General features: G+C 33.8%; 4 protein-coding genes and 1 pseudogene across 7 annotated transcripts; 2 read left to right on the top strand and 3 right to left on the bottom strand.

Moving 5' to 3' along the window:
- LOC115949933 overlaps nt 1–2,509 on the bottom strand; it is a 4,360-nt pseudogene extending 1,851 nt beyond the window's left edge.
- Nucleotides 2,510–10,892: 8,383 nt separating this feature from the next.
- Nucleotides 10,893–12,837, top strand: LOC115993552 (60S ribosomal protein L14-2). The gene is made up of 5 exons (XM_031117493.1): nt 10,893–11,004; nt 11,084–11,185; nt 11,981–12,110; nt 12,211–12,323; nt 12,459–12,837. The coding sequence occupies exons 1-5, from the start codon at nt 11,002–11,004 to the stop codon at nt 12,513–12,515; spliced, it is 405 nt and encodes a 134-aa protein (XP_030973353.1). The 5' UTR covers nt 10,893–11,001; the 3' UTR covers nt 12,516–12,837.
- Nucleotides 12,838–26,725: 13,888 nt separating this feature from the next.
- On the bottom strand, nt 26,726–32,453 carry LOC115950854. Of its 3 annotated transcripts, none has more exons than XM_031068117.1 (6): nt 32,247–32,453; nt 32,031–32,151; nt 28,591–30,247; nt 27,932–28,234; nt 27,127–27,380; nt 26,726–27,043 (listed from the first exon to the last, which is right to left on the bottom strand). In XM_031068117.1, the coding sequence occupies exons 1-6, from the start codon at nt 32,323–32,325 to the stop codon at nt 26,878–26,880; spliced, it is 2,580 nt and encodes an 859-aa protein (XP_030923977.1). In that variant the 5' UTR covers nt 32,326–32,453; the 3' UTR covers nt 26,726–26,877. The 3 variants fall into 3 exon arrangements, with proteins under 3 accessions (XP_030923977.1, XP_030923979.1, XP_030923978.1); XM_031068119.1 differs by having other exon boundaries at nt 26,835–27,043; nt 32,026–32,151; XM_031068118.1 differs by having other exon boundaries at nt 26,835–27,043; nt 32,031–32,134.
- A 5,010-nt stretch (nt 32,454–37,463) lies between these two features.
- On the top strand, nt 37,464–40,226 carry LOC115995392 (putative protein phosphatase 2C-like protein 44). The gene is made up of 5 exons (XM_031119945.1): nt 37,464–37,756; nt 38,205–38,492; nt 38,930–39,188; nt 39,519–39,643; nt 39,874–40,226. Exons 1-5 carry the CDS (start codon nt 37,724–37,726, stop codon nt 40,009–40,011), a joined length of 843 nt encoding a protein of 280 aa, XP_030975805.1. The 5' UTR covers nt 37,464–37,723; the 3' UTR covers nt 40,012–40,226.
- Nucleotides 40,227–52,588: 12,362 nt separating this feature from the next.
- LOC115995145 (COP1-interacting protein 7) lies at nt 52,589–67,189 on the bottom strand. Of its 2 annotated transcripts, none has more exons than XM_031119587.1 (13): nt 66,711–67,189; nt 65,875–66,054; nt 65,359–65,479; nt 65,237–65,276; nt 61,201–61,253; nt 61,061–61,119; nt 60,171–60,323; nt 59,812–60,020; nt 56,658–58,249; nt 55,414–56,373; nt 53,967–54,369; nt 52,993–53,058; nt 52,589–52,891 (listed from the first exon to the last, which is right to left on the bottom strand). In XM_031119587.1, the coding sequence occupies exons 1-13, from the start codon at nt 66,767–66,769 to the stop codon at nt 52,824–52,826; spliced, it is 3,963 nt and encodes a 1,320-aa protein (XP_030975447.1). In that variant the 5' UTR covers nt 66,770–67,189; the 3' UTR covers nt 52,589–52,823. The 2 variants fall into 2 exon arrangements, with proteins under 2 accessions (XP_030975447.1, XP_030975448.1); XM_031119588.1 differs by having other exon boundaries at nt 61,061–61,116.
- Between the last annotated feature and the right edge of the window lie 4,900 nt (nt 67,190–72,089).

Raw genomic sequence — 72,089 nt, 5'->3', positions numbered from 1 at the left:
CAGAAAAGTTGTTTGTTGCTGATCTTATTGTGCTGAAGTTGAATTGCAAGGTTTCCAGTGTTTTGATAGCATCAGCATCTTGATAAAAGTAACTAGTTAATTGAATCAGAGCTTTTCAATTATCTAGGCAGCAACTTCATGACAGATCATTTGTTATAATTTTTCAAATTGTGCAGCATAAATATTCATAAAAAATTATCCTAGAATCTCTACCTGTTTATATTATTGAGATTTAGGGTCGTCCAGAATATTTCAAACTATACACGATTCATCAAGGAACCAAGTTTTTTTGTTCAATACAAAAAAATGGGATAAATAATTTGTTTCATTACGCATGCTTCTCCACTACATTACCTGATAAAAAGGAAAAATTAGGTTATAAACAAAATTCCCTGAATCCTTTTTTGCAAAATTAACCATTAAAAGATTTCACATGGGGTGATACATTAATTTTATTTTCCCTTTTTTATTTATTCTATTTTTACTCTTAAAGCAGTTCTCAATTTTTTGGATTCTTAGGAATTATTCGTTTTGCAAATATATGGTCCATGTATTCCATGATATCCATAAAGTTGCCATTCAATTGCTCTTAAGATCTCCAAGCAAACTGCATACTGACTTCTAGATAAAAGCTATTCTTTCTTCTAAGTTGCACCTTGTCAACTTTTAACTTGTTCAACTCTAACTAGTAAATGGTGGAACACATATAACTTACTATCAACATTTTGCTTTGACTTCCTCCTCTGCAGGATGGCCCAAGTGAGTGCGACTACTGTCATTAAGCTGACAGTACTTGGAACAGCAATAAAAATAATAAGCCGGGATGTCCTACTCTTCTCTGCAAGCCAAAAGTGGGGTGAAATTAAAATCTATTTGAATGTGCAAATTCTCAATTGATCTGCAATATAATTAATTTCAAATACAAAGGTACTGTCCCAGTCTTTTTCTATTTTATTGTTAGATTGATAGTAACTTTAGCATTTTCACTTCATTATAATAATCAAAGAAACAAAACCAATTCTTCCTCACTCCTCTGTTTACATCATTGTCTATAATAATCAGAAAAGATGCATACCCCACAGAATATTAATTACCTTTATATATAGTAAACAGATATTTACTTGTAATATCTTACTATTTTTTCTTATAAATATAAAGGGCTTTGTATGATACGTTTTTGAGGCACAGCTAAATCTAAAGATGTTCATCAAACTTTTAATAATACATGTCCCACTTATACATTAAACATATCTGGTCAAAACATCAAACTTCTTGTTTTATAGCTCAATCATGAGTGGCTTTTGATTGAGTGGTCCAAATTTTCCAATTATCTGATGCACTATATGTAGAAATAGTTATTTTTCTAATTACAATAATGAGGGGCCTTTTTTTCTCTATGCTTTTTTCCCTTTTTTTGACAACAGATGTCAAGAAACTAATATTATTGCCTAAAGATTGCCAATTAGGGTACACTACTATCTTGATATTATCTAGTAAAATCTTACACGACTACTTACGAGCTTGATAAATATAGACACACCTTTGCTTGTTTTTGTGGGAGAAGAATTATCCAAGGTTGGACTTGGAGCTGGAGTTGGAGTTGGAGCTGGAGCTGGAGGGATGGTTTGTATTGATTCTATTGGAGGCAGTGAAGGAGAATTGGCCAAAGTTGTATTATAAAACTAATACAACTCAAACCAAACAATACAGCTGAGTCTAAGAACTTTGCCACCTTCCTTCCCACCACAACATCTTGAAATGTCTCCTACTGCGTAATGTAAGCAACTTCTGCAATCCTTTTGGGATATATCTGGGGTGCACTGCACAAGTCCATACACGTTTGTTGAGCTATTGAAGTTTGTGTTTCCAACTGCAAACTTTAAAATAGAGGAACCCAAAGAAGCCTTTGTGACAAGGCTCTCCAGCAAATTATTTAGTGTTTGAATCAGTTTGATTAAATTGTTCCGAGTCTGTTGATGATATGTTTTTGAGACTAGGCTCCCACTGAGAAGGTGCAACCTCCATGATGCCAAAAATGTTTCTGTTTGAGTACCTTAGAATACACGTAGAGTTTGCACCCCATTTGAAACCTTCTTTTGGGTTAGTACACTGCTTTGTGATTTCTTGACTTGTGGTGTTTATACAATTGCAACATTTGGCCATATCAAGGTCTCCTCTACAAAGTGCTTGTGCATAAACTTTGTTGAGGTCTTGGCCAATGGTGGCATTGTAAAAGCCGCCATTGTCCGCAACGTGGGAAGGCAGCGAAGAGAGTAAAAGATTGAGATTTTTGCGGTAGGTAATGTTAGCAGAGAAGGTGTCGTCTGTGTTAGAACACAATTGTGGTTGTGCAAGAGAGAAACTTTTTTTATTTTTTGATCCATGTGCAAGAGAGAAACTGAGGCATATAAGAAATGCAAGAGCAATCTATACTTATATATTACTAAAAGCTAAAGCGTGACATTTATTGCTGCTGAGCTCCTGTTGCGCCACCTCATCACCACGTCATTAGCCACATAATTATTATTTATTATTTATTCCTATTTTTTTACATATATATATATATATAGATTATTGACTTTACATATTCATTTATGTCGGTTTTAACATCTATATATATATTTCTTTTTTATTTTCAATTTTCCTATAATTTTTTTTACATTCACTTATTTTTTAAATATTTACACTTTCTTCAACCTTTCTTCTTCCCTTACCTTTTCATCTCCCCACTACCCTCTACTTTAATATTGCTATTCATCTTTCCCTTCATCTTCCTTTATTTATTTCTTTTTATCCCTTCTCTCTTACTATAAATTTGTCACTCTTTTCTATTCTTTACATAGTTTTCTCTCACAAAAAGGTTCTCTCTCTCTCTCTCTCTCTCTCTCTCAATGTTTTGGTAGATTTTTATTTTTTATTGCATCTCTGCTTTAGATTGATAAATTTTTGTATTTTTAAGAACTCTAATTTAGGTTGATACGATTTAGTTTCGTGTTTTAAGTTATTATTATTATTATTTTGCTATTTGATTGTTAAATTGTATCCGATTACGTTATAAAAAATTAAAGATAGTAAATAAAAATAAAATAGTATTCCATTACATACCATAATTTGAATAATTTAGTATTTGTTGCTATATCTTTTAATTTTTCTTATTTTTTTTCTTCTCTTCTATTTTACTCAATATTGAAATTCAACCACATACTCCTTATCATTAAATTATTTGTACTTTCTCTCTCTTTTTGTTTTAAAAAATAAAAAATGTAATTTTTTATTGTGCTCATCAAATTGTACTTATTTTTTTTTAACATTTACACTTTCCCCAACATTTCTCCTTCTCTTTACCTTTTCATCTTCCCAAACATTCTACCTTGATATCACTCGTCCTCTTTCCTTTTATCTTCCTTTATTTTGTTTCTTTTTATTATCATCCTCTTAGTATAAATTTGTCATTCACTCTTTCATTCTTTACATAATTTTCTCTCACAAAAAGGTGGTTATTTCCTACTCTTTCTCCCTCAATTTTTTGGTGGATTTTTATTTTTATTTTTCTTGCATCTCTATTTTAGCTTGATAAAGTTTTGTATTCTTTAGAACTCTATTTTGGTTGATGGGATTTAGTTTTGTGTTTTAAGTTTTTTTATTTTTATTTTTATTTTTATTTTATGACTTTGATTGTTATATATTATCATATTGCATTATAAATAATTAAAAATAGTATATAAGAATGTACTATTATTATATTACACAGAATTATTTGGATAAGTTAGTGTTTATTGTTATGTATTTTATTTTATTTTTTTTTTCTCATATCATTTTATTTAACATTTAAATTCAGCCACATCCCCCATTTAAAAAAAATAAATAAATAAATAAATAAATAAAAAACCTTTGACATACCACTAACATAACTACATCTATAACTATTTAAGCCATCCATGATATCTATTTCTTATTAATAACCATAAAATTTACAACTAGCAAGGGAACATACAAAGTAATAAAGAATAAATGAAGGAAGAAAAAAAGAACTGAAATCAAATGTCAATTAATAACTGTTATTTGGAAAATAAAATGGTGGTAAAGAGGAGTAAGAAATAAAATAGAGATGGCTATACAGAGGACATTAAAAACTTTATAGTGCAATCAAATCAACAATTAAATATAATAATACAAAAAAAAAAAAAAAACTCTTTATAAAGTCTAGGGACTAAAATAGTATTTTATTTAAAAAAATATCAAGCGCAACGCGCGGATTTGCTACTAGTTATTATAAAACTTGAGTTACGCATTGCAGGGTTGCTAACTGCTTAATATGCTGGAAACATAAGCTGTATCCTCTATATTACAAAAACTTGATGGACAAAAATGAAGTGAGGAAGGGATGCTTTGATAGGTAAAAAATTATTGGAAATGGGCAAATGTGGCACATATGGTTGTAGATCCCAGATATAGTGCTACAATCCCCGCCCCCACCAAGAAGAAGAAGAAAAATCATGTAATCAAACGTATTAGAAACGCTAGCTGCATCTAACCAGAAGGTCACTGCTGGTCCCAGAATTAAATGAGGGTTTTGTCTCACTTTGGGTATTTTTTAGTCACCAATTAGAACAGGTCAAATGTACCTCCCTCGGACAGCCCTAAGTGACAAGGCTTTTAACTCTGCCTTATAATAATTGCTCTTTTATTATCATGTGAAAATACTAATTGATTGATTTTTAATGTAGACGGAGTTTGAATTCAAATCTCTTATTCTACGATAAGAGACTTTAGCATATGATCTAACTAGAACCCACCACTAGTCTTAGAATTAAATAAGTGTTTTATCCCATTTTAGGTATTTCAATTTATGTTTCACCAATTATAATTTGTCCTTTTTCTTTAAAAAAAATATTTATAATTTGTCCCGAGTATTTTTATCTTGTAAAGAAACCAAAGTTTAAGATAAAAATAAATAAATAAATAAACATGGCACATTGTATTTGGTGTAAGTATAATGTTAAACACTAAGGGTACGTTTGGTATGCTGTAATAGCTTCTGTAATGGAATAGTTATTCATGTGTAATAGCAATTCGGTTATTTGGTTGCATATTTATTACATGGATTAGTTATTACATTGGAATAATTATTCTTTAAATTGAAGAATAGCTATTCCTCTTTAAAATTGATGTAATAGTTATTTCTTAGTATATATAATAGGTTTTAAAATTAATATATTTCCAAAAATATAAAGTTTCCTTATACATCATCTTTTACAAGCTTTCCATATGTAACAACCAAACTTATGAATAGTAATAGTTATTCCATTACAATGTCTTCTATTCCCAGTAATAAAGATTATTATTCCTAATGTAATCTACATTCAGTGTACCAAACATATCCTAAAAGTGGAATAGAAGACTTTTATACTTACACCGTCTTTAGAGTCAAACTCCAAATAAATAAATAAAATAAAAAATTGATCAATGGATTCAATGCAGCAAATTTTTCTAACATTACTGGAAGTTGCCTGTGTTAAGATAAATGTCATCCTTGTAGTTATTTGTATAAAGGGTGAAACTGAAGCACAATACTTTTGGTACAGTACACTGGATTTTTTCAATTAAATTCAATACTTAATTGCATTGATCAATAAAGCACAAAAAAATTATCTTTTTTAAGGATAATTAAATTCAATACAATTTTCATGAACCTTGTAACTTAATTGATAGATATCTTTTGGTGTTTCTAATGGAAACATTCAAGCAATGGCACCTCTAGAAATTTTTTTAATGGTGATCATTAAGAAACTTAAACTATACAAAATTCATTAAAAAAAGAACATCATATATTGACAAAAACACACACATACACAAATACATTAAGTTTTACAATTTTCTTTCATATTTTAAATCATTACATGGTAGTTTCATTATCAATGTTATAAGTTACGTCTCTTTCAAAATTTAGTTCAATAAAAATTTTAATAGACTTTTTTTTAAAAAAAAAGGGCATAATATATTGTTAAAGGGACCATAGTTTAATTTTTTTGGGCCTAAAAAAATTTATGGTTGTCAAAATTTTTTTTAAGAGTAGACAAATTATAAATTTTTTATTTATTTTCCAGGTCAAGGCAGACCTATGACCACCCTACTTTCAATATGGAGCCACCCTTGCATCCAGGTTTCAAATCCCTTTTCCTCCGTTGTAACTATTAAATTATCCAAAAAAAAAAATCATCAATACATTTATACATTTATATATAATCAAAGAACTTTTTTTTTTCTTTTTTTGAGAAACAATTAAAGAAACTATTATACTAGAGTTATTGTATTTTTGTAAATTCCAGTTAACTCAACCAGTAAAGTTTCATGTTGTCAAATAAAAAATATGTGATTCAACCACTACTTACAACAAAAAGCAATCATCATAAAGTAAATACCATGAGTTAAAATTTCATACCTTACACTATTGATGATTTTTTTTTTTTTTTTTGAATCTAAGTATTTTAAACACACACACAAGGAGAGGGGAGGTCTTAAAAAAATTGACAGTGGTATATATTCAAAAGGGCCTAATTCTTGGATATACAGCACAGATTTTAAGCATTTTTAATTCACACTCATTTTTTCCATTGTGGAATTAACCCACTATTTTTTCTTTTTGAGAATATAGGCCCGTTTGGTACATGTGTTTAAACATATATTTTCAATTTTTAAACAATATTATACGTATTTTCACACACTTTAAGACACACACGAGAAGATGGGAAAAGACCTTAAAAAACTGACAGTGAAAAGGTCTTTTTGAGAATACCTTACACTATTGATGATTAAGTGTAAGATACTGGGGTTAGAATTTGATTTTTTTTTTTTTTTTTTTTAATTATTCAATGGTATAGCTAGGAGGTTTGAATAGTGGATTTCTCCTCATAAACACAGGAAGTGCCAACCAATTGCAAGACTTGTTAGTTTCAGTTTTTTTTTTTTTTTTTTTTTTAAATTTTTATGGGATATAGTTTCAATTGCTTAAGTTAATTTTCAAAGTCTACTATAATATTATTCCACGTGTTGGATCGCTTTGGTGAGAGAGAAAATTATTGGAGATTGGCATTTTGCCATTTTATCGCATAAATGGGCTTCTAGTAGCATAGACTATAGAGGCCCCATTATTCAAACGTATTGCGCGGTTGTGACTTGTGAACAACTCAAACAAACCCCAATTGCGAGTTCAAGGTTGCAACTTCCAAGGTAGTTGCCAATAAATTCAGTGGCCTTAGAATTAAACTGTATCATCGACCCGATTCTAATCTGTCAATGCAGTGTACCAAACTTTTCTTCATGGGATTGGTCATCGTCTGTTCAGATATTTCTAGTGTCTGTTTGGATTAAGGGAGAAGAAGAGGGAGTAGTGAGAAGTAGAGTAGAATTTGTCAAAAATTAAACTACTTTCTTGCTAACTCTACTCTACACTAATTCCCTCCATTCTTCCTCCCTCTTCCTCAATCCAAACGAACATGCCTAGAAATATACATTGCTAATTGGATGCATGAATTATACAACAAGACTTGATAAGGCACCACTAGAATAGAACTTATAAAGCATTCTAAAAGAAAGAAAGAAAAAAAGAAGAACAGTACTTTAAAGTTTAAAGCTTTCTTGCGAAAGTTCTTTGATCCTAGAGCACTCAAATTGACAATTTTGTTAAAGAACATGAAGGGAATCCTTAAAGTTGAAAACTATACAATTCACTATTTATGCTATAATTTCATAATTTTAAAAGCATTATTATATTCCGTTTGTTTTAGAGTAAAATATTTTTTGGAAAATGCTTTCCCATTAATTTTTTGGTGTTTGTTTGCGTATAAAATGTGGTCAAACTTGTAAAATATTTTTTGTTGACCATAAAATCCTTCATAAAAAGTTTTAAAACTTTTTACCTTTTAAAAATTTTGGTAAAACATTTTCCAAAAACATAGTGTCTCCTCCTCCTCCATTTGATGGCTAGGTCATTGATCTAGTAGTTAGGCAACCGAAGTTGCTGTTCTAACAACCAGTGCTGGCGATCCAATAACCGAAGAGGTCGTTCCGATGACTAGTACTAGCCGTTCGATCACTGGAGATGTTGTTCTAGCGGTCCAATCATTGAAGTCGTTGTTTCAGTGGCAATCGCCTGCAGCCTAGTGGTCGAAGCTGCCATTCTAATGACCTATGTTAGTGGTTTAGTCATCAGAGATGTTGTTCCAGTAACCGATACCAAATGTTTGGTCACTAGAGATGTCGTTCCAACGAAAATTATCACTAGAGCCACCATTTCGGGTGCTAGTTCCAACAGTCCAGTCACTGGACCTTCGACACTAGTAACTTCGGTGGTTGAGCCACTAATTTTGCTAGTTTGCTTGAAAATTTTTACATATCATCTTAAACACCTAAAAATATATCACTTAAAATATTTTTCATGTAAAATATTTGACATATTTATTTCAAAACAAACTTTACTTCTAAAACAAGCTCTACGTACCTATGGCATTCGTTTCTGTGATTTTTTCTCTTTATCATCATACCAGACACTAATCAATTTTTGGTGTAGATGAGGATTAAACCCTAGAGCTCTTATTCAATTATCAGAGACTTTATCAATTGAGTTAACTGAAACCTATTTAAAACTCTACTTCTTAAAAAGCATTAAAGTGCTTTTTGAGCTAGTAAACATGCACTCAAAAGTCTATTTGGCTTTGAGTTAAGCAAAATCTTAAAGTGCCTTTTGAGCTAAAAAGTTCTCCAAGATAAACAAAATATGATATCTTGTAAGAGCACCAGGATCAGGAGTGCTAAATGCTAAATTTTTAACATTTAGCACACCAAACACAAAAACTTATTACATGAGATGTTTCAAATGCTATTTATTTTGTAATATGCTACAGTGCCATTCTAATAGTAGAATGGCACTGTAACAATATTGTAAACAATTCATTACTTTTTTATTCTTCTCTCCTATATTTTAGTATTTCACGCTCTCTCTCTCTCTCTCTCTCTCTTCCCACTCTCTCTATTTGTTGTCTCTAATATCTCTCTTTATCTCTTCCATTTCCTCTTTGCCTCCCTCATTGATCAAGTCATGCCATCACCACTGATCTGAAGCCGCCATCACCACCATCTAATCCACAAGCTACATCTCTCTCTCTCTCTCTCTCTCTCAACCCAGAGGCTAAAAAAAGTAAGTTTTTATGTGTTAAAAAGGTATTTGGCATAGCATAGTTAATACTAATGCTCTAATTATATCAATTGAGCTTAACACCCAAAGAATACTTTAGGAAATACTTAATTGGAGCTTTTTCCTTAAAGCTCCATTCAAGTTTCAACAATGTATCAACTTAAAAATAATAATAATGATAATAATGCAATGACAAAAAAACATCCTATAATTTTGCAATTTGATACCCAATGCCCTCATTTTGTTTCCCTCACTCTCCCCTTGTTATAAAATAGTCAACTTATCCATTTTAATTTGAGAAATTCATTGTCAATTTCAGGGAAGTCGTCGCTAATCTAAGAGACAAAAAGGGGGAATGTTTGAGAATTAATTAGGTTGAAGTACAAAAATACAATTTAATATATATATATATATATATATATATATATATATATATATACTCTTTTGTCATTTCTCACATGTAAAAGTAATCTAGCAATTGTAGGCTTAGGATGAGATGTTGACCTAGACAATTTGGGTTCGATCCCCACTAGGAGTTATCTTGAATAATCCAATACGCGGTTCATGTTGTGAGATTGTGTATTTGTGGTTTGCACTCTAAGGTGTGGGTTCAATGGTCCTTGTCTTGACGGGGGAGGTTCCACATTATTGAAAAAAAAAATTAGTAATTGGTCCTTTCTAGTCTTCTCATTCATAAAATGTATACAACAGTTACACACAAAAGGAAAAAAAAAAAAAAAAAAATCCCTTTTGAAAAGTTGGGATAATAGCTTTAGCCTTCACGGTTTCAACTTTCAACCCAATTTTGGCATTAATTCAAGCCTTAAAATTGTGCCCACAACCTATCCACGTCATGACAAAGTAATTTGTGTGGTTGAAGAACCTACTCTACTAGTGTTTTTGGAGGTTTTGTGCAGAACAGATGTGAATAGTGATTCAAAATAGTAAGTTAGGAACGGTTTGAAAGATTTAAGAAAAGTAACATCTCGAGTTTTAGAAATTCGAGATCCATATTAGAACTCAAGTCCGAAAGACTCGCCTTGCGAGTGCGAGAATGCCAGATAGATCTCAAGTCTTTAAGACTCAAGTTTTATGCAAAAAAAATTTCACCTATAGTGGCGTTTTTAAGCCTTACAATGACCTTTTAAAGCCCTATAGCGGCGTTTTCCTGCAAATTTTTTTTTTTATAAGTACCAGGTTTAGGAAGCCTTATAGTGGCGTTTTCAACGCCCTATAGTGACGTTTTAAAGCCCTATAGCGCCGTTTTTATGGATATCGAGTCTTTAAAACTCGATTTTCACGTCGATTTTTTCTCACTTTAAACCCATCCTCTTACAAATCGAGACTTAAAAACTCGAGTTTTATCTTAGAACTCGAGTTTTAGACATTCGAGATGCTAGTTTTCAATATTGTTTTGAAACGTGACAACTAACTAAATTTTTTAATATTTATTGTTATTTAGAAAAAAAATTCAGTGTTTTTGGAACTAGTGTTTTTTTTTTTTTTTTTTTTTTTTTTTTGGGGTAAAATTGAGATGAAGCCCGTACATAAGGGAAAGACAAAATAAATAAATAAATAAAGCCCAGCTAAGGTAAAATTAGCACTCCCACTGGCTGGGTCGCTCTCTCAGATCCGGCCCAAAATAAAAACTAAAAAAAAACCCGAAAAGAAATAAAGAACCCTAAATCTGAGGGTCAAAAATACCTATAAAAACCAGCTTAAACACAAAACCCTAATTCCTTACCCTCTTTTCATTTCCTCTGCTTCGCTGCCGCCTCTCTCACTCTCACACACCTCACGAACCCAAAATGGTGACTCTCTCTCTCTCTCTCTCTCTCTTCTCATCTTCGATGTCTCTCTAACATTTGTTTGTGAATTGTGAATTGGCAGCCTTTCAAGAGATACGTAGAGATCGGGCGGGTTGCCCTCGTCAACTACGGCGAAGACTATGGAAAGCTCGTCGTCATCGTCGATGTCATCGACCAGAACAGAGTAAACCTTCTCATCCTTATATCGATTTTTTTTTTTTTTTTTGGTTAATGTTTGATCTGTTTTTGTTTTCCTCTTATCAGATTTTCGTGTTTTTTCTTAAAAAGCAAAACGGCATCGCATTTATTAGATGCTTAGATTTATAGAAAAGAAAGTAGCTTGCTAGAATAGGGCCTTAAGGTTCTCTAGTTTTGTTTTAAGGTATATTAAAACTGTTTTGTTGATTTGCTGCTATATGGGATATGATACTTATAGTGCCGTTTATGAATATCATGATTTGTGTATAGTGGCCTAGTTTCCGTACAAATAATATTGTGAAGTTAGAATTATTAACAACTTGGGCTTTTTGTTTTTGTTTTTAATCTTGTCTTTTGGGTATTTGGTTAAATATGTTAAATAGAGGTTAGAATTATTAACAACGTATAAAGATGTAGGATTATTTTTAATTTCTCCTTTTGAATTGGGTTTAAGTTTTTGTATTCGTATTCATTTTCTTTTGGGTGCCAAATTCGTTATTTATCAGGGGATGTGATATATTATCTATTTTTTATAATTCTAGTGATGATTGTGATGGGAAATGTTTGATTATGCAAAAATTAACTCTATGGTGCAATAGATTTTCCTTAAAAATTGTGAGCGGTGCGTGTTGCAACACAATCTATTCATAATTTGTGAATAGATTCTAATGCATTGTTTCACATCTTACCTCACACACAAATAGTGTTTTTTTTGTTTTTTTTTTTTAATATATAATTATTATCCATCTTATAATTAAATTTGCTTCATTAATTGGTATAGGCTCTTGTTGACGCTCCTGATATGGAAAGGTCCCAAATGAATTTCAAGAGGCTTTCTCTGACTGACATTAAAATTGACATTAAGAGGGTTCCCAAGAAGAAGGAATTGCTGGATGCTATGGAGAAAGCTGGTAAGGACAGTTAATTGTGAATGAACATGAATCATTTTTGCAGTCAATGTTGTGTTTTTTTTTTTTTTTTTAAATAATAATTGTGAGTTTGTTCTGGCAGATGTCAAGAAGAAGTGGGAGAGTAGTTCCTGGGGCAGAAAACTCATTGTCCAGAAGAGAAGGCAAAATCTGACCGACTTTGATAGGTTCAAGCTTATGTTGGCAAAAATTAAGGTTGGTCATCTCTCTCAATTGGTCATGATAGATATCATTTGGTTGGTTATTTGCCTTGCTATTTCATTTTAGCTTTGAAAATATTTTCTTTTTAAAATAATCAATGCTCATAAATCACTTATATATGTTTTGCAGAGGGCTGGACTGGTCAAGCAGGAGCTAGCAAAACTGAAAAAGGAGAATGCCGCATAAGCGTAGTTTTATCTGGATTTCCCAATTTTGTTTTGAACTTTCTGCAGTTGTACTTTTGGATTACTAGCCTGTTTTCAATCAATTCAGAGTTTCACAGCAGCTTGAGTTTTTATATATTTCTCACAAACTTTAATGATAGTCATCTTTATTGCTAGACGTTTCTTTTTTTATCAAGATGCTTATGTAGTTTTGTCATTTAATCTTAATTTGTGACTCTTTGGGTTTTCTGCTCTTCTTCAAGGTGGGGGTATGCTTTTGTAGGGTCATTTATGAGGCCCATGATTTGTTTTAATACTGTGATCTGAATTTGTGGCTTTGTTCAGTTGCCCTTTGTCATATGATATGTTTGAATGAAACCAATTCTAGGTGGATGGGACTTCTGCATGTTAAGTGCTACTAGTCTAGAGATTTAAAGCCCATAGAGATCTTTATTTTTGGATCTCACTTGTTCCTTTCAAGGATAAGTATTCAATATTCCGGCATGAATCCCGAAGTTCCTGATGAATATAATTAGGACATATTATGTTGGAGGGAGTATTGCTCCTTCAATTTTGGATAATTATTTCTCTTTCATGTATAGGATTCCAATCTTGTTTGAATTTTCATGAGATTTGCATTCTTAGCGTTGAAGTGAACTTTCATTTTTCACGTGTGGATTTAATGAATTTCTCATGAGTGATGTCTGTGTAGTCATTTTTATTTTTATGCCAGGAGACTTATCCAGCAACTCATTACAAAGACCTATTACATCATATGTTTATTCGTTGTGATGTTATCATATCAAACTCTAGTTTGGTGTTGATATTTTTAGGTTAGACCTGTTACATCCTATATTTATGCATCGTAATGGAATCATATCACACCATAATATCTTCTCAAAAAAAAAAAAAAAAATCACACCATAATATATTTGTTAGCCTTACAAGTTTTTGGTTTGTGTGTCTGGAATGATTCGTAGGTCATGCTGCGAAGATACCTGAAAGATATGTATAAATTTTCTCTACATAATTACAATCTGTCTTTAAAATGCTTTTACATCCAGTGCAATGAATTCGGCCTCTTGATTATGGAGCCACTAGTAGCATAAATGTTGATTTGCTTGGTTACTTATTCTGTTAGGACTACCCGGTTAACTATTCTGTTAGGAACTGCTCCATCTTCGTGTTGTTGTACAATGCATATGAATGTGATGGTATTGATATTATTGAATGGTAATCTATTTGCGTCTAGCATTCATTTAATTCCAGATAAAGTAAATCCCGGTACTTTATTTTTCCTGAATAGTGAGTTGGATTAGATACACAAATCGCCTGTATAAGAAGCCAGATACACAAGATATTTGAATACAAGAATGTTGTTGAATGAGAGATTCATTGTTTTTCTTGAGGAGAGATGGATAAGATGAGATCTTAAAAGCCATATAGATGTCACCTTTTGAAGTTCCTTTTTTGTTATACGTTCATTCTTGCACTTGATCTTTTACACAACCCCAATTTTCTGGATTGTGCACAATGAAAGGTTTTGCCCCATCTTCAGGATTGTGCACAACGAAAGTTAAGGGCTGTTTGGTTTTTAAAGAATCCTCACTCATCATTCAATTCTCATAACTTATCACTTAAAATACCCAAACTTCTTAATGGTGGCACGTTTGGTACTTTGTTTCCAACTTCTTATAACTCAAAAATTTGTACTTGTTGTGAGACCCATACTTGAGTACCATGTCAATGAGTTCTGTTAGCCTACCCGTCTCACCCTCATTTTATTTCATTTTCATCACCGCTCATTTCCCTTTCAGCCCTGTTACTCTCCTAAAACTAGAGACGAACCCAGCTAAAATAGAAGAAGCTCAGACTTCTGGCGTTGATCTCCACCGTCACCAGGGTCGCTTGATCTCCACCAACATTTAGCGGCAACGCGATCTCCTCCATTGTGACCTAGTAGCATTGACGAAGTATGAAGAAACGTGACCCATTTCCTTAATTTGTCACGGACGATCTCCTCTGACATGTAACGATGCTACTTCATCCCTTTTTGTACTCTCTTGGCTTGTGAATGGATCTGATTTATGTTTTTGGCATTTGGATTTTGAGAAAACTGTTAGCTTTTAGCTTGAAATTGTGTTTGCCTTCATTTTTCCCTATTGTTTGGTTGCTGGGAAAATAATAAAGGAGAAGTTTTTTTGGTTTGATTTTTGTTTATATGATATTATTATGCTTACCCATATGCTGGTTTAGATTCAATCTGATTATTTTTTCCTGTTTGGATAATATTATATCGTTTTTTGAAAATATTTGATTTCTCATTAGCTTAAGTAAACCAATTCAAATAGATGGTTTAAGTAGCTTAGAGGCTTTGAATCTATTAAAGATTTTCTAGGTTGTTTATATTTTGTTGGAATTTTTAATTGCTGAAGTAATATTAAAAGAAAATAGGTCAATCCTGTTTGAGCAAATTAAATTTATAAAACAGCTCAAATGTGTAAAATACCTTTGGATTGGAGAAAAAATTGAGAAAGAGGTCAATGGGGAAGATCGGTGCAACGGCGCATGAAGAACTGGGTTTCTAAGGTCAGGGCGGCGCGGTTGGCTGAGGTGGGCTTGGTGAGTGCGTGCGTGAGAAGGTGAGGGCAGGGCAGAATCTTTTGTGTTTGGAGTTGTGGTGGTATGAAGTTGGAGTGATTGTTCTTGTTTTGAGCTTGATGACTTGATGAAGAGAGTCGTTGCTTTTGCCATCAAAAGTTGAGCCTGGTGTGACTTCTCTTTGACCGTGGGTCCCAGTAATGTCTATTTATTTACCCAAAATGCCATGGAAACTTAGTTTCCATAACTTGAAAACACTCAAAATATGTTTTCAGTTTTGCTAACTCATCACTCAAAACTCAGATAATTGAATGATGGAAACAAAAACTGAAAACAAATCCAAACAAACCCTTCTGTTGTGGGACCCACCAGTTTTGAATTATGGGTGATGAAAACAAAGTGATGGGTGATAGAAAACATGAAATCCAAACAGCCCTAAGTCTTTGTACATAAGTTCTCTGATACTATAGGAAAACGTCTAGATGATTTATTGGCATCCCAATTTGCTATCCGGTAAATTTTAGGTTATTACAAAGGACTTGGTGCTTAGACCCTACTTGCATGTGTTACGAGCGATTTCATACGGAAATATTTTGTAAAAGATTATCTTTGTAATTCATGTATAAAAATATTTTGTAAAAGATTATCTTTGTAACTTATGTATAATACTCATTAAGTATTAATATATTTGAGAATAATTATATTATACCTCATTAAAAAGAGAAAAGAGAAAGAAAAGGAATTATTATTGTGGGGACCGGTCTAGAATAATAAAGCTGACTGGGCCTGGGCCCGTCCGAGGAGACGTCATGGCCCGGGCATTCTTTATTTAGGCCAAGGGACAAAGAAAACGAGTCCGAGGAGTAAATCCTCCTCGGACATTGCAAAATCCGGATCAACGGTGCACCCCAGCCACTGCAGTCCATCCTCTAAACACGTGAAAAAGAAGGGAACCTGAAATATCTCATCAAAGGCTGCCACCACCACATTAAATGCATCACAACTACTCTCCTGACCGCATTAATGAGGAGAAGACCCCTGAACAGTGCTACCTTGGCCACTGCAACTCACAAAGAGTTGATAGGGGTGTCTGATGGGACAGGTGCTCAAGTAGGGGTTTGGATGATCAACAAGTGGAAGACCCAGATGATAAAAGAGAGCCTATATAATATGTAAGGGTCCCCCAAGAGAAGGGGACGGAAAAAAGACAGAAGGAACAGAGGAGCAAAATTTCACTGTATGCCCATGAATAAAATTTCCCCATTCATGTCCATCTTCTTCATTCTTGTTTCGGTATTCCCATGGCTCATGCAACAAACCGTCTAAGCTAACTGAAACTAAGTTCTTTAACCCATACTCTACAAGAAATTCATTGTGTGGGACTCCTTGGGCCAAGACCTGACTAACAGGGATTGGATCATTAAAAATTGTGTACCTTGAGGCCGAGATCAGTAGGAACCTGAGGAGCAATGGGAGGAAGGACCTGAGTCTGCGTCTGAGCTGGCCCCTTCGAGGATTGACCTTTCCCTCGGGAGGCCATCAATTCTCGTAAGGTTTTTCCCTTGCCAGCCATGTTGTCTACTTCCTCGTCGGAAGAGTAGTCCGAGCAGGCTATAATAATCGAAGCGCCGATCACGGAGTTTCGATCCTGCTCTCCTTCAGGGTCTGAGAGCTCAATCAAGGGGGCTTTATCAACCTCCTCTTCAAAATAGAACTCGTCTATCTCTTCCTCAAGAGAAAGACGAGATGATTCGGTCTCTCCTTCAACTGGCGCAGCAACTTCAAGGTTGTCAGGCGAAGGCAATTGTGCGGTCGGTGGAGGATCCCGAACACCAGGTAGTACGATTGGCTCGAGATCATGTCGGGCTAGAAACTTGGGCTTGGATACGTCAATCCTAGCAAACCTTGGACTACCAGCTCTGATGGCGTGGCCAATGGCTTGGAAAGAACGGGTTAGTGGTTGATAGCCCAAAACTAAATGACACGCTCGTAGCTGCCCGTCCTCGGCAACGTAGATTTCTGACCTTAGAAGATAGTTCAAGGCCGGAACGTTCACGTGGCTCAGCTTGGGAGCAACCAGAGCTCTATCTGCAATACAACTGAGAAGGAGATTAGAGTCAAACTATAAAATTTATGACTTAAGCAAAAAAGAGAGTAAATCCGAAGAGCTAAGCCCCTTCCCTAAAGGATTGGCCCTAAAGGTGCCGCACCTGGAATTCCTGCCCGAGTTGGACAATGAAAACCATCGCTCCATTCTCTTGAGGCAATGAGGAAGTCATCCTTCATAGTCTTATTGGATATGGGGAGACAGGAGATTAGCCTAACCACCTCGGATCGGGATTTAAGGTAATACCCTCCCTTCTCGACGTAGTGGCACTCGTACATGTGAACCACATCGTGCCAGTTTAGACCCAGACCCATTCGCTCGTTCAAGACATCTATGCAGCCTAATACCCTGAACATGTTTGGAGCGCACTGGTGTGGTGTCAACCTATGGTGGAACAAGTAGTCCCGGGTAATCCTACACATGGGAAGTGTCATTCTTCCTTGTATAAAGGCAATCATAGGAATGACCACTTCACCCACGTCTCTATCTAACAGTACTCCTTCTGGAGGACAGTACCGCAGAACCACCCCCTGCGGGATGTGGTATTTTGCCCTAAAGGCCTCTATGGCCGTCGGAGTGTCTACTAGGTTTTTGAATCTACCCATCTAAGCTGAGCTGGAGGGACGAAAATAAAAACCGAGGAGAAAAGTGAAATCCGAGGAGAAATTCGAAACGACGAAACGAACGGAACTTACGAGTATCTTCACAAACGACCGGTGAGATGCTTAAAATCTCTTCTAGGAAGGACGCTTCGCGGAAACGATTATGGAAATTTGAAGAACGGAAGTGCTCGTAGATTTCTGGGCGCTGGAGTTCTCTGGACTTCTCTGGACTTCTGATATTCAGGTAAAAAGAAAGCTGAGTCCCTCTAGCACCTTATATAGCAAGAAGGAGAGAGAAAAAACCAATCCCGCCCAAAAAATTCAAGGAAAGATCCTGGCCGTCAGATCTACGTCTCGCCGTTGGATAAGGGAGACATAAAGTTGCCTAGAGTAAATGGTCGCGCCTCGTAAATTGTAGCGCGTCAGAAACAACTACCCACACGCGCGAAGAAGAGTCTACTTAATCCCATCCCTTGTAATATCAAAACCCCACTTTTCTCCTCAGAATGAGATCAAAAACCGGAGTTTTGAGGGGCTATTGTGGGGACTGGCCCAGAATAATAAAGCTGACTGGGCCCTGGGCCCGTCTGAGGACTAGGCTGTCCGAGAAGACGTCATGGCCCGGGCATTCTTTATTTAGGCCAAGAGACAAAGAAAACGAGTCTGAGGAGTAAATCCTCCTCGGACATTGCAAAATCCGGATCAAAGGTGCGCCCCAGCCACTGCAGTCCATCCTCTAAACACGTGAAAAAGAAGGGAACCTGAAATATCTCATCAAAGGCTGCCACCACCACAATAAATGCATCACAGCTACTCTCTTGGCCGCATTAATGAGGAGAAGACCCCTGAACAGTGCTACCTTGACCACTGCAACTCACAAAGAGTTGATAAGGGTGTCTGATGGGACAGGTGCTCAATTAGGGGTTTGGATGATCAACAAGTGAAAGGCCTAGATGATAAAAGAGAGCCTATATAATATGTAAGGGTCCCCCAAGAGAAGGGGACGAAAAAAAGAGAGAAGGAACAGAGGAGCAAAATTTCACTGTATGCCCATGAATAAAATTTCCCCCTTCATGTCCATCTTCTTTATTCTTGTTTCGATATTCCCATGGCTCATGCAACAAACCGTCTAAACTAACTGAAACTAAGTTCTTTAACCAATACTCTACAAGAAATTCATTATGTGGGACTCCTTGGGCCAAGACCTGACTAACAGGGATTGGATCATTAAAAATTATGTCCCTACAATTATGATTGATAAAATTTAGTATACAATATATTATTTAAATAAACTCACAAATATTTAACTATATTAAATGATTTAACCACATGAAAAAAAAAAAAAAAAAAAAAAATTTATATTGTTATTGCGTGTATTATTAAATTTGCTTTTGTGTTTTGCTGATTTTTGTTTTAATCGTTAAAATTATTAAACTTTAGCAGGAGTGCAATACTAAACTCTAAAGTCAATCTAAACTATATCGGTGATGGTAAACTATAATTTCCGTTAAAGTAAATGGTCATTAACCAATCTTTGAATGCTATAGAATTATACCAAGATTTCCACTTTATAAACTTGAGAAGATTACAGTAACAATATAGCTATAGTATGTTGATTATTGATTAGAACAAATAACAGAGTAAATAAAGTGTTAAGTCAAAGCATAAATCAAATAGAAAGATGAAATGTGGAGACCAAGAAAAGGAATATATATATATATATATATATATATAAATATATATATATTTATATCATATGGTGAGTCTCAATAAAAACATATAAACTAATGCAACCATTATTTGGGAGGTTGTATTTACACCTGCAAAAATGAATAACAAAATTGAAGGGCCAAAATGGGCAAATGCCCTTTTCGCACAAAATATACAGTGTTTTACCCCCTTTCTCAAATTAATTAGAGAAATGTCCCTCTTTTGTAAAACTCGATTTGTAGAAAATCGAGAATGGGGCGATCAAACTTAAAAAAAAAAAAAAAATTATATATATATATATATATATATACACATATTTGCATAGAACTCGAGTTCATGGAACTTCAGTTCCATAAAAAATGCCACTATAGGCCTCTATGAAATGCAGCTATATGTAAAACTTAAAAAAAAAAAAAAAACAAAAAAATTGCATGGAACTCAAGTTCACGGAGCTCGAGTTCCATAAAAAACACCACTATAGGGCTCCCTATGGAGCGATCAGACTTAAGAAAAAAACTTGCATGTTAAAACGCTACTATAGGGCTCCCTATGGAGCAATCAGACTTGAGAAAAAAACTTGCATGTTATAAAATGCCACTATAGGGTTTTAAAACGCCACTATAGAGCTCTAAAAAAATTGCATAGAACTCAAGTTCATGGAGCTCGAGTTCCACTAATTTTTTTTTTTTTTTTTAATTTTCAATTTGTTATAACTCGATTGTCCAAAAATCGAGTTTTAAGTTGAAACTCGATTTTTAGAAAATCAAGTTTCACAAGAGGGTCATTTCCCTAATTAGTTTGGGAAAGGAGGCAAAACGCTGTATATTTTGCGCAAAAAGGGCATTTGCCCATTTTGGCCAAAATTGAAGTTTTACTGATCAAAATTTAATGCATTCAAAACCCATTATAAATTTATCTAGAGTACACCAGATGAAACACCAAGATTGAAAAACATTGGCATTAATCTCAAAATAATATCATTCATTCTTAACCAATAAAATAAATTAAGCAATCTTTGGCCACAAAATTATGAAATTTATATATGAAGAAGCCAATTTGAAATATATATATATATATATATATATAATCAAAAAATGAGAGAGAGAGAGAGGTACCTTTGATGGTGGTGATAATAAAACAAAAATGCAATTGTGAAGCAAAAGGAGAGAACATATTTAAATCTGAAAATATGGAGAGAAATGGTGTGAAGTGGGGGTTTTTTTTTGTTGGGGGGGGGGGGCATGGTGCTGAAGGGAGAGGGAGTTTGTGGAGAGAATGTATTCACATATAAGGAGTGTGTGAGGAAGGTGAAATGTTGGGAGAAAGAATAGTAAAAGGATTATGTTAACGAATGCTCTAAGGTTAATGGTTAAGATGCATTTAATACTTTAATAAATAATTTTTTTTTATACATTTTTCAAAAAAGAAAGTCAAATTATATACATATATTTAAAAAGAGAAATGTATTTGTCTACAATATTTTCACAAAAAATTTCAAGTAATAGGTTGTTGTTAGCTTTTACTGATTGGCAAAAAAATAATTTTTTTAATGGTTTCAAATTAGAACCAGTTACAACTTACCACTTTAAATTACAGTGATTGAAGTATTTTTTTTTTTTCTATTTGCCGTTGGAGCTCGAGCCTAAGTGTCCAAACATGTTTGGAGCCGAACATCATGATATTAATATTGATTAGATGGGTATAATCTTTTTCTACCCTGTTAGAATGGATTTAGTGATTCATTATTGGGACATGTCCATGGGCTCAACCAGCAAATCTATCCATTTATTTCAATTTTTTTTTCGTGGCTTATCAGCAAACAAATTACATTCTTTTCAATTTTCGTTTGTCTATGACTAAACGACCTATTCACTATTCAAAATTTTAATTATAGCTTGTTACAAGTTGTTGGGGGGCATTTTGATGTTCGGGGAGTCAAAACCGAGACTCGACTTTAGGCTTGGCACATGGGCCAAAAGGCTATCGGTGAAGTGTAAAAGACCCATTTTGCTCAAAGTCTAGGTTGCATTCAACAAAAATTATAATAAGGCCCCAAAACTACCTCCTGAAAAGATAAGCTAGCACAAAGGATGACCCACCACAACAAGTGTTTAAATAATAGTTTAGCGGTAAGTAAGAGAAACATCCAATGGTAGATGTTTGGAAAATTAATAAATGTATTTGCATAATAAAAATTGTGCATTTCCTCTATAGTTGGTTAATATAGAAGTTTTTCCATTATAACAAGTACGTAAGAGGAAAAATGGTTCAGCAGTGAATATGACAGACCTCCAACGATAATGTCTGATTAGTCAATAAATGTGTTTATATGATAAAAATCATATAGTTTCTTTATTATTATCAAGTTATCATGGAGAAGGTATTAGGTGAGACGGGCGTATAAGCCCATTGTCTCACTGACATGTGGGACCCATGCGCGTGGGTCCCACATGTCAGTGAGTCAATGGGCTTATATGCCAGTTTCACTCGGAATTTTCTCATTATCATTAGGGAAAACTTCCATAGTATCCAAAAAATTATGGCTTTCATCATAATTACAATAAACAAGGATTAAAGACCTCATAATTACAAGTAAAAGAGGAAAAAATTGGATGGAATGAAGGGAAAGAGAGATTCTAGCTCAGTGCAGCACATATTGAACTAAGATTTTTGGAATATCTATATGTGGGGCATGAATGGTGTAGTGTAGGCTATTTTTGAGTGAGTGCGTATTTAAGTAAGGCTTTTATGGGTAAAAAATTTGTTCGTGACTGATTAGGAAACATTTATGGGCTATGAATATGCAGAAAAAGAAAGGGAATGTCTGAGGCTAAGTGAGTGTGGGTTAAGGGGAATGATTTATGAGCTTGGGGAGTGTTGAACCACAAGCAAAGTGATAAGAAAATCAAAAATTTCAAAGGGGTTTGGTGTCTATTTTAAAGTGTTGTGATTTTCTGAGAATATGGAATGTGATGTTTATGGGTAAGTATATATGAGCATTTATGGACTAAAGGCTAGTTTCTGAACTAAAGGACTGACTTATGGGCTGAAAATAGTATGATGGGTAAGGAATTTTATGATAAGATTTGTTGTCTTCCATGAGTTGATGGTAGTTCCCTTTTACAGTGAAACTTAAGGGATTGATTAGCAAAAGTCCAAAAATATAGGACTAAGTAGGGGCAGGACAATAGACTTAATTATCCTAGGATTTGGCCTAAAATGGGAGATTTGCTTTTGGGGCTATTTTGTTTTTTTGGGCAATGTCACACATGGGTAAAAATTAGCATAATCTTGTATTAAATGTTAAGAATTCTAAGATTGTGTTCAGCCAATGAGATTAAGGTAGGTATTAAGGAGGAATCCTAGTGCTACAACTGATATTTGGACCCTAGGAAGTAGGATTCAACACTCCAAGCCAGGTATCAAACTTTAAGTCCACTTCAGAGGGTTCCACTGGAGACCCCTTTATGCCTTCCAAACCACATGTTCTCAAATTTTCCCCTTTAGGATTCATGCGCCTGGTTCATAAAGCAATCACATACATTTTTAGTAATAAAATAAACTATTTGGTTGAGGATTTCATGAGCTTGGAGGTATTGGTTATGGCTTCCTTGAGTTGTGACCAAAACTTGGGGAAGAAGGGTATTTATTGCCCATTAGCCTTTAGATGTCAGCCTCTGATACTGTTCACGTCAGAGTTGGCAGTGGGATAGGTGGTCAGCTCCTAATTTGGTTTAGGAGTTTGGTTGCTTCTTGAGGTGACCTTTAGCGGAATGCAGAACTAAATGGAGTTCTCTAGCGGGATTAGTTTGCACGCATGGGCTGTTTTGGCTAAGATTTTATGTTGGGCTTGGCCATGAGGGTTGAGTATTTTGGTGGGCCTCTGACTTGACGGTTCTCTCCACTTGGACCTATCCTTTCGCTTTCTCATTGTAAGCCCTACAAAATGGACAAAACTACCATATATTGCCATAGATTTTTATTCCACATAGGATTTAGTTGTTAGTAGAAATAAAATGAATCCATGAGCTTTAATAAATATTTATGATAGGTTTTGGGTATTAATTTCCATGGGTTTTAAATAACAACTTGTATAGTTTCTCATAATTTTTGCTATGGATTACTTTGTAAATAATATTTTCTTTAGGGCTTTTAAATAATGACCTCCAATATTTTCTTGACAATAATATTTAAAATGGGTTTTAAATAGAAGCAATATCCCTGGGTTTTAAATAAATATGGTAACAACCACTACAATGGAATAATGTGATATTCTCATGAGTTTTTCTATAAATAATCATAATGGGCATGTAGGATGAATAATAATCATGAGTTTTGGAAATAAATATTATGAATGTTGTGATGTAAGATAAATAGTGAACATGAGTTTATAATATGATATGAAATAAATAAATGTCATGGGTCTAAGATAAAGAATCCTAACTTTCCATGGGCTTTTATAAGATGATTGCCATGAGTTTTGAGAATAGATAATTCATAAATTCCATTAGCTTGTAATATTATAGTAATAGGTTTAAGAATCTAAAGTATTGTTCATTATTGAAATTTTAAGTGAAATAATTATGATATAGTATTTTGCCAAGTATTAATAACCTTAGACTTTTGATAAAATAGTGCCAATTACTTAGCTTGGGCTTTTAATAGTGCCAATGTAAGTTGGACTTTTCATATTGCCAATGAGAATTGAGATTTGATATTGCCAATGATAATTGAGTTTTAAATACTGCCAGCGAGAATTGGGCTTTGATATTACTAATGAGAATTGAGTTTTTATTGTTACCAATGAAAATTGGGTTTTAGATATTGCCAGCTAGAACTGGGCTTTGATATTGCCAATGAAAATTGCGCTTTGATGTTGCCAATGAAAATTGGGCTTTGATGTTGCTAATAAGAATTGGGTTTTGATATTGCTGATGTGAATTAGGTTTTGAATAAATAAATTGTCATGGGTTTAAACCATGGGTTTTGATTATGGATTTGAATTCCATTGATAAAATTGCCATGGGTTTAAATTATGGGTTTTGATTATAGATTTGAATTCTATTGACAAAATTGTTTTGCCATGGACTTGAATCATGAGCTTTTCAAATATTGCCAAGAATAAGTATTCTTGGGTTTTAAATAGAATAGGATGTGTGTATTGGGTTCATAGGGCCGGTTTTGGACTTAGCTAAATAATGATAATAAAATTGGATAAAATATGAGTTTTTGGGCTTTTTGTGATAGTTTATATCATGACCCAATTTAGATAATGAGATATGAAATATTTGTGATTAACATAATAATAGAGCAAAAAATATTTAGGAAAACCCAATAACTTATTAGTGGTATTTGAAAATAAATAAGTGGTGCTCAAATAAAATTAGGTGTAAAAAAAAAAGTACCCTAACACAAGTCAAACCAAGAAGTTTAATAATTTAATTTGGGATAATTACACTCTCTTTCCTTGAAATTTGAGAGAATGACACTCAACCCCAAACCAAAATGGAAAAAACACTCTCATCTCTTGAGGTTTGAAAAAATTAACACTCCCCCTTTTGTTTATATTAGTGACAAAATATTCTAAATTTCTATAATAATCTCTTTACAAAAGTTTAACTATGGTTATTAAAAAAAAAAACCTTATAAATTTGAAATAAAAATGTAAAATTTATCAAGTACCAAAACATTTGTAATGACAAAACTCTCCATAACCCGGTGAAAAAGGAAAAAAAAAAATTCATACTTTATGTTTTGAAATACACTTCAATTAAAAATTTTATACAATGAATTTTAATTTTGAAATGGAAGATAATTCTTGAAACCAGCCCTTAAACAAAGAACATATTAGTACATAACATTTTTAATAATAATTTAAGAAAGTTTGGTCATTCAGATGTCAAGGGGGAAATGTTTTTTTTCCTTCAAGTTTGGGGTGGAGTGTTATTTCCCCAAACTTCAAGAGAGATGAGAGTTATTATCCAATTTAATTTTGTGCTTAATGGACTTCCATGGGCATCTATCACTTGTTATTGATCGGCCCAACTTGCCAAGGGCATTATAGCTGAATTAGTACCTCTCCATATAAGTGCTTAGGGGTTTAGTGGGGGAAATGGTTCAAGTTTTACGGTTGGCATTATATTGTCATTATTTATACCATTCAAGTTTTGATACAATGGTGGGTCCCAATTAGTTTAATTCATAGAGTTCTTTTTTTTTTTTTTGTCCTCTAGCAAAAAAATCTAGGGTTCAAACTGCAACTATATCAAAAACCAATTAAGTGCCTTGACCTGATGATAAAAAACAATTATCATGGAGCACATACCATAAATTAAAATTCTATTGTATCTAAAAATAATAATAAAAAAAAAGAAGTTTTGATTTAACATGCTTGAATATCCCGCATTAATATAAATTATTAAGGACAAAGATTGACTACAAATTTATTTATTTATTTATTTTATTTTTTTGCAGTCAATGGATACAACTCCCATTAAAAAAAAAATAGCATGACTCCATATTTTAAAAATCTAATCATTGGATTGCACATTCTTTATATTTTTAACACACATGTCAAATTTCGTGTAAATTATACATTTACTATTCAATCCATAATCTTATTTTTAATGCATAGTTTTAAACTATAAAAACTTGAAATTTAAACATTTGATTGATGATATAGTTATTAATCTTTGATCTTCTGAAAATTTATAAAGAATATAATAAGAAAATGTAATCCAATGATGGATTTGTCGGCATTCACATTCAATAAAAATATATTAAGTGGAGTTGTAGTCATTAGTTACAATTCTACAAACTAGTTTATAGCCAAATTTTGTTTGATTATTAATTAATGAAGTTGTTATTTATTTCTTGTACACAATCCTCATTTCCTAATTTCCCCTCGACTGCAATCTTTAACATTTGCAACTTTCAGTTGATTTATTTTGAAATCTGAATTACACATTTTTCATTCAAGACGTAATGGATGCATCCTTCTGGTCATTATTATGTCAGCATCTTTTTCTTAAGACCATTAAAGAAGAAAATATAACAACAATCCAATATTGAATTGGCGGCTCTTAAGTGACATTGACCTTATCTGATAAGGTATGGAACTTGGATCAAGAAAAGGTATGGATGCCAAAACCAGCTAATCTTTCCATTGCCTCATTTGTTCCAATAAAATTACTACGTGCACATTTGTGTATGTGACTTGCAAAAGTATCTGTGTGATGAGTTAACATTAATCTGCCATATGTAAATCTCAATTAAGGAGGAACAATTTTAATGGGCAAGAAAAAAGTTCTGTTTTTTTAAACACAGCCACCTTAACTAGATCATAATTTGAAATGATTAATCATTCATAGTTCATCATGTCTATTGGATCTCCAACGCATTGCAGTCATAACAGCTAGAATATGTCTTCTTTCATTTGGCTGACTCCAAAGGGCTTGGAGGATTTTAGGTGGAAATACAGGAGCGGGCCGAGCAAGCAACCGGTGACCATCTACTTCCATTCCATTCAAACTGGAATAAAATACAGAAGCATGATTAAAATATCTTAATAATAATGTTCATAAAAGATTTCTTGAAAGTATTACTGAAATTACCTATTGAGAATGTGTAACATATTAGGCCATTCACACAGCTTGAAATGCACATCCCCTGTGCCTGCATATCTCATGACTATTGCTTTGACCTCTCCAAAAGAACTGCATATGTCATGGATTTTCCCTTGTAGGCTATTAATGTTTGAAACACGTACAACTGTCGTTCTTGGTGCATCAATTCTAAAGATCAAGAGCTGCTTCCCAGAAATATATATGGAATGTTTTGCAATTGCTCTCTCTTTGGAATCTTCTGTCTGCAAAGAGGCACTTAAAACATAAATAAGAGAGGAATTCAAGATGTTGGTGTGCATCAAGAAAACTGTGCAGTCTGGTTGTGTTGGAAGGAACTAGGTGAGGTGCAAATCTAATTGGCATGTTTAGCTTTGGAACTTGGCAGGGATAGAGTGGTGGCCAGCCCATTGTATAGATTGGGCTTCATATTAATCACTCATCCCATTCCCTGCTCCTTCACCAAAGAAGAAAGGATCCAATGATTTTAAGTCCCGTGTGAACAGAACTTGAGCTGTTAGTTATTCAAGTCAGCATTGTTCATAAACTATTGAGCCATATAGGATTTTCTCAGCCACAAGAGCAACCAAAAAAGGAGGAAAAATAAATATAAAACACAAATTTAGATCTCAACTTCCATAGAATTTTAGAATCATACAATTATTATATAAAATTTAATAAGAAGTTGTTTTAGGTGGAAGCCACAGCCATAACACAAACTATGTTAAAGAATCTAAGAAGACACTTCGTATTTATGATAGATTAACACCAGCAACAATGGTGACAGAAACCTCACCTCAAATTCCACATAAGCAACACAACTAGAGGAACCCAAGTAAAAGCTGGATATGCCACTCCCACAGAAAGCAAGAGCTTCTTGCAGCTGATCTGAGCTTATATCATGAGTCAGTTGTTCAATTTTCACTGTTCTGGTGGGATTCTTAACTAATGCAGCAGGAACATCAGGATCACCAATTAGCTCAGGAACTAAAATCCTACTAGGGGCATCATCCACTGGAGAAGCTGCTTTCACAACAACATCTGCACGTCTTACAATCAGATCAGTTTTCTTGAGAGCCTTTTGCAATCCTTCCCTTTTCTGCAATAAAACGAGATGACAAGTTTAACACAATGAATATTTTATGTTATAATTTAATTCACATTTTCTCCCAATTACAAATTTATGCCATGTTTGGCTGACAGACAGATGAGGTCAACTTTGTCACTCAACCTTTTTAGGGTGGAATGATTCCTCCCCATGAATTATTTTTGATAATTTGATAGTTGGGGGAGGGGGGATTTGAACATTGGAAACACTAGGAGGTGCCAACCTAGTTGATTACTCCCCATGAATTATTTTTCAGCGCTATGTAGTATGAAAATGAATGGGATGACTCCTAAATGAGAAATCAAAAGGCAGTTAAAGTTTAAACTATGATGCTAATGAGCACTAACCTTAAAATGCACATAGACATCTTTGAAAATGCTTCCTTTAACAGAGGAAATATGTTGTATCTTCACAATGGGCCCACAATCCTTAAATGCAGAAATTATATCACTGTCCTGTGTATTTCTGAACAGAAATCTAACCAATACTTTGTTTTCTGCAGATTCTTCTTTTGTGAAGTCTGTAATCAGAAAGTTATCTAGGTCTTCTTTAGCTGGAATAGGAACCTGTGTGACTGGCTTTATGTAATCAGAGGCTGCAAAATCTGAACTGTTATCCTGCTCATTCTCATTCAACTCAGCACATGCCATGAATGGAAATCCTGTACTAGGCCTTCCACTCAACTTGTTACTTTCCTTGCCCATAGAATGGGTTATCAATGAAGCTTGTCCTCTATTGGCATCAGTGTCTTGCATATTAGCCTGGGGTTGGGCCCTTTCAACTGAGCCTCCCATCCTGACTTGTTTAGAATCAGTACAGCTAGAACTATTATGAGATATAGCAGGTGATTTTTCGCTAGGCAGCTCCTTAATGCAGTAAATTAGATCTCTAATATCATAATCTTCTGCAATATTTTCCCCAGGAGTTTCACCCAAATCTTTTAAAAATGTACCGGGTTTTAAAGAGTTACTCTGTTTACAAGGAATTTCTCTAGATCGATCATTCTTTGTCCTATACAGGTCTGCCAAACCTTTGATCTTTTGGGCACCATTAGATGAAGTGGGAACTTTACCCACACCAGAGTCCGCCATCATTTTTTGAACTAAATTTGCAATTTTCTTATTAAGTTGATGCACTTCATCTGCACCATCTTTAGAAGCTTCACCGGGTAATTGATGCATTGAGTAAATTAAGTGCCCAACCTCTGCCTTTTGATTTCTATCCAAAACCCCAACAATGCCTGACATCGCTTCCTCACGCAGCCTGTGCTCATTTTCAAGCTTGACTTTGGGTTGATCCTCTGAAGAGATTTCCCTCATCTTATGGGAACCTGCATTTCCTGAATTAATTTTCTCATAACTGTGAGAATCTACAAATGATTCTGACGATTGAACAACATTTTCTGTCTCACTGTATCTAATATTATCTGGTCTAGTATGCACCTTACTTACCTCAAGATCTGTCATTTTGACCAATTCCTCCGAATAAATTTCACTCATCATATGTGATGGCCCACTTGTCAGAGTTTTCTTCTCAGTAACAAGAGGATATAAATTGGCTCCTGATGATTTACCTATATTTTCAGGGTTGCCATGTTCAGTTCTATAACTTCTATTTGGACAAGTACTTGTCTTGGTGAGCTCAGAAGCCGTTGCATCAACTACATCCCTGGAAGAGCTTTCTCCAATTAAATGAGATTCTACACTTGTTGAAAGACTCTCCTTGGTACTGTTAGAACCCTCTACAGCTTCAAAAGTCTGAAGTTCACTTTTGGGCTCACCAAATTCAGTATTTTGTGATTTGTTCTGTGAAGTGATAATCTCAGATGCTCTCCTATTAGATGCAGAATCTGATGTCTCACTGGTGATTTGATTCTGATGAGAATTCCCTAGCATCTTTTCCTTTATATTAGTAAAAATGCCCTTCAGAGTGTTCCACACTCCCCCCACTTTGTTACGAAGTTGTGTTGCTTCTGGAAGGTGCCCTGGATTCAATTCCATATATCTGTACATTTAAGGATTTCAATGTAAAGACTTAAAAGATCACAATACAATGAATACATAAAGCCCCTTCTCTCCCCAACCCCAAAATTCAAGCACAGACATGAAAAAGTGCTAGGCATGATGTGTGTAACATTTTTCATCTAAAAAAAATATGATTAAAAGAAAAGAGAGACTCTTGTATACAAGAGGTGTACAGGACAGTAGAATCAAGGAAATCCAAAAAAAGAAGAGGAAGAAATGGAAGAAACACTGTCTCTTCATTCAATCTTATAATGATATGTGTACAAATAATCAAATATAGACCCTAATGCAACTCAAAATTAAATTCTCTTAACTTCTTATAACTCATAGAGAATAGAAAGTGGTAAGTAGTGATTTCTCAAGCTTAAAGGAAAAATGAAAAAGAAAAAAAAAAAGAGCTTACTGTAGATCATCACAGAGGAAAGAGGGTCTCAAGGAGAGATGAGACAGTTCTGGACAAAGTTCTCTATTACATGTTGGTTTTGTTTGAGTTATTTTGAGCAAGTCTATACTCTATTTCATGTTGGGACAGTAATGGACAATTATGGGATTTGGTTTTTATTTGATGTGGAAGTGTAAGAATACCTATCTGACGCATGTCAGGATCATATCATGTGTAACCCATGTATGATACTCGGACACTGCACCCCTACAGCATGTTAGTGCTTCATTGACTAGACGTGCCAAAATCCCCCAAATGTGAAAGATGGATGAACAAGAAATCTAGTATTATGAGCAAGAATAAACAAGGGACACTGCACCAGTTCACCCCTACAGCTTGTTAGTGCTACATTGACTAAACTGTCTAGCATGTATTATTTATGTCATGAATCTAAACAGCACATTTTCTGGTTTTCATCTGCGTTGATGTTTGAGTCATGGCATATTCTTTTGTTCTTGTGGAGGAAATTACCTTTCTTCTCATTTCTTAATAATTTCATAGTCCTACCAAAAGCTAGAGAAGTAACTTTTGATATCCCTTTCATTCTTCCAATCTTATCACTTATAGCTCCTTGGTTTGGGATATTGCTTCTCAATGATCCAAACCATTAAAAAAAAAACATTTTATGACTTCAAAATTTGGCATTTATCTTTCCATTATAATGAAACTCTGAAGAATCCCAAGGGATGGACAATTCTTTTTTGATAATCAAGAGAATTTTATTGTAAACAAGTTAGAAAACTAGAAATAAGGCCAAAGGCCACACAATTAGAGCACACAACCAAAGACCAAAAACAACAGTAACTACAATGCCCATACCCATGGCAGCAAACACACAAAGCCAATACAATATCTATTCACCATACAACATTCCCTAAAGGGATGGACATTTCACAGGTTCAAGACTTCGAGCTCCAAATATACCAGCTTGTCCACATGACAGCAGATTTTGCATATTTATGATTTTATTTGACCATTAGTATCAAATACCATAAAGTTTCTCTTTTGGGTCGAAAACTCCCACCCAAGTGGTTCTAACTTCTCAATTGCTCAGAACCCAGTTACCTGAGGTGCAGTTATGCAACCATTGAAAAATCATGAATTATAAGAGGGAAAAGAAAATGAAACAATGTTCTTTAAATTTGTACCCATATTAAAATAACCATTAGATTTTTGCATAACAATCATTATCAACAACCTCTTTTTTAGCTAATATAACTCTCAATAAACAACCATACAACATGAACATATAAGAATACTAAACCCTAAACTTCAAAGTAATAATAATAAAAAGAGTTTGTGGGTTTCGAAAAGACCTCACTTCTTCATTTCTGGTTTTGTAGCCACTGCCCTCTGCTCAACTTTCTTTGAGTCCAAAGACTGCTCGGTCTCTATCCTGAACGAAGGCTTAGATGAACACCATCTCTGTGATATGGGAAGCCCTGAAATAACATTGCAATCAAAACCCAGAAAATGCTTTTAAGAAAACACAAACATGTAGTAGTAGTAGTAATAGTTTTGGTGAAATGGGTTTTACCCATCTTGCGGAAATGAAGCTGAAGCGCTGGTTTTGGAAGAAGAAGAAGAAGACGAGTACGTGAGAGTGAGAGCACCATTGTATTTGTTTTTGTGGGTGATCTCTCCTCCTTGTGGTTGTGGACTGACTGGTGTTTTGGGCAGCAGATGGGGGAAGGGTTTTAAGGGAGGTTTTAGGAAATAAATTTTTTCATTTCTCCTTACTTTAAATTTTAAAACTTTTTTTTGCTTTTTTGGGGCAAGGGTTTTTAACTTTTTATATTTATAGTATCGGTTTGGTTCAGCGTTTTTGGGCCAAAACACGCCATTCCGATTTTAAATAGTGATTTTTCATTTTTCGGAGTTTGGTAAAGATTTCCAAATAGTGTGTTTGAAAATCGCAATCAACCCAAAAGCATGTTTTGGCAATGGACTATCTAAGGTGGAATACGAAAATGCATTCCAAGCTTACATTGTTACCGTTGCTAGTTCTGCTTATTATTCCTAAATGACACTTATATATTTATTTATAGTAAAACACTTTTTTTTTTTTTTAAATGTGAAATGACATGAAATTATATGTATATTTTTTAAAATCGAATTATAATTTTGAGGTATAAGGTGTATTTAATATATATATATATATATAAATTATCAAATCAAATTGAATATAGCATCAAGAAAAAATATACATAAGCCCATTGATATATATAAAATAACTGACATATATTTCCCTTTTTCTTTTTAGAAAAATATGCATTATAACACCTTTTTTTTTTTAATTATTGAAACATGTATTACCATTGATGATTTATTCATTTAACATTCTTTAACATGCATTTTGTTTACAAGACTTACAAAAGAAAAAAAAAATTGAGTGGTGCCAACTAAGTGTTTTAAGTAGTCATGAAACTCTTATGAATGAAGGGTAACTTAGTGATAAGAAATATGATATCTGTAAATGCTTATGGCCAAAATTTTAGAGGAAGACAAAAATGAGTAATCAACGTGTGAGAGTAGTTTCAACAATCTGTTAATGATTATTGTTAATGATGCCACTTTATTGAGAGGTATAAGGACAAGTGAATTGATGAAAAATTCCATGACTTGAGTTTAATCAATTTGGAAATCAGTATTTGAATACTCAACACCACACTTCATTCTTGAAACTTGAATGAATGAGAGATTTTAACATTTTATTTGATTTGGGAAAAAGTCATGGTTTTTAATCAAACACATGATTTAACATACTGAGATATGAGATATGAGATCTGATTGGGTAAGACATGAAAAGGCAAATAGGGAAATGCATAGAGAATGAAAAATGAAAGTGTAGGTAGTTAGCATCACTCCCATTAATATTAAAGTATTACCTATAAAAGTAAGGTAATTAGCACATTTTTTTTAACAGAAAATTCTTTTATTCATAACTTTATATGAACCAAATTGAAATACGGAGGAGAATCCTTAATCCAAAATACATCAATAAAAATGTTTCTAGCATAACAAGCTAAAGAGTGTATTTCATAATTTCACCGCAAGCTAGGAGACAAACATAACAAACATGTCTAGTAGCATAACAAGCTAAACTTTGATTCAAATCACACTTAATTTAACATCATTTAATAATTTTTTTATTAAATTAAGATTTTTAAAATTCTACAATTAGAGTAACAGGAAATTAAAAGTTCAGATTAGAATTTTATTGAGATGTTTTTCAAAATAAAGAATACTATATCAAATTGCCATATAGTTTAATAAATAAATAAATTTATTTATTTATTTACTTTTATGAGTAAAGATAGCTTAAAAGTGTAACACATTCAACCCAAACTTGGCCCAAAGCTTGTTTTATATCGAAGGAGCTGAGCAAGCAAAATATGAATTGGGCTTCACTCGACCAGACTTGGCCCGGCTCAGCAACTTAGCTGGAGACCGACTTGTAAGATGAAAGTTGTAAACGTCTAAAATCGGATTTTAAGGTTTTTCTTTTTCTTTTTGCCCGTAATTTCAAGAAGCACAAATTTGATAATACATAATATAATCCATGCTATATGATGTGAAGGATAATTACAATAAATTTAAAAACTACATTTGTTCTAATTACTCCTGAAAATACCAGATGTTATTGGCTTGCTCATACATGGGTGTATAATTCTAGATTATTATTATTATTATTATTATTATTATTTTGGTAAATACTAAATACTTCTAGAACATTTGATTGTCAAAAGCATTGCTTGATAAAAACACTTACCGACCCCAACTTAGGAAGTACCTTTGGGAGAGTCATTATAGAAGACTAAGAAGAGGCTTCTGCTTTTCTACGTGTTTAAATTTTTAGTGGAGTCAAGAATCAAAGTTTGGTCAAAAGTTTTAACAAATTCGCTCACCACATTCTGTAGACTACAATGCTTTTTTCCAATATATTTTTCTAACGGTACTCTAGTTGCATAGGAAAATTATTAAAACGAGAACTATCCAATATCTATGTGGAAAACTAAACATAATAACATAAAAAAGAGAGTCAAAATTACTTCTTCTTTTTTTTTCATCCTAAATTATCACTAAGATTACAATTTACTCCCTGAACCTTTGAAATACATAATCAATCCCTCAATTTCAATTATACATTACACTTAAACCCTCTGCCATATTTGTTGTTGTTAATTCTAACGGAATTCAATATTGTAAAACCAATTTACCTAGTAGCTGTTTATTTTGTAAAAAAAGATAAATTGGTCTTTTACTTAAGGGAATTAATTTTGTACTAGATGTCATTTCAATTTGATTAGGAGAATTAGATATTTCAGTACCGATTGAAACCGATGCACATTGAAACATAATTATAACTTTAGGAGGGCCAATCATGCATTTTGATAGTTTAAGAGGTTAAATATAATCAAATTTGTTTATAATGACAAATATGTCCTTCACCTTAGTAATAAAGAATGATTCATTTAGATGTGTCTATATTATGGACCATGTCAAGGCTGAAAGTTGAACAATAGGGAACAATTTTCCACTTGATTCTTGTCTCCTAAATGACAAAAGGTTTGACGAAGAAATGAACTAGTTGACTCTATCTTTATTAGCGAATCAGAAATATATTTGGACAAACTATTGAAAAATTAAGTCATGAAGTTTTTCTTACGTTTGATCTTTTCCAATATCATTTAAAGAAAAAAAATCTCATTTATAATCTTTCTTTTGTCTAGATTTCAAAATGGGGTGGTAGTCCTTTTCTCCAAATCCTTCTCTTACGTTGAAGAGTCGAGACCACGACTTTTCCTCCTATGAAAGAGAGAAGTATCAATTGCCCCAAGTTTGGGGAATAATTGATATTTGTCAGTAGAATGTTAACGAAGTAATTGTGCCAGCGTGACTTCTCAAAAAATCCAGTTGCTTCATTTTATTCTTTCAAGAAAAACAAAAATAGAACTTTTATGGAATGACATGTATTATATTTTGACGAGTCTAGTGCATTGAAGCATTGAACTGAAGCTAAGTTCTATTGGAGTCCTTGATCCAAAATATTGTCTTTAAAAAACTTAACTAATGGCATCTCAAAAAGCTTATGCAAATTCCACACGATAAAATTCGTATATGTGGAATATGTCTAGCCTCTTTTGTTAACTTAAATGTAGTGCAGGATCAACTCCCATTATTTTTTTTTTTTGGCCTTGCATTCTGCATTTAAAATAAATCCGATGAACATAAAGGAGTTGTGCCACCAAATGCCATGAAAATCAAAATGATACTTACCATTGAATTGAATTTCTCTCTTTATTATGGGACTGATAAAAAGACATGATATGGTTGCATCCAACTGGACAGGATGCCATTAGCAACAGTTATGAGAAGTTAAGTCATGGGCCAAGACCAAGTTGGCATCCTCTGTGTTGTGCACGCTGGACTGGAGTGGTGACTTAAATTTGAAACAGGTAAAGGCATTAGAAGGCACAAACCAATATTTGCTAACTTCAATTCTAAGTTGTTCACCTAGCTCACCAAAACTGAATTTATGACTGTGCAGGCTTTATTGTTAGAATAATGGAAATCTTATTTTGTTAAAAAGGGACAGGACTATAGGAGAACAATAAATTTTTTATAATATAAATGTTACAAATTAAAATAATTATTTAATTACTGAGGTGGTATTTATCATATTCATTTTTACAATAATTTGTAAGTTTTTTATAGTTAAATTGAGAATATTTTTAGCAATTAATTTGTTTACCAAAATAACTTTAGACTTTCAACTTTGAACAAAGAAGGTAGAAAAAGAGACTATGATTAAATTATTCTAAAATCATTATGATTTTTTCTTTTCTTTTATTTTCAGGATGTCATTTGTGATTGAGCTTTTACCAAAAATTAGGGATGGTTAAAATTTCCGACCTCACTTAACTTACTGTGTCTCGCGTGTGCTTCTCTTGCTTTAAAGAGATGATGGGATGGAGACGGGTTATGCTCGCCCCATCCTATCTTGAATATATATATATATATATATATTTTTTTTTTTAATTACTTGTATATATAATTTAACTATTGCACATGCTATTTATAATTTATTTGTTTGTTTTTATATAATCTATTACCAACCTCTCTCTCTCTCTCTCTCTCTCTCTCTCCACAACTGTTCCTGAGTTCCTCCCCTTTCTTTTTCATCTTATATTATTAATGTCGAAACAATCTCATTTGAGATTGGAAAATATCTCAAACCCGCCCCAAACACTTGCTATATATAGCTTGGTTTTTCTAATGAACAAAATAATAATAATAATAATTTCTATTACACACACTCAATTACACATACAGAACAAACACTTAGTTTTTTGAACTAAATAATGATTTTAAGTTATAATTTTTGTGTATAAATGGTGAATACATGTACTAATTATGCAAGTGAAGGTATGAAATAGATATGGCTCAAATATAGAAAGGAATAACAGCAGCTGGGATGGCATTTCAGGAAAAAGAAATCAAGTCCGAAGTAAAGCTTGTTAGTGTGGAAATAAAAGTGTCCTCCAATTTCAGGTAAGGAGTTATTGGGTATATCTACCCAACAAAAAGTCAATTTTCATGATTCAAAAACAGTCACAGATAAAGTAATATTAATAAATTAATTTGAACAAAAGCAGAAAACTGACGTTTTTAAGTGCTTGATTTTCTTCTCTTATCTTATAATTAAAAGCTAATGAATTTTCTCTTTAAATACATTGGCCCAAGGATAGGAGAGTAGCCGAAAGCTAATGAATTTTCTCTTTAAATACGTTGACCCAAAAATAGGAGAGTAGTCGGTACCTATTGACTTCAAAGTTTCAAACTACTCCCTCTTAATTATATTACCAATCAAGAACCATGCCAAGTTAAAGTCTCTCAGTCCCTATCTTCCATTTCTTTTCTATTCTGAAAACTTTTCCATTTCTTGTGATTGTCTTCTAGAACTACCTTATATTCATCAATCCATCTCTTATCAAATTCCAAGAAGAAAACATGGGACTGAAGGATCTTCATCTCAAGTTCAAGGTAAAGCCTATAATCTCTTTCTGTTCTCTCTTCTTTTTACAACATATATACTATTTCATTAGCCTTTTATCTTGTAGTTCTTGGTCAATTAGATACTTTAGACTATTGGGTCTATGAGTTCTGGTTGATTTCTTCTTTCTTGTGTTAGAAACATTCACATGCCAAATGTAAGAAAAATGGAGAAAGAACATGTTATGATATTCCTAGCAAGAGATATACTACTACCAGCAACAAAGATTGATTTCTCTTTGATATTGTTTGTTTTAGTCTTTCTTGATGTTTGAGATTACATAGATAAAGAATAGGAATTTTCGCAAAGAAGTTTCTGTTCTTTCATATAAATGTAGAAGTTGAAGAATTTTCTGATACGAGTAAATTTACAATCAAGAAGTTGGTTACTGCAAGACCCCATCTTTCTTTAGATAACTTATTTTCTTGAGTTTTATAGGCATTCAGGCTGAGACGCTTTCTCATAGGAGATGGCAAGAGAAAGAAAAAAGGGCTAGAGTTTACAAGAAGGCCCTCATGGATGATGCCAGTTTCACATGGATATTATGTTGTGGAGGATCAATCATTTAGAGGTGGTTCAGAGGACTTTGAGTGTAGCTCAGTTGTGGTTCAGCGAGAGCCAGTTGGAGACATTGAATGTTGGTTTTTTGGGGTTTCCGATAATCAAATTGCAGATGGAATTCACAAGTATATTCAATCCCATTTATTTAGCAAGAACCCCAACGAGGTAATGAACATTTTACATAATGCCATACCCTTTAAAGATTACTTTCATGAAAAAAAATGACAACTTCAACCAATACATATGAATGTGAAAAGCGCTTTGATTAGCAAGTAACTTGATATTTACACTGACTGCAAATGAAATAATGCCACAGGTCAAACTGCATACATGCTGCCATTTGAGCACACCGTTGCATATAGAATAATTTCCTATGTGTCTTTTTTGACTGTTTGCTTCAATGTTAATTTAAAAAGGATTATGAAAAGACTCCCAATATTGCAATGAAATGTCATTCTGGCGATGATACTAATAAAGAACAAATTTTGCTTAGTTTTAAAAGGGCAAAAAAAAGCACAAAATTCTAGTGCCATATTAACTCCTTCCCTCTCTCTCTTTTCCCATTTTCCCCTATCTTGATATTGTTGCTTTGTGCTTTGCAGACTCAGGTTAGGAGGAATAGCAAAGAGATAATGAAAAAGGCATACCTTTGTGCTAGAGCAAAGATTAGGGAGACATATGAAGCAGATGAGATATGGAGAGCAGGTTCAGTATCTGCGTTGGTGATGAATGCGGAAAAGCTTGTGACAGCTTACATGGGAGACTATAGAGCTGTTGTCTGCAGAAATGGTGTGGCTCAGCAGATAAGCAGCTGCGACCAGCAATCAGGCAAAAGACACTGGTCTCGCAGACTTATGTCAGGTATAGAACATCTTCTTACCACTATTTTTTAAACCAGTGAATGAGGGGATTCGACCCAAGTTCTTCTCTATGGGAGAACACAATAGTGCCATTGAGGCACAAGGCTCTTGGCGAACATGTTTTTACTTTTATTTGTGTTACTCTAAAAAAACAACCTTTCATTAATTTATTGACACAACTGTGTCACTGACATAAGAATAGGAGTTTGCATTTAGATACAAAAGGGTCATAAGATTCATAACTAACCAACTCTTGTTCTTGTGTTCACATGGTCTAAAGTACTTTATGATTGACACTCTCTGATAATAGTTGCTCTTCTTGTGCATAAAGTACGCATATTAGGATTCAATTTGGGCAAAGTTAAGCAACCCAGAGGCTCAGAACTTGTTATTGCTGCTGAAAGAATTGATTCCAGTACTGAATTTGTCATCATAGCAAGCGCCGGCATATGGGAGGTAAGATGCATTTTTCACACCAACAGGCATTAGAGACTCCTGCTTCCCTAATGTATGGATTAAAGTTATCTTTCCAGAAAGTTAAATAATCACACTCACAACAAAACAATGCACTCACCTCATAACGAAGTTTAAGTAGTAGTGTTGTACACTAGCACTAGCGCACACAATACTTCTATTTTATTTCAGAATATCAAAGAAGTTTGAATATGTTTGCCTTGTATGTCCAGGTAATGCAGAATCAAGAGGCTGTGAATCTCATCAGGCACTTAGAAGATCCCAAAGAAGCTGCTGGGTGCTTGGCAAAGGAGGCTTTAAATAGAATGAGCAAAAGCAGCATTGCTTGCTTGATCATTCACTTTGACTAACATCCTTCATGTTTACTTATAGCAATAGAGCTTTAAAATTTTTTACAGTGCATAGTTTTACCGCATCTTGATTGACCAACTAAGCCAATATCAAATGGCAGTGAAATGAACAGCAAAGAAGTCATACCCGGAAGGAGTTTTTGTTTTATTACAAAGAAAAGAAGAAAGAAGAGTTTTTGCCTTAGTTTGTATGAAAGGCATGCATTTTTGCTTTAGTATGTAGCATGTATGAACGGTATCATCATATACACACAAGCTTATTATATTGCCAAATGTGGGTTTCCCCACCATCTGCGTTCGGATTAATTTTTTTTACTGAAAGTTGTTTTTTTAACTTACTAAAACTTGACAAAAATATAGTAAACAAAAACTTTAAAAAACTATAAATAAGAAAATAAGTTAAAAAAGCTAAAAACAAAAAGAAAAAACAATTAATCCAAACTCACTTGTAACAGGCCAATTTAGGTTATTTAGGAAGAAAATAAAGGGAAAGGGGTTTGGACTTTGGGGGTGTCCAAAACAAAGAGGTATATTTTTTTGGACATAAATTGAAAAATGAAAAACAAATTGTCTCCTTTGACTAGATTATGGCAAGGCAACTTACTCAGTTTTCTTAGGATTGTCCAACCAATCTCATCCTTGCGCTTTGGTCTAAGATATGTATAAATTGCAACCTGCGAACTAGTCAGGGGGTTTGAATTTTTAACAGTGATGCCCACAAGTGAACCCATTATAGATTGTCTGCCACAACCCTCTACACTATGTAATGATGCATTATCATCTGCGTTGACATTGAAATTGGAAAATACTAACGTGGACACCCAATATTTCTCTACCTGAAGTTTTTTACGTTAATCCACATTTTGAATACATCTGACATTCACATTGGTGTGAGTTGTGACCAGCTTGAGACAATAAATGGCATCCGATCAAGTTGTGTACCAAACTTGTACACATTTTAGAAATTTCATCTCAAACCCATCCCATTATATTTGAAACCCAAACAGTTCTAAACAGTAAATACACCGTTATCACTTTCTATATATTAAGATGATTCAGAAAGTTAGTTATGGCTTCAAAATAAATGTTAAAAATACCCCTAATCTAATTAGATAATTCTTATTCTTAAAAAATATAAAATAGGGTTAAAATTGTAATTCAATAAAATTAAAAAACTACTAGATAAACTTTTTTTCCCTAAAAATTAGCACACTCTCTATTTGAATATATCTTACGCACATTTAATACATTTATTTTCGAAAAATTATTAGGTACTCCTAAAGTACCATAAATGCGTACTTCTCCTCTCACATAAATGATGGGTCCCACCATGAATTTAATTAATAGGACCTAACATTCATATGAGAGAAATGAATACGCATTTATGGTATTCCGAGAGTACATAATAATTTCTCATTTTTGTTTTCCAAAAAACTAGCACACACTAAACCTAGCCGTTTACTTATTTTCAAATCCTAATTTTTTTTTTTTTTTTTAAAATTCACTCTTGTGTAGCTTCACTAAAAATAGATAAATTAAAATTGAAAAATTACATTAAACCAAAAAAAAAAAAAAAAAAAGCCTCATCACGTGTGATGAAGCTAGTCTTATATAATACTAGTATTATGCCCGTGCGATGCACGGCTTAATAAAAAATATTTTGATGATATAATTAAATTTAATAACAAATAAAATGAAAAAAAAATAATTAATTTAAAATTTAAGATTAAAAAATAAATTGTACTTGTACACTTAAAAGAAATTTAATTTTTATTTCTTATTTTGATATTTAAATCATTTGTTTTAGTGTTGATTTCATTCAAATGGTTATAAGTTATATCAACCCTAAACCAACATATGTATCCATATGTAGCATTCTAAATTAATAATAAATAAAAATATAATATTCTAACTTAATGTAACATTCCAACTTACTAATAAATAAATATAACACCCTAACTTAAAGTAATGTTTGCAATTGTATTGTATTTTAGCCTTTAAGAACACATATATTATTTTTTTATCATAAAAAAACACAGGTATTAGTATTACACATGAAAAAAATAATGAATTCAAGTTAGCTCAACTAGTAAAGTCTCTAATGGTTGTATAAGAAATCTGGGGTTCAATCCCTGCCTACATCAAAAACTGATTGGTGTTTTGGTTTGGTGATAAAGAACTATCATCAGGAGCAGACGTCATAGGTTGAAACTCTCTAAAAAATAATAATAATAATTGAAGCGGTTGAAAACAAAATTAAACCAAAATCTCAATTCATTAATGAAAAAATATCCAAATTTTTTAGCTTAAAAAAAAAACCCGGAGTTAAGTAAAGATAGACTTACATAGAAATTTGGACGGATAGATTCTCTTGTATCCAATTTCATGTTTGACAACAAATTTTACTTTTAATTAAAGAATATAGATTACATGGAACAAAGCACCAAACAAAAGCCATAACAAATTAAATCCATTATAAAATATTGATGGCAACAACAAATAATCATGTAATAAGAAATTAAAAAACACAAATATACTGTTTGTTATATTGACTTCTAAAAAAAACACTAAAAAGTGTAATCAAACATAGAATTTCAGCCTATCTATAAAACTTGTTGATAAAAATCATATTATATATAATAAAAAGGCAACAAATACACAAAATCTATTGAATTTGATGAAAGAAAAAAAAAAATTTACCTGCAAAGTTGTAGGTAGGGCAGAAAGGAGAAACGTAGCACTTTTCTATTATGAAAGCTACAACATCAAAAATAAGTACTCATGAAAAGCATTACCACACCAACATTGTTCAAGGCAAAAAAAAAAAAAAAAAAAAAAACAAACACGGCTAAGCAAAATAATACATGTATTGTATTTTAGAGTGAGATAAAATTTTAAATCTTAGTTTTTATAAGGAGGTAACTTCTTAATCTGATAAAGTTTGAATTTAGATGATTTATACTTAAACTAAATCTCCTTCGATCATTTTTATTGGATAAATATGGATAGAATTTCATATTCGTATAAAGAAAGAAAGTACTAATAAGGATAGACGTTTTTATTTTAATGAATTAAAGTACAAAACTACAAATGAATGGTAATTTAAATAAAATTGATAACATTCAATGATTGATTAAGATTTCATGTACATCCTAAATATTGATTAAGGATTGGAGTTTAAGTTGATAATAATAACTAAACTTCTATTTTATCCAAAATATTGCAACTTTTAAAATCTAAACAAAATTCTTCAATTTTTTTATGTGTAGTAAAAATTTATGAAAGTGTGAAGCTGATTTTTTTTTTTTTTTTTTTTATAAAAAAAATAGAAAATTATAGGAGAAGAGGATAAGAACAAAAAAATATTATCTATTTTTAAAATATAAAAAAAAAAAAATCCTGAAATTTAAGAAGATAAGAATAAAAAATATATATATATATATATATCTATAAAAATTTATGAAAGTGTGAAGCTTAAGAATATATATATTTTTTTCCTTAATGGATGAGAAGAAGTTAAGTTGATATTAAATTATAGAGTTTTTGTGTCTACCAAACTTTATCTAAAGAAGTGATTTTAAATTAAAATTTTTATCAACTTAGAAATTATAGGAGAAAAAGATAAGAGCATAAAAAAATTATATTTATTTTTCAAAAATCTATTAAAATTTCTGCAATTTTGTGAAGTCATGTGGCACAGCCTATTTTATCCAAAATATTGCAATTTTTAAAATATAAACAAAATTCTTCAATTTTTTTACGTGTAGTGAAAATTTATGAAAGTATGAAGCTAAAATTTAAAAAAAAAAATAGAAAATTATAGGAGAAGAAGATAAGAACAAAAAAAAAATATCTATTTGACACTATGGCTGCGCCACATGACTTCACCAAATTGTAGAAATTTTAATAAATTTTTGAAAAATAAATATAATTTTATTATGCTATTCTCTTTTTCTCCTATAATTTCTAAGTTGATAAAAATTTAAATTTAAAATCACTTCTTTAGATAAAGTTTGATAGAAACAAAAACTCTATAATTTAATATCAACTTAACTTCTTCTCATCCATTAAGGAAAATATATATATATATATATTTATATATATATTCTTAAGCTTCACACTTTCATTAATTTTTTTAGATATATATATATATTTTGTTCTTATCTTCTTAAATTACAGGATTTTTATTTTTTAGATTTAAAAAAAATAGATATATTTTTTTTTATTCTTATCTTCTTCTCCTATAATTTTCTATTTAAAAAAAAAAAAAAAAATTAGCTTCACACTTTCATAAATTTGTACTACACATAAAAAAATTGAAGAATTTTGTTTAGATTTTAAAAATTGCAATATTTTGGATAAAATAGGCTGCGCCACATGACTTCACCAAATTGCAGAAATTTTAAAAGATTTTTGAAAAATAAATATAATTTTTTTTATTCTCTTATCTCTTTCTCCTATAATTTCTAAGTTGATAAAATTTTTAATTTAAAATCACTTCTTTAGATAAAGTTTGATAGACACAAAAATTCAATAATTTAATATCAACTTAACTTCTTCTCATCCATTAAGGGAAAAAAGAAATATATATATATATGTAAGGACCCAATTCGTAACGACCCCAAAATGATATTGGGTTCGCACGTTTGAAGGCCCAAACAATATAATTTGTAGAGCGTGGGTTTGAAAGGCTAGACCTTGGTCACCGAACAGTGGTTGGGCATGGTGTTCATTCCGAACTAAAACATGTTCGCTCGAGAAGTCTATCTCCTCGATACGGTCTGGGAGGCTCTGGTTCTTGGCCTTTTTTCCCAGCCCCTTTTCTGGATTGCTTACTTTTCATTTTATATTAGCCTGTTCCCTTCATCCTACGTCCACGTGTAGGTTCGACTTTCCAAAACTGATACTTGTCCCATCAGCCCATACCCAAAGTGGTTGGGGGTGGTTGTAAAAGCTGAAGAGTATGGTTCTGTCAGGTGCAGAATATTCAATGGCAGTAATGGCAGCTTTCCCTTTGCCCTTTGTCATCATACTGTCCAGAGGTCCTTTTTCTATCAATGCAGATATTTTAGGTTTTTCCCAAAACTATTCCTATACCGTTCTTGCCCTTTCTTTCAGGTGGGCTTTTGGGATGCCGAGGACAGAGTCATCCTCGACTATGTCTCAAGGTTATTTGGACTTTTATTATATGTCCTCGGCTATATCTCTCCTCGGCTCAGGCCTTAGGCCTTAATATAAAATGGGCTGGGGTCATAAATTCTCTAACCCCACAATATATATAAATATATATATATATATTCTTAAGCTTCACACTTTCATAAATTTATATGTATATATATATATATATATATTTTGTTCTGTAAGGACTCAATTTGTAACGACCACAAAATGATATTGGGTTCACACGTAAAAAGACCCAAACAATATAATTTGTAGAGCGTGGGTTTGAAAGGCCAGGCCTTGGTCACCGGACGGTAGTTGGTCATGGTTTCCATAGTGATTTGCACAAGGATGAACCTGACGTGTTTAACAAGAATCTATCTCGGTATGTCATGAGTAGCTCCGATCCTTAGACCTCATCCAAGGAGCTTTTTGTTCTTATTATTCTCTCCTGTTTAGGACTCCATCGTCTGGGAGCCCCCCCTTTTTGGCGCACGAGTCTTTACATTATATAGCCCTTCTTGATTGATCTTGACCCTCCACCTATTTATCAGGCAGGTTCCTATTCAAATACCTGTCCCATCAGCTGTCTCCCCCTGCTTTTTGTTAGTTGCACTAACCGAAACCACACTGTTCAAGCGTCTTTTCTCATTAATATGGCTAGGACGTTTGCGGGCGCATTCAATGCGGAGGTGACGTATTTACCTTGAACCACTCTCACTCTGTACCCCCATGTGGGTCCCATTTTACTCGCCTCTTCTTCTGAAGGCATTTTGGAGACAGCCTTCGACGGGATGTCGCTCTTCCCTTTGAAGTCTTGGGATGCCGAGGACAGGGTCATCTTCGGCTGTGTCTCTAGGCTATTTGGCCTTTCCCTACTCGTCCTTGGCAACTACCCTCCTCGGCGAGAGCCCTGGGCCTTAATGAAAAGTGGGTTGGGTCGTAAGTTCTCTGGCCCCACATGTTCTTATCTTCTTAAATTGCAAGATTTTTTTTTTAGATTTTTAAAAAATAGATTTTTTTTTTCTTATCTTCTTTTCCTATAATTTTCTTTTTTTTAAAAAAAAATTCAGCTTCACACTTTCATAAATTTTTACTACACATAAAAAAATTGAAGAATTTTGTTTAGATTTTAAAAATTGCAAGGATAAAATAGGCTGTGCCACATGGCTTTACCAAATTGCAGAAATTTTAATAGATTTTTGAAAAATAAATATAATTTTTTTTATGCTCTTATCTTTTTCTCCTATGATTTCTAACTTGATAAAAATTTTAATTTAAAATCACTTCTTTAGTTAAAGTTTGATAGACACAAAAGCTCAATAATTTAATACCAACTTAACTTCTTCTCATCCATTAAGAAAAAAAAAAAAAAAATATATATATATATATATATATATTCTTAAGCTTCACACTTTCATAAATTTTTATAGATATATATATATATATATATATATATAAATTTTTGAAAGTGTGAAGATTGATATATATATATATATATATATCTATAAAAATTTATGAAAGTGTGAAGCTTAAGAATATATTTTTTTTTCTTAATGGATGAGAAGAAGTTAAGTTGATATTAAATTATTGAGTTTTTGTGTCTATCAAACTTTATCTGAAGAAGTGATTTTAAATTGAAATTTTTATCAACTTAGAAATTATAGGAGAAAAAGATAAGAGCATAAAAAAAAAATTATATTTATTTTTCAAAAATCTATTAAAATTTCTGTAATTTGGTGAAGCCATGTGGTGCAGCCACAGCATCTAAACCCAACTTTTATTTTATATAATATAATATAATATAATATAATATAATATGATGTTTATTTTTACTTGAATTGAATAAAAAGTGGAGATATAAAACATCAATTTTTTTTTTTTTCAATAGATTTTTTAAGAAAGGTGCTACGTTCACAACAAGATATGCTTTCTAAAAAAAAAAAGATACCCAAGATATGAAATCCAAATACCAAGAGCCTATTTGGTTAGCTGAAAAAAGCACCATTTTTTGTTTTTATTTTTAGTTTTTAGTGTAGTGGGTCCCACTACTAAAAAACTAGTTTGGTTTTAGCATTTGTATTTAGTTTTCATATTTAGTATCCTATAATTTGGATTTAAAAAAAAAATGAATACAACTTTTCAACGTTTTCGTTTTCTATGAATATAAATACAGTAGCATATTTGTTGTGGGGCCAAAGAAAGTGTAGCCTCGGCCCAGGCCCAGTTTATCTTAAGGACCGCAGCCCAAACCGAGGAGGGCCATTGCCGAGGACGACCTCCTCCTCGGCACTTCATTAAATGCCCAAAGAAAGGAACAAGCCGAGTGTAGCGGGCAGGGCCAGGAAAAAAGCAGCCAACACAGTAATACGGAATTCAGCGTCTGACAAACCCATGCCCATGCCCATACGCCTTTCCAGCAATTCCCAACCACTCTACGTATGGGTCGACTGGACAGGCCTGCACCCCAAAAGTAGAAATCAACACGTGGACACAAAAAAGGGGAATGAGACACCAGTATAAAAGGCGAAACAAATAAAGATAAAGGGGGGGGGGGGCTGGCCAAAAGGGAGTTTTGGCGAGGAAGGCCAAGCTCGCCCATGTAGTGTTCCTCGTAGGAACTACGACTAAAACCACTCACTTATGCCCAGGTCATACCTTTCAAGCCCACTCTCTACAAATGATATTGTGGGAGGCCTTTTTACTTACGAGTCCAATTTTATCTTGGAGTTGTTACAAATTGCACCCCTACAATTGGCGCCGTCTGTGGGGAGGTTTGTGTCTTGGCATAGGCGATGGTGTGAGACAATACCCTTGTCATTTTCTACCAGCCAGTTACAGCGTACTAACGTAGAGCTTCGTTGGGGGCTATGATTCTTGACTAGGGGCTACACTTTATAGCGTTAGCCACGCAAATGGGTCAAGGGGCTCGGCCGAGGATTTAATTCCCCTAAAGCCAAAGCCCCATAGAAGCAAAATTACAAGTTTTGGACAGAACCAAGACCTTGTATGGTCCTCGGACTCAAGCCTCTGGGGAAACCAACTACTTAGAAGCAAAATTACAAGTTTTGGACAGAACCAAGGCCTTGTATGGTCCTCGGACTCAAGCCTCTGGGGAAACCAACTACTTAGAAGCAAAATTACAAGTTTTGGACAGAACCAAGGCCTTGTATAGTCCTCGGACTCAAGTCTCTGGGGAAACCAACTACTTAGAAGCAAAATTACAAGTTTTGGACAGAACCAAGGCCTTGTATGGTCGTCGGACTCAAGCCTCTAGGGAAACCAACTACTTAGAAGCAAAATTACAAGTTTTGGACAGAACCAAGGCCTTGTATGGTCGTCGGACTCAAGCCTCTGGGGAAACCAACTACTTAGAAGCAAAATTACAAGTTTTGGACAGAACCAAGGCCTTGTATGGTCCTCAGACTCAAGCCTCTAGGGAAACCAACTACTTAAAAGCAAAATTACAAGTTTTGGACAGAACCAAGGCCTTGTAAGGTCCTCGGACTCAAGCCTATGGGGAAACCAAGTACTTAAAAGAAAAACTACGTTACATGGGCCTTAGGATCTATCAGAGGAGAATTCCCCCATTAACGGTTGAGTTAATCCCTACACTGAATGGATTGCCCAGCCTACCCTCGGACCCTCAGTACCAAAGGGATTGATGCAATTTAGAGCAGTATGCTACCAAAAAAAACACAATTGAGGTCCCTCACTGCTCGGCTACCCTCTCGGATGAATTATTTAGAGTTTATCATTCTCGGACATTGGTCTAGCATGCATCGCGCAGCACTCAGCCGCTATCCCGGTTAGTTCCAAGAATTTAATTTATTGAGGATTACCATTGTTATACTTGATAATGCCCGTAAGTTTGAACTAGTAGGAATCTGTGTTAAGGCATTTTTCTGCTCCGAGTATCATTAGAGGCAAGCTTATATTTAATATTCATGCACAAAGTAGTTGTTGCAGAAAAGAAAAGTATATAGAAAGAAATAAACTCATCTTTTATTAAGACAAATGAATAGTACAGTGTACAATGAAAAGCTAAAATAAACTTACATTAAAGCTAACTATGTAAGTAAAAAGAAAAATACAAGAGAGTAAAGATAAAGCCGAAGGAGAAGCACAGAGGAGAGGTTGGCTGCAGCGCCGAGATGTTGAGTAAGGGAACCACTCCTCAATACTTTTACATGCCCATAACTCAGGCAGCAAAAGAACCCGACGAAGGGCCTGCACCTTCGAAGAAAAGGTGCAGAGAGCACCTAGCTTTGGGCCAGCGCCGCTGAAGAAAAGGTGCAGGGAACCCAACTTGGGGCCTGCACCGTTGAAGAAAAGGTGCAGGGAGCCGGAAGTTGGGGAGCCCCCGCGAAAATTTGCCTGCGACAAGGCAGACGGCGCTGATGTCGGAAATTCCTTCTTCTGACATGCCAAAAATCTGGCATGACCAGAACCTGCTTCTGATTTTGACTAAAAGAAAGAGGAAGACCATCTTCCCCCTGTCAAAGCGAAGAACCGGCTTGAATCTGTGCCATCCTTGTCCGTACCATATCACCTTGAGGATTCGGTGCCTCTGACGCGGGTAAAGACCCTTCATCCCCACCCATGCCTCAAGCATATTAACCTGAGGCTAAATGACACTGAAAATGGAGACTGAGTATGGCAGATGGATTATGTTTCTGAAGGAAGCAGAAGGGTTTGTATACAAGGGGAGTGACCCCCTATCCTATTTATACACAGAGCAAACCGGTGGCATTTAACTTGTACAAATTTCCAAGGAACGCTACAGACAAAGCAGACTGGGCTCAATTTCCAACCTCATCCTCAGCCGTAGGATCTGAAGATCCTCGTGAAGGCGCGCCTCGAATACCGAAATATCAAAAGACTTCACGCGAATAAAAAATAAAGGCGCGTCCCTTGTTTTGACACGACTCCCGAGTAAATGGAAAAATGCAAATATTTATGGAGTGCAGAATCAGAACGGGCTATGATGTAGGCCCAACATTATCAAAACCCTCCTTCCCAACTAAAAGTCGGGCAGCAGGCTTTTGAGGAGCTATTGTGGGGCCAAAGAAAGTGTAGCCTCGGCCCAGGCCCAGTTTATCTTAAGGACCGCAGCCCAAGCCGAGGAGGGCCATTGCCGAGGACGACCTCCTCCTCGGCACTTCATTAAATGCCCAAAGAAAGGAACAAGCAGAGTGTAGCGGGCAGGGCCAGGAAAAAAGCAGCCAACACAGTAATACGGAATTCGGCGTCTGACAAACCCATGCCCATGCCCATACGCCTTTCCAGCAACTCCCAAGTCCAACCACTCTAGGTATGGGTCGACTGGACAGGCCTGCACCCCAAAAGTAGAAATCAACACGTGGACACAAAAAAGGGGAATGGGACACCAGTATAAAAGGCGAAACAAATAAAGATAAAGGGGGGGGGGGGCTGGCCAAAAGGGAGTTTTGGCGAGGAAGGCCAAGCTCGCCCATGTAGTGTTTCTCGTAGGAACTACGACTAAAACCACTCACTTATGCCCAGGTCATACCTTTCAAGCCCACTCTCTACAAATGATATTGTGGGAGGCTTTTTTACTTACGAGTCCAATTTTATCTTGGAGTTGTTACAAATTGCGCCCCTACATTTGTAAATATTGTAAAAACATAAAGTTGCTTTTTTTTAGTGATGTGATGTGCATGAGTGAGAAGAGTTTTTTTTTTTAAATAGAAAATACTTACCAAATCCGGGTATGATGTATTCTATACCCAAATTATGTATTCAAAACAACTTACCAAATGCTACCAAATGTGAAAATAAGTGTTTTTTTTTTAGGGCAAGACTTAGGTACAGTACTTAGGTTCTCCTCTTAAGATTCTGTCATGTAGATTTTTCCTTATGGGATAGAAGTGTATTCTTTAGTTAAGTAGCCACATAACTCAATCTTAAATAGAGAACCTAAGGAACAAAACTTAAGGTATTGTACCTAAGTTTTGTCATTTTTCTATATTTTAATTTAGGATTTGAATATAGAATAAAGAAAATGAAAAGTAAATACACCTTTTTTTTTAAAACCAAACACACGCCAAAGGATTTAAAATCTGAAATCAAATTTTTTTTTTTTTTTTTTTTTTTAATTCTCAGACCCTCACCAAAAAGGTCAAATTATATTAGAAAACCTACTAAACCCAACCCATTACCATCCCCACTTGAGAATGCCAGTTCTTGTGGAAAAGCTTAGGTTAAGTTTGATAATAGTGTTTGTTTTTTATTTTTAAAAACTTGTTTTTGCGAATATAAAGAAAAAAAAATTTCTTGTATTTTTGAAATAAAAAATATATTTGGTTTGTTGAAATTAAAAAAAAAAGAAAAGTTTTTTGAAGAAAAAAAATAAAAAAACTAAAATATATTGTAATTAAGATTTGAACTCTAATACTAACTCATTAAATGAGACAAATTCATTAAATTAAATTTTTTTTTTAAACTATTAACTAAAAACAGTTTTTTGCATGTATTCAGTTTCCTTCACACAACTTTGGTTTTCTGTCAATTTTGAGTTGCCAAACAAGTTTTTTAATTTCAAAAATAGAAAATTGTTTTGGAATTTGGAAAACAGAAAATAAGAAGAAAAAACAGTTACCAAACATACCCTTAGGCCACACCTATTTTTTAATTCCAATTTGACTCGGAAAATATATAATTCTAGTCATTCTTCATTTAGTGGCAACATTAAACGAGTAAGCAGTTTCCCTGTTCAGTTGCATTGTTGGTTGGACCGGTGGTAAAAGCAATCATGAAACTAACAACAAAAATTCAAATCCCAACCTAAAAAAAAAAAAAATCCCTGTTTATTTATGTGAGATCTAGCAACCATAATCTACTTGCAATTTCAGCTAACCTATAGATAAAAAGCTTGCATGTTCGTTTGCCTCCAAGTTATTTGTTTAGTTTTTAGGTTTAATGTATTACTTTTTAAAACTTCACTTTTTTTTAGTATAAGTATACTTTAACACGCTTTCAGCATAAAGTAACAATTAAAAAGCTAAATAAGTTGATCTCAAACATGCCCGCAATATGACTTATGCAGTAAAAGGCTAAATAATCTGATCCTAAACATGCACGCAACATGACTCACACAGTAAAAAGCTAAATAAGCTGATCTCCCAAACATGCACGCAACATGACTTATGCAGTAAAAAGCTAAATACGCTGATCTCCCAAACACGCACGCAATATGACTTATGCTGGGGGTGCTACAATTTCTACAATCAATCCATTTTGAGGCTGGCTATATGTAGTGGTGTCAACCCTAACGTGTGTGGTATACGGTATACCTACCATTGTTCAACAAATTCACAGATAGTAGGTCCGCATGACATGCGTGGAATAATCAGTTTGTAAAATATGTAGTACTAGAACTAGTACCCTAAGCATCTCTCAAACAAAACTATCCAAGTTTATAGCTATTGTTGATTTAATAAGTTCACACAGGGAGCTACACAATATGTTATCATTCAAATGAATGGTCATGTACAAGGATCACTTTAACAACAATGTCACTAATAATTTTGCCTTTTCACATTACAACAATGATATTTGTAAAAATTCACAACCAAAATAGTCGAAAGATACAAGCTGCTCCGTCACCTTCAAATATATAATCCATGTTGTCATGCTGTCGATTTCTTTTCACTATTCTTGCTCCGGAAGGGAGATAACAAGGAGAAAGAGCGAGATGCTGTAGGAAGACATATAAAATCATTAATCTCAAATCCAGACAGCAGGGAAAAGAAAGAAAGAATGAAGTTTGTTTAGGTTGCAAGAATAGTGAGCACTTACACTTTTGCGGAGTATTGCCACCTGTGGGAGTTTCATCTTGAGAGATCAAATTCTTCAATGTATGAACTGATGATGACAACAGAAAAATAATGGTTAGCAGACAAATGACAGTCAGCTTCGGTGGTTAAGTTAAGCTCAATCTTATGATTAAAGCTCCCATTTGAGATTGACTAACATCAAAGTAACACTAAATCTTTAATTATTATAAATTTGAAATCAAATCAGTTATTTGCAATCAGATGTATAGCCAAATCAATTATTGATATATCCAACTTTTATAATCTGTATAAATTATTCATTTTACTTGTACAAGTAAAGAATTTGGTTACATAAAAGGGAAAAAAGCAGAAGGATAGAATGCCCTAAATCAATTGAAAAAGAAATGAAAATTATTTTTTATATATTCACTTCTAACAGAACAAGAGTAACTCTAGCTGAACACTGGAATATTCTCAATGTAGAAATCGAGAACTTTCTGTGAATTGGAACACACAGCTGAAGAAAACTTTCACAAAATCAACACAATCAATATGGAGGGAAATTTTGCACAAACTGAATTAAAATAGTTTTTTTTTTTTTTTTTCCATTGGTGTGGAAGAGGCACCACAACACTCAAACAAAAGCCGTGTAACATGACTTACATATAGCCTCGACAAAACCCCTAAGCAAGACCAAATTAAGTACCCCTTTAACACTAAACTACCAATGATCTCAGAATTACCACTGTCAAATGGTGTAATTCTGTTCTTAGTAGAATCACTTGTGTACCTTTTGGATCCTTTGTTCACTGTTTTGAAATTTAGGTGTCACTGTGATTGTTAGTAATGGTTATTAGACTTCACATTGACTCCAAAAGTTTTGGGATTATACTGTCTGTTGTTGTATCTCATAGTCAGTAGACTTCAAAAGTGTGTCAATAATGCATTTCAAAATTGTTCAACTAAGTGCAAGAGGGAGGAGTAAACGCATGCTACCTTCACTTGTAGAAACAGAGTTTGTCCCAGAATCATCGACCTCAGAACCAGTGACATTGTCAGATTCAGTATTGCGTTCGCCTGTAGCTGAGCTATGATTCTTTCTTCCAAACTTCAACAGCCGTCTAATTCCTTTTGATGATTCCTTTACTTGAGGTTTCTCCAATGATTCAGGAATCTTTTCCAGTCTCAAGTTTCTAGAATCAGATACAAGTGCTTTAACAGTCTCTGTACCTGTTGTCATAATCTCTGAGCTTACTGGTGGTGCTTTGCTATACTCGGAATTTCCAGTACATGGATCTTCCAAAGAAGAATTCCGAGCCAAGGGGGCTTGATACGGTTTATCAGCAATACCAATGCTTGAAAACTTTGGAGGTTCTTTGTCTGTATTAATTGTTGTGACCTGTCCCGAAGATGTAAAATAAAGAAAAAAAGGGGGAAACATCAGACTATCAAGAGAAATTCTCATTTTTGCCAAAGACTTAATATAGCTAAAATATTTGTTCCAATTCAACAAATTTCTAAATATCATTCTTCTGTTCAGATTAAAGAAAGAATAAAGAGACTTAATTTAGCTAAAATATTTGTTCCAATTCAACAAATTTCTAAATATCATTCTTCTGTTCAGATTAAAGAAAGAATAAAGATGGTTTCAAAACATATCAGAGCACCAATTTTAAGTACCGAGGGTGCAATTATTACAACTAGGACATGTAATCAGCCGCAAGGAAATGTGCTTACTCTTGTTAACCATAGAACAAAATTTTCACCAAGCTTAGCTAGTAGTAGCTATCAACTTGTCTCAAACATTCATATTATATATAAAAATAAGATGAATTTTTAATTGCCAATGGAACAACAGTATGGATCACATTGCTTGCAATAATGGATTCTTTATGTTACTGATTATTTTTGAAGATTTCTATGGATAGAAATCAGAGTAATAAGATCAACATAAGATGAACCAGCTGTGAGCTGGAGCAGCTCCCACATTGTATCCTTTAGCAAGAATTGCAACATTCACGATTACATAAATTTGGGTTAAGTTCTATATTTAATCAATGAAATTTGATTTTTTTTTTTTTAATCCTCAAAAAATTGTAATCGTATTAAGTTGGTCCTTCTATACTATATCCTCAGTGTCATAATTTTAGCTTATGTGGCAAATTTCGAAAATGCCACATGGCGCTGTATTCAAGGATATGAAAGGGCAAACTTGGTGCGTTTATAATTTTTGGAGGACTAGAAAAAAACTTTTCAAATTTTAGGGATTAAAGTAGAATTCTGGCCCATATTTAGGGATTGATGGTATATTTCCTCCATGAATTATTCTTACTTGTTCAAGAAAGTTAGATGCATGTTATGTTCATCACAGTTCTAAAGACACCGAAAATAGTTAACCTGTGAGCAAAGCTCTTCTTGGCTCTGACTAACCATTGAACCATACCTTATAAGAAACAGGTTGTTCTTGTGATTGGCGTTTAGAGGAATCTCCATCAACTCTATCCATGGTAAATGGTGAAACTGGAGCACGCACAGCAGCATAATCTGACACCACCTCAGATTTCTTCCCAATCTCTACGTTATTGTACCGTCCCTTTTGCGCCTCCATATTTCCTTCCAATGCATGTACAGTAGGAATAGAAGGCTTATCACATTCTAGCATCACAACAGTCTTTTCAATTATTGGGTTGTCATCACCATCACTATAATGTGAAATGCTTTCGTTGTTCCTCTTCGGCTTAGCACCTTCAGATGTTGTAGAAGACTTCTTTCCATTAACCTTCTGCATCATATCTTTTGCTGCTGATTTGTTCTTGGCAACATCGGGTCCTGTGGATGTCCTTATTTTCAATTCTGGAAGGGTTGCCGCCTTGCTTTTATCATAGTTCACAATAGCAGATATTTTTTTGCTCTCGGGCCCATCAGATATCTTTGTCTTTGATACTGGTTCAGTACTTTTTGACTTAACTGAAGAAACATGATGGCTGCTACCCATTTTAGGCTCTGATAATCTTCTGATCCGTGCCATGGATGCCTTTGTATCAGATGTAACACTAGTGTTCTCTTTCTTTGTTTCAGGCAATGAAGACACAGAGTGACTCAGTTTATTTCCAGCCGAGTGACTTCTAGTATTCAAGCTGCCAGGTTTAGAGACTTTTTTAGAATCACTGGATCCCACAGAAGCAGTTTTGATGGGGAACCTATTTAGAGGTGATGATGATCCTGGCTCCGAATCACTAAACTTTGATACCTTGTGAGAGCCTGGGGAAAGTTTTGTTGGCAATTGTTTCTTGGTTTGATTTGAGGGTATTGATGACTTAGCTGGGATGGAACCCCCTCTTGCAGCAATTCTCTTTTGCCTTTCAATCTTTAAAGCTTCTAGTCGTTTCATCTCTTCTGCCTCCTGAAAAAGCAACACTTGAAGATATAAATATCTGTTTAACAACTCAGATGAGAGAAGAAAATGAAATGATAAACTGAAGTCACGCCCCAATAGAAAATATAACTTATATCTGATGTAACACGTAGACAGAATTTGGATTGGGGGAGGGAGGGGGAAAACTTGAACGGATACCTTGTAGCCTACATGATTCATGTCCCAATCAAAGTGTTTTACTTTTTTGATGTGGAGATAAGAACCTCCTCCCCAAAACAAATTAATAAAAGGGAAAACAATAACCAAAATACCTTCTCTTTCTTCATTTTCTGGAGATCAGCTTTAAAGGTTCTTAGCTTCTCAGCACGTGCTCGTGCTTCATCCAAAGGACTCAACTTTGAGGACCTCCCTTTCCTTATCGGCCCCCCAGTCTTCTTATCTGAAGCATCTGGCGTAAGTCTTGATTTCCGCTCCTTGTCTGATTTTTTAGACCCTTGCTTGATTTCTACCGCCACATTTTTCTTATCTAGTGAAGCACCGTCTTCAGCTCGGATCTGCATTTCATAATCTAAAGCAGGGTCATAACCAATTGATTCCTTCTCTGTCCCACGCTCAGGCATCAAACTCAATCCATCTGGTTCATAATTGACTTGACTGCCAACTCTATTCGACACACTTTCTGCCAACTGAGAAGCAGATGGGAACTCAGAATACATGTCAATAGCATTTCTTTCATTGTTTCCAACTTGATCTAGTGAATTAGCCCTTAATGCAACAATATAAGAATCATCATCCATATCATGTGATGACTTCCTATCCAAGTTATTGTTTATACGATCAAATCCATTTACAAGTGGATCTGAGGTAGAGCTTGTGTAATCCAACTGGCTACGTATCATAAAATCATCATTGCCAGTCCTCCTATAGCCACCACGTCTTCCATCTAGTTCTGTAGGCTGTACATCCATAGACCTTCTGCCATCACCAGGTTGACCATTTCTTCTAGAAATCAACAATTCATTGTTTGAGTCCTTGTGCATGTAGGTCATCTTTCCACTAATTTTGTGCATATCTATCATATTACCTTCTTGTATTTCACCCTTATCTTGTCCGCTAAAAGCTAAAGGATCATCCCCTATAGTATTTTGTCTCCTTTTCACTTGAACTTCCTTTTCCATTGCAAACATGCCTTGATCAACTGCACGTTTGTCCTCATCATCATCTCTCAGTAAATAATTTTGAAATGCTTGCCAGTGTCCACCATCTACATCCTTCCCATGTGCAGCATCAGATGAATTCAATTTATCCATGGATTTGGAATGCTTTCCTTTTCTATTGGAAGATCTCTTAGAGTCCATACGCCTCGCATCCAGGGAACTAGCCTCTAAATCTTCAACTTCCTCGTCAGTTTCAGAGTCAGAAGCTGATTGTGATTCACTATCCGAAGAGTTCTGTCTCTTTGAAGTGATGTAATTAATGTTCCGAATGACAACCATACCTGATTGCTTTTTACCTGATTGGCTTCCCTTCTTCCTTGATTCTCGAGTTTGCGAAGCTTCTTCATTCTCCAACTCCACTTCATCCTGCGATCTGGTTTTTGAAGCATCCATCTCCCAAGTTTCTAATTCAGTATTGCTATCCCTACTATCCATGGAATGCCTTCTACGCCCCATTCTTTGACCAGCATTGAGTCTAGGGTCTGACACCGATGGATATGGTGGCTGGAAATATGGGCTGTTCCCTGGATAGTTCTGATAGTAAGGCATGCCTTGCATGGGATATGCTGGATAAACTGGAGGGGCACCAGGAGGAGAATGAAGAGGCCAGGAAGGGAACATATGATGTGGAAACTGCCCTTGAAAATGCCCAGGTGGTGGTTGGTAATCCGCGGGAGGCTTGTCATCTGGGCAAAGGATTAGAATCCAACTGAAAATATAAATGAAGGCATACATACAACACCGCATTTAGGATATAATTGAGGAATAGCATAGAAAGAAAGCCATCAATCAGCCAGTCACCCTTCAGAACCAAATGTTTATAGCATGGTTCATTTGTCTGGAGGTACTATGCCAAGTTGTCAACACCTCATATTGATTTTCACCAATACCAATGTTCTTTTTTTTTTGTTCTTATTTATTTTTTGAGATAGTCCATATCTCTTTGCACTAGTGATGCATTAGCTCACTAAATCAATTCAAAAGGAAGTCCCTTGGTCTATGCTTTTTGCAGATAATATAGTTTTAGTGAATGAAACTAGAAATGGCCCAAGTTAGAAATCTGGCAAAACACTCTAGAATCCAAAGGGTTTCAATAACTAGGACTAAATAGAGGACATGGAATGTAAGTTTAGTAAAAATAAAAACAAAGATGAAGGGGTGGTAGGACCTTTCGATATTTTGGATCAATAATTCATAAATATTGGGAGATTGAAGGGTATGTGAATCATATGATAAGAGCAGGATAGATGAAGTGCAGAAGCGCATAAGGAGTATTGTGTGATCATAGAATACCTATTAAGTTAAAGGAAAAATTTTAAAGGACTGACATAAGACTATACTTTGTTGTATTGAATGTTGGGCTGTTAAAGAAGAAATAATTCAACAAATTAGTGTAGTTGAATGTTAATTTTAAGATGGATAAGAAAAATAAACAAAGAGATAGGATTACGTATGAAAAAATCACTTAAACATAGGGATGCCTCCGATTGATGAAAATATGGGAGAGAAAGTCGCTTGAAATAGTTTGTTCATGTTCACTTTAGGAGAGCGATTAATGCACCGGTGAGAAAAAGTGAGTTGATTCAAATTGAGGGAACGAAAAAAAGTAGAAGAAGACCAAAAATAACACTAGTAGAAATAGTAAAAAATGGCATGTCAATTAAGGAAGTAACATAGAGTATTACTTCCGATAGAATAGAATGGCAAAAAGGAATACATGTGGCTGACCATGACTGATCTGTTGAGGATCCATAGCCCACCCCAAAAATTTTGGGAGTAAGGCTTGATTGTTGTATTTCTTTTTTGAGATCTTTTGGGAAGCTACTAAAGAATAGATATTTTTCCCATCAATCGTTCAGCAACACACATATATAAGCCCCAGTAACCAGCCACCTCAATGGATCACAATTTTTACGAAGGATGAAGTTTTAGTGCCATTCTTCTATTCTCAGCATATAACATGAGACCAAAGTAATCTCTCTCTCTCTCTCTCTCTCCTTTTTTTTACCAAAAAAAATAAATAAATGGCCCCTTTCAAGGTTGCAATCTGAACTTCATCATGTATGTGCAGATATCCGTATGATAAAAAGCGACTGAAACCTTTATCAATTCTCAGAAATGAAAGTTAATTTTTTAATCAAGCAGTTGAAGAAAAGAGTAGAAGGGGGTTAAGGAGCCCCATTATAATAGCAAAGACAATAAGGCAGTTACATATATGCAGGATAACTCCTATTCTATGAGCCCATACCTGTACTTATGGCACTACTTGCTTTCCCATTATTTTCTGAAGCCAGCTCATATTCTTTTTGCTTGACCTCATTGGCAAGCATAATTCCTGATGCATTGATTGCAGAATATTCTGATCGGCTAGACATTGCTTCAGCTGCTTCAATTTCAAGCCACTGGCCAGTTTCATGCTTTCTTTTCCATAACTCCAAAAATTTCAAACAAGCATCCCTGTTACATTGATAAATTTGACATCATTAAGGGGAAAAAAAGAACCCAAGATTTAAACATGCCCACCATTAGTGAATTGGAGAAAATTATGATATCTCGAACTCAACAAAATGTAATGAAAAGATGGTCGGCTACAGGCAAGAATCTTACATTAAACGCAAGGCCCCAAAGCACTCGGCAAATGACATCAACAGTGACATGTGATCAATGTCAAAACCAGCAGCTACAGCACGTGCAAAGGCCATGCCTTGCTCTTTCTGCAGCACAGTTCTGCGTGTCTCCAGGACTTTCAAAAGTTGAACTCTAATACAAAGCAAAAAGAACATCAGATTATTGCTCATGATGAGTAACAAACAAGACAAATATTAAGTATCATAACATTCACAAAGTTAGATATGACATTAAGAGTTGCCACCCATAACTTACTTTTCTCTCTTTTCATTTCTTTAGGTGATAATTTATTCAACACTATTCTTGACAAAAAGTGGTTCCTCTTGAAAAACAAGTTAAAGACATTCCTGATTTACCTAATGAAGAGACTTGCAAAAACTAAGATGTAATATTTCATCAATGGACTTTTTCTTTTGGTTTCTTCAAGCGATGAGTTATTCAACACTATTCTTGACTAAATTGGTCCTCTTGAAAAACAAGAATTTCATCAATTATTGAATTGATATGGGAATAAAAAAGAAAGGTGTCCACGCATACTTAAGAATTTTCCCAAAATCAAATCCACCTTTTCAGAGTGAGCATGGAAATCAAATTAAGGAAATATCATTGTTGAAGAAGAAGCAAAAGAATATATGATGAATTTGACTTTTTGCTCAGCTTCTAATAGTACATATGATTGCACTTAACATGTTGACATTCCTGATTTCCCAAATACAGACTTGCAAAACACTAAGATGTAAAATTTCATCAATGGACATTGTGTACAATCACTTGTACAAACCCTAAATAATAACTTTATTACTCGCAGCAAGAATGGTAAATGAGGTTTTAAGTGGTCGTAGGAAAAATATGCAAGAAATAGTATATACTTCGAATTTCCCTCCTGTGTGGTGGATCCATTTGCTTCAGGTGGATTTGCTCCAGGCTGCTAGGTAACAAAAGAAACCAAATTAAATAAATTTGACAAAATTCAATTGTATGACAACAAGGTTACTCAATGCCGACTCACCTTATAAAGGACAATTGCTTTGTCCTCATTAGTATCAAGCACAGGCCTGCTACCTGTCCAAAACTGTGGGGTGTTACAAAGTAACAAACCAATACAAAAGTCATTGAAGTCAATTCATCTACTACGATTATTCTATAAAAAAAACCTGCTGAGATAAACCTCAGTTCACACATGGAAACTTTGCAAAATGGAGAGAGAGAGAGAGAGAACGGACTAGTAAAGAAAAATCCCACCTCATACCATACCCTCCTAACAAACACTTCCCCCCCCCCCCCCCCCACAAAATATATATATATATATATATATATATATATAAAAAGAGAAGGCATATATAGTGAAACCAATGACAGAGATTGAAAAATCTCAGAATGTTAAGAGTTCATACACGCATCAAGATTCATCAATGGATTAAGCTATAGGAAGAGAAACTATCTGAGAATGTGTGTATGATATTATTCAATAAACTAACTCTGCTGTTTATATATGAAGCAGAGAGAAGCGGGAAAAAACCTAACCACTAACTAATCTACTGTCCAATACAGAAATGCCACCTGGCTTCTAGCTCTAACTAACTTCACTGTACAAAGGCTACTTGTAGCTTAGTATCACTATATACATAAACGACCTACAGTTTTAAGTATTATATACAGTACTAACAGACTTGCTACTCTACTCTACATCACAATGTGGAATTACAATACATCATCTAACACTCCCCCTCAGAAAAGCTTATGTCAGGTCTTGTAAGAGTCAGATACAAAAGCTTTCCTACCAAACTTCTGTACAAAGAAGGGTTAGGCACTCCATCTCCACTACTACTGCTCAATCTGACTGACTGTTCCATAGGTACATTTGAAGGTTTGCAAGCCAATAAGCCTTTGTCCGATAGCAACTCAAGGGTAAACTTCCTTTGACAGAGAGATATCCCTTTAGCAGTCCTTGCCACTTCAAGTCCCAAAAAGAATTTCAATGTACCAAGATCCTTGAGTTTGAATTAGTTGTCTAGAAACTGCTTGAAAGCATTCACAGCATCAACATTATTACTTGCTATTAGTATATCATCAACATAAACTAAAAGAATGATGATGGAACCCTTTTTAACTTGAGTGAACACTGAATAGTCTGATTTGGACTGAACAAAACCATGATCAATGATTGTGGAGGAGAGAGATTGGCAAATCATTGCCTACTAGCCTGTTTAAGTCCATATAAGGACTTTGTAAGCTTGCCAGGTGGAAGAGTAGTTATAACCCATTTGTGATTAGCCTGCAATGCCTCAATTTCAGCTTGCATAACACCCTGCCATCTAGGATCCAAAATGGCTTGAGCATAGGTAGCAGGTTCTTTGTGAATAGTCAAAGATATGGAGAAGGCTTTGTGAGAAGAAGAGAGCTTATCATAAGAAAGAGTGGAAGAGAGAGGATACAATATACCTGGACTCTGAGCAAAAGAGTCATTGGATGAGGTAAGTGAAGCTGAGGCCAGCAATGGAGCAGCAACAAGATTACAGTGATAATCTCTCAAATAAGTGGGAGGTTTGTGAACTCTAGAAGACTGTCTAACAGGAACAATATCAGGAGCCACAGGCTCAAGAACAACAGACTCATTAGCAGGACACAAAGTGGAATCAATATGAGGATTGGAGTGTGAAATATCATTATGAGAATGCACTAAATCAGGAAACTCATCAGGGGGCACAGCAATATCAGAAAGTTTAGGAGTTGGGGAAAACTCAGCAGAAACAGATGGAAGAAGAGGTGACTGGTCTGAGGTGCATTGTTGAGATGGAAAAACAGAAATGTGACAGAAAAATACAGCAACAAGAAGGAGACTGAGTTAGTTTGCTAATGGATACAAGATTGAAAAAGAAGGTTGGAATGCAAAGAACATTCTCAAGTGTTAAAGTGGAGCTTAGTTTGACTGTGCCTATGTGAGTGACCTTGGCCATATCTCCATTAGGGAGTTTAACAGAGATGTGGACAATTGAAGTGATGGAAGTGAAGAATTAAAGAGAATGGACCATATGATCAGTGGCACCACTATCTAGGATCCAATCAGAGGAACAAATATGTGAAGTATCCACTTGAGAAGAAAACACAGAATATTGCAAGGAATGGTTAGGTAATTTGGGAAGGTGAGTGTGTGCAAAAAACCTGATACCTGACATCTCATGCCCTTGAAAATTCAAAGAAGGCTGAGTGATTATGGTAGCAACCTGAGGTGCATTTGAGGCAGGCTCTTGTGGAGCTTGAGTACCAAAGTGATTCTGAGAATTGAGCAGTCCAAGAAGTTGTTGGTATTCTGCTCTAGTGAGATTGACAGTCTCTTCACAGCAATTATCAGTGGCAACCACATTGTTAGCAAAAGATGCACTTCCACCTTGCTGAGTCTTGTTCTTGGACTTATACCCAGGTGGATAACCATGTAACTTGTAGCACTTGTCAACCACATGACCCAAAGCTCCACAGTGTATGCACTGAGGCCTACCAGACTTGCCCTTGTTAGAACCTTTAGTAAAAGATCCACTGTTCTTGACTGCCAAGGCTGAAGACTCAGTGTTGACCCTCTTTCCTACCTTTCTTTGCTTCTCATCTTGGAGCAAAAGAGAAAAGACTTTGCTCAAGGAAGGAATGGGATCCATGAGTAAGATTTGACCCCACACTGCTGCATAAGTGTCATTCAAGCTCATCAAGAAAGACAACGCATTCTTCTATTTGATGACCGCAAGAACAGGTCCTATAATCCGAGAGCTCATCCCACAGTCCCTTGAACTTTGTATAGTAACCATTGATGGTCAGATCCTTTTGAGACAAAGAGCAAATTTCTTTTTTCAATTCAAAGATACGAGGGCCATTACCCTGTGAGAACTGATGCTGCAAATCAAGCCAGACCTCTCTTGCTGTCTTGAAATAAACCACACTAGGCTTCAAATCTTTGGAAATTGAATTGAATAACCAAGCCAAGACAGTGCTATTGCACTTACACCAAGCAGTATAGTAAGGATGGTCACTAGATTGAGGCCTTGGTATAGAACCATCAATAAAGCCTATTTTGGTCTTGGCATCCAAAGCAATAAGAACTGCCCCACTCCAAGTACTATAATTCTCTTCAGTGAGATGTTGAACAACAAGAGATACATCAGGGTTATCACTGTTAGACAAGAAATAAGGACTAGAGGAGTTCTCCCATTGCTGAACAGTTGGAATAGTTAGGATAGAAGTGCTTGATGTACTACCACCCATATTTCCTACTCAAAAACTTTGGTAATGCAACAGCTAGCACAACTCAAACAAGGTACCCAAAAGAATGCAAACCAAAATCCAGAGAAGGACAACAAGAATCGGATTATCACAATTCACAACAAGAACTGAACTATCACAAATCAGAATTCTGAATCACAGAGAAACAAAACAGAATCCTAATGCTCAAGAAATCAATTGCAAACCCACAATTGATAGAAACCCTAAAATCAATTGCTAAATCACAACTGATAGAGTAAGAAAACCCTAAATCAAGATTTAGAGAAGAAATTCTAGTGCAGAGATCAAGAGAAATATGATGGAGTCTAGAAAAGAATCGAACTAGAAATTTCAGAGAATACCAAAATTGAAGACTCTGATCCAGTTCAAGCTCTGATACCATGTTAGAGTTCATACACGCATCAAGATTCATCAATGGTGTAAGCTATAGGAAGAGAAACTATCTGAGAATGTGTGTATGATATTATTCAATAAACTAACTCTGCTGTTTATATATGAAGCAGAGACAAAGCAGGAAAAAAACTAACCTCTAACTAATCTACTGTGCAATACAGAAATGCCACCTGGCTTTCTAGCTCTAACTAACTTCACTGTACAAAGGCTACTTGTAGCTTAGTATCACTATATACATAAACAACCTACAGTTTAAGTATTATATACAGTACTAACAGACTTGCTACTCTACTCTACATCACAATGTGGAATTACAATATATCATCTAACACAGAACACAAACATTAGTGCAACGTACACATATTTGTCCCTTGCTACAGTACCTTCAATACTTTCTACAGGTTTGGCATGATAATCTTCTACCTGCCATGCAGAAAATAACTGAGATTGACCTTTCTTTGACAGCATGAAATTAGAAAAAAAAAAGCTGATAGATTTTACTTACAGTATTCATCCCCACATCATTGTTGCCTTGAATTGAAATTGCCTCCTCAATCTGCAAGATCTCTGATTCTAGAGTGTAGACCCGTTCCAAGATCTCTGGAGTGCTCACAAACCGAACAAACCTATAGATTTCATAATATGTTAGTCTAACATGCAATGTTCTGTCTCCAAAGTATTAACCTAGAACATTTTTTTTTTTTTTTTTTTGGTAATTAAAGCTCAAAGTGAATAGCAACCTCGATAGTCACACATCACATATCAGTATGATTACATTAGTTATTAATAAGAATGGTTTGGCAGGCTATATGGAAGCACTTTTGTTTTCATGAGAGAAAAGAACGCATATTCTTGCTTTTAAAAGAGAAATAAAGAGGATAGACTAATAGAATGAAATTCAAAAAATAGAAACTGTGCACCACTCATGTTAGTTCCAACCATAAGTTCCTGTAAGTGTCCACTTCTGAACACAAACTGTACAAGCAAACTTAAAACTAAGTTCAAACACAAAAGTAGATACCTTTCCACCGTGCCCTTTGTGAACCACATTGAGTCACTGCCAGGCTCAGGCTCTAAAACGATCGAATAACCCCCCTTGGCCATCTGCTCCTGTGCAGACTTCAAGTGGGCAAGAAATGGATTCAGCAAACCCGAAGCTATTTTTTCTTCCTTCCCATTTGCAGATATAACCAAATCACACCTAACAAAAATCCAAAATTAGTTTTGACATAGTAGAATTGCAAAGTTTCCAAGGAAATTTTTACATAGCAAAAATATACCACATGTCTCACAGAAACTAATAACACAGCTACACACAAAGAAATGTAAATTCAAACTCATTCAAAATTTTAAATTCTATCCTCTATTCGCAATACTTTGAACACGTAGTGTCTTGTCAACTAATAAACCTTCAAATTTGACCAAACCTTATGGAACAAATTTAATAATTAAAGAAAAAAAAAAACCCCAACAAAAATTCTATACAAAACTAAACTACAAAGCACAGAGATTCTAATATTACTAAAAATAATAAAATTTAACTCGTAAGAAAAATACAAAATTGCAAAGTCAAAACTAAACTGGTAAACCAAAAAAAAAAAAAAAAAAATGAAAATAGTAACAAGAAAATTTATTTCTAAATTAAGAAGAAAAAAAGCTACAGAGAATTGGCAAAGCTATAAAGATAGAAACATCTAAATATGTAAAACACGACGACCCAGATCGCTAGAGAAACAATAGATTCATTATACTATTACTATATAAGCTATTGAATGAAAAATATATCCAAATTTTGGTTGTTTGAGTTTGAAACACTCACTGTATAAATACTATAAGCTATTGATTCAAAGAGATTACCTGGTTCGAGTAGGAGTGAGCTGAAACAAAGCCGAGTCAAGCCGAGTCGAAGACTTCATTTTTCTTTAGACAAATTTGAAACCAAAAAAAAGAAAAGAAAGAAAAGAAAACCCAAAATAGAAAGAAGTAAAAAGAGAAGCTGTGACTACTAAGGTTTCCTGGTTTCAGAGAAAGATCAAATGGCGGTTAAAAAAGTTGGATCAGAGAATTGGATAAAAGAACATCCTTCAAAAGCAGATTTAATTTTACTTCGAAATGAGAGATCTTTTTTTGTGTGTTGGTGTTTGTGTTTATATCTCAATGAAAAAGCTTCCGACAAAACCAAAAAAGAGGAAAGCCATAGCTAGCTAGCTCCGAAAGCCGAGCTAGGCTTTAATGGCCACCAAAGAAAGAAAGAGAGAGAGAGAGAGAATTGAACTGAGAGAGACAGAGTGAGTGTGAAAAAACAAAGGATTTGTAAAGAGACTATGAGAGAGTGTCATAGGATGCCAACGAGGGATGAATTTCTTTTTTCTTTATTTTCTTTATTTATTTATTTATTCTGAATTAAGAAAAAGACTACACTAGATAGATTGCTTTTATTTTGACCTTTACAGCTCAGAAATTTGATTCTTGGCATTTTTGTTTCACTTTATTTTTCATATTGTACTTCCTCATTTATCTCATTGATAATTTTTTTTTGGATGAACTATCTCATTGATAATAATTTGACTGATAGTAAAATTTCTTGTATTATCCAATAAAAGATTTAGGACTTGAAACTATACTAATTTTGTTATCGAAATAAAAGATATAAGATTCAATCTCTATCTCTTTTATTGTCAAATAAAATAACTAACCTTACTTTTTTTTTTTTTTTTTTTAACGAATCTAATCTTACTTATCTATTTTGAATAAAATATTAAGAAACATTAGTATTTGAAAAAATTATACTAGCAGGCAAATATGAAAAAAATTAAAATAAAGTTTTTGAAACATAAAGAATAAGGGAAAATCTTAACTAATGTCCTAATAACATTTTTTAGTGAATTATTTTTAGAAAATTATAAGAAAATAGAAAAAAAAAATTAATATTTTGATTGTTTTTCAATTTTTTATAAAAATAGTATAAAAATTTTTCTAATTTTTTTTTAGATAAGAACACCATTGACATCACCCAAGAATAAAATAAATAAATAAAAACTTAAATTTATTTCAAAGGCTAAAAATTGTAAAAACCTAAAGGAAAATAGAAATAATAATAATATTGCTTCGTTGTCGTTGAATTTGGCCAGGAATGGGAAATAATGGAAAAGGGTAATGGTATTTTTGGAAGTTGAGCTTGAAGGTGACGGACATGACATCAAGGGAAACAGACAGTAGTGTAACGGACAAAAACATCATACTGTTCCTAGTTGGATAACGATGTTCGAGAGCGTTTTGGTGAAATTACCAAAATGACCTGACCCGCTTTTCTCTCATTTAATTTAAGCAGTGTTTGGTAAAGTGGTTGAGGAATTACTATAATTTGCATCGGTGTCAACATTTATTTATTCATACAGTCAAAACCAATTAAAGACTTTAACTACCCAGTAGCCAATGAAGTTTCACGATTTACATTTGTGTCACACTTTTCCAACATTCATTTTTTTTTTTAATAATTAAATTTAATGAGCCAAGGAAAACCATCAACACAATTTTTTATTTATTTATTTAATGGGGATATGAAAAAAAAAAAAAACAATTATATTGAACTAATAGGAATAGATGTCACACTTGATCATTGTCTAAAGAGAGATGTTGTATTTTCTAACCTTTTATTAAAAAAGATATATATGAAGAATGGGTCTATTGTGGTGACAACCAAAATAGTATTAGATACTTAATTCAATTGGAAGGGCCAATAAGCTGACTAATTGAATTAGATCATTTTGGAGTCAGATGGCAAGTTGCTAACACCACTTTGCAATATTTTTTGCCTAACTATATGGTTTTCTTTTAAAACTTGGCAAGAGAAAGATTTCTCAATTCTTTCATTTCTATTTTCACTACACCTATAACTTACGTCAAAGGCCACTTCTTTCTTTTAATGTAATCATAGATCTCGTTGTTGATCTTAGACACTTACAAAAATAAAATAAAATAACTTTTTGCAATTCTACACGTATACTTATTTTTATTTTTAAGTTTTACATGTACTTTTCTGGCATAAGAAATTGTGGAGAACGCCAAGTTACATAATAATAAAAAATGTGAAGTAAATAAATATTATATACCGATGAATTTTATTTTTCTTTTTGTTTTGACTAAGAGAAAGGGTGAAGCTTTCGAGACAACTTTGTATTCAAAACTTGTAGACCAAATAATAGTATAATACTAAAAGCAAAGAATTATTATTATTATTTTATTTTTTTTGGCAAGTATTTGGATGACTATTTTTAAGCCAGAATAAACACAGAACCCGCATATTGGATCCCAGTTGGGATGGTTTTTCTCCTTTACGAGAAAATTAACCACTTGTTCAAAAGCATTATAGATTGAAAATCTTTTAAGTCCCACGTATAAAAGAAAAGCGTAGGACATTGGGTGCAAGTCCATATGGGCTTGGCCTTCTTCAACGGCGGAGTTAGGATTTTTTGTTTGGGGAGGGGCGAAATTTTGGTATTAATATATTAGTTTCGAATTAAGATAAACTATCATACACATGCGTAAACATATATACATAAATATAAATAATAAACATTAATATTTTGATATAGAGTAAGTCATAATTTATAAATATATTGTATATAAAATTAACAACTTTCAAGTATATATATTTGCAAGATAATTTTTTAGGGCAACTTATCATCTTTTAAACTCTAATGAATATACAAAAACTGTCTAGTTTGATATTAAACATGTACAAAAAACAAATAAATAAAAAATAAAAAAAAACTACCTTGTCTCTATAACTACTAGACCAATTGACAAATTCTATTGGTTTTTAAGAACATTGTTGGACTAACTCAAACATTTGGAGGTGCCAACTTCTATTTTTGTAGCTAAATATTTAAAGTTTTAATATTTATACATAATATAAAATAATTTTTTAAAATTTTGGGGGCCTATAGCTCCGCCCCTGGCCTTGTTTATCCAATATAATTTTTTTTTTTAATCTCAATATTCACTTGTGTACACTAGACTTAATTTGAAAATAATATGTCTATTCACTATTGCACCATTTTTGAACTAGTGCAAGTGTGCCTATAAATAGGTATCCATCTTTTCATTTTAAACAATTGTTTGCATTTATGCATAGAGTCAGCTAGAGAGGAAGATACCGTTATGTTCGTTGTGCACAAAAATTGTAATGCTTCTTTTTGTATGTTGTTGATCATTGTATCATGGGATATAGATGATAAAATAGTTTGAGGGGTGAAATATGTCTTATAGAGATAGTATCAAACACTAGCCTTAATTAGATTTGTATTCACCATTCAGTCTGTGGATATATTTAATTATTCGTAATTATTTAAGCATTAAACCTGTCTAAAAAAAGAAGAAGAGATTTTTATTCTATTCTTTTTTTTTTTTTTTTTGGAAGAGATTCTATTCTTTTTTTTAATCCTTAAAATTATGTTCTTATTCATTTACATGAATAATGACTAGCATGCCCTTGAGACGTTCCTTTCTTTCTGATTAAATTATGTGCTCCACTAACCCACACTCCACAGGGATTTCTCTTTCAGTAAACGTCAAAAGAATAAGTTGGCCGTGGCCCGTGGGCCCGTCGATGAATTTACGCTTGTATATTTGAACTCTTATCTTTTTAACCGTCTATTATGATGTACATTTTTTTTTCGTTGAGAACTGAAGGAAAAGATACTTGAGTAGGCAAATGAATTGAAAGTATTTGGACTTATTGTAATTTAAGGTCAGTCAAAGACAAAGTATTGGATATACGTAAATTGGCTAGGTGATGTTGGACTCCTCTACTATTTTTTATATCGGATATTATTATTTGTTTAAGACTTTTTTTTTTTTTGGGTTAACACTAACTTTGGTATATATTACCATCAACTTTACATTAACACTAAATATTATGTCTCTAACAGAAATCACACGTTTCTAAAAAAGAAAAAGAAAACACAAAATCACACATAAATTAAAAAGATATCCATAATGATTTTAATAATTACACATGATAATAATAATAATAAATAAATCAATAATCACACATAAGTTAATAAAATCGACAATGATAATTAAACAATACTATTTTAGATTAAAAGGTACGTAAAAGCATATATCAAAACTGAAAATTATAATAAATTTAGAAATTATTTAAAAAAAAATCAAATTTTGAAACTTGGTATGTAACTATGTTAATAATTTTAGACTAAAATGAAATTAAACTTCTAACCTTTTTCTTTTGACATAATCGATTTTAAATAATATTTTATATATTATAATTTGGGAAATTTTAACTTATGTCTACGTATATACGCAACTGGAACATGAATTTTTACTGATATTCTACAAGTCATACATTCATTAGGAAAAAAAAATCTAGCATTTTTATATAATTTAGTATGTTAATTAATTATAGTATTTTCATCTATTTTTAAAACTTTTAATTTTGAAAATAAATTATAAACCATTATCAACATAAACATTATGTTTGAGATGGTCACTCTCTCTTTTAGCAATGTTAAATTTTAGTTTTTGAACATTAGATTTCATAATGTATTTGTTTGGAAAATTATTAATTTTGATAGAGACAGAAGGAAGAGTCTATTCACCTTCCATTTATTTGGCAAATTGAAATATTTTACGCTTTTAAATAGCTACAAATAGAGTGAAATGTATCAACAAATTGCACAACACTTGAAGAGAGGATAACATGTTAAAAATCATTTTTATCAACAAAAGTATTGGCCCTTAAATAAGATTTTTACACTAAGACAAATCCTATTAATCAAAATTGTGGGGCCTTAAATCTTTTTTTTGCTAGGTGAAGGGCCATACGTTTTCATTATTATTATTTTGCTAGACTATAAGACAAATAGATATAATATATCATATTGTATAGGGATTTTCTTCCATTTAGGGGCCTTAGATCGTTGTTTAAATGACCTAGAGGTTAAGCTGGTCATACCCTCTCTCATTCTATTTTGAAAAAACATTAGATGGCTTTGAATGAAAATAGAGAGCTTGGTGGTTATGGGGTTTAGGAATGCTCAGTTTAACTGATGGTGTTTGTGTGTGTGTGTGTGTTTGATGTTTGGTGGTGGCATGATGGTGTAGTGGTGGTTTAGCCACATGGTGGCTTTGGTGGTGGTTTCTTTTGTGGGTCTTGAATTTCGAGTGTGTTAATTGTTTTTGGTTTAGCTGGATTATGACTTTTTCAGTGTTGGC

This window comes from Quercus lobata, chromosome 6, assembly GCF_001633185.2.
Source record: "Quercus lobata isolate SW786 chromosome 6, ValleyOak3.0 Primary Assembly, whole genome shotgun sequence".
Lineage (NCBI taxonomy): Eukaryota > Viridiplantae > Streptophyta > Magnoliopsida > Fagales > Fagaceae > Quercus > Quercus lobata.
This window is presented reverse-complemented; position numbering and strand designations above follow the sequence as displayed.

Bases quoted from the DNA above. Each gene is read 5' to 3' on its own strand.
- LOC115993552 (XM_031117493.1), top strand. The intron at 11,186-11,980 runs GTAAACCTTCTC...TAATTGGTATAG, and splicing joins ATGTCATCGACCAGAACAGA to GCTCTTGTTGACGCTCCTGA. The intron at 12,111-12,210 runs GTAAGGACAGTT...TTGTTCTGGCAG, and splicing joins GGATGCTATGGAGAAAGCTG to ATGTCAAGAAGAAGTGGGAG.
- LOC115950854 (XM_031068117.1), bottom strand. From the start codon at position 32,325: ATGGTGCTCTCACTCTCACGTACTCGTCTTCTTCTTCTTCTTCCAAAA. The intron at 32,152-32,246 runs GTAAAACCCATT...ATGTTATTTCAG, and splicing joins GCTTCATTTCCGCAAGATGG to GGCTTCCCATATCACAGAGA. The intron at 28,235-28,590 runs GTTAGTGCTCAT...GTTTTATTGCAG, and splicing joins ATGTCTATGTGCATTTTAAG to AAAAGGGAAGGATTGCAAAA.
- LOC115995392 (XM_031119945.1), top strand. From the start codon at position 37,724: ATGGGACTGAAGGATCTTCATCTCAAGTTCAAG. The intron at 39,189-39,518 runs GTATAGAACATC...TTGTGCATAAAG, and splicing joins GTCTCGCAGACTTATGTCAG to TACGCATATTAGGATTCAAT. The intron at 39,644-39,873 runs GTAAGATGCATT...TTGTATGTCCAG, and splicing joins CAAGCGCCGGCATATGGGAG to GTAATGCAGAATCAAGAGGC.
- LOC115995145 (XM_031119587.1), bottom strand. From the start codon at position 66,769: ATGAAGTCTTCGACTCGGCTTGACTCGGCTTTGTTTCAGCTCACTCCT. The intron at 65,277-65,358 runs GTAAGTAAAATC...TCTGCATGGCAG, and splicing joins ATGATGTGGGGATGAATACT to GTAGAAGATTATCATGCCAA. The intron at 53,059-53,966 runs GTAGCATGCGTT...TGTCATCATCAG, and splicing joins CTCTGTTTCTACAAGTGAAG to TTCATACATTGAAGAATTTG.